Genomic DNA, 65,433 nt, shown 5'->3' with positions numbered 1-65,433 from the left:
TTTACTTTGCAATAAAACATACAAAAACACATATGTGCAGATCATATAAGTTGTATGTAATCTCGTTTTTCTAGAAGCCAGACACAGTTGGTCACACATTTAAGATCTGGTACTCTTCCTCTGGTCATTGAGATTGTTTGATTCCAAAATATCCCAGAGGAAAACAGACTTTGTGAGGGGTATGATTTGGATGAATTCTGAATACAGTATGATGACCTTAGATGGTTATTGTTTCATGAAAGCACTTGTCAAAACCCTGAAATATTGTGGTGGCCAGATGAGCAAAAGCTGTGATGCTGTTAAAGTTTCATTTGTTTAAGGTGGCTATTTTTGGTTCAAAGCCTGGAAAAGAAGACAGAATAGTCTGTTACATTAGTGTGTATGATGTTTCTATTTTTCTCTCTCATCACGGTGAATAGACCTACTTTGCTCTCTTATCCTGGACTTTATGGTGACATGTAAATGTTTGTAAAAAAAAATGAACACTTCAGACTTGTATATTTGTAGTTTTTTAATCAACCGCTGCCCCATTTATCTTCTGTCAATTGAGTTTTGATAGAACATTTAGCACTAAATATCGATCTTTGACTCACATGATCTCAGGTAGGGAAAAGGACATCGATCCATCATCTAACTTTTTATTTACACAAACATCAATTTCTGATCATGTCACAGAAGCTGACAAAGTGACATGTGGTCATTGATTTCCAATAAAATGGGTGATACTGTTCGATCATTGTTTGTGATAGCAGAGGGAAATTTGTGTGGTCTCCTACTCATAATCCCGTTATAATGTGTCTGTGTGTTTGTCTCCGTCAGATCCGGCCTCACATCTCCACCCTGAGGAAGTACACGTATGGCAAACACATCCTGGCCAAGCTGGAAAAGTACTACATGAAGAATGGCGTCGACCTGGGCCCCCTCTGTGGCCCTCCGAATGGCATCATGTAAAGCCTGCATCCCCCATCCCCTCCAATTTGAAATCACCTGATCCTCCCCCGTCCTCACCTTTAACCTCACCCTTCTGATACTGTCATTTCCTTCAGCCCCATCCCCTCCTCTCCCTGCCTGACCCCCCAAAAGTCATCGAGCCCCCCACCCCCCTTCCAAATCCTGCTCACCGAGGACATCAAGTACCCCTCAAACCTCTGTTTCTATGACAACCCTTCGGGAGGAGCCTGTTGCTACAGGCAGCCTTAGTTTTTTTGTCTGATTTTTGTTGCCCCTCCCCCATCTGAGTCCCAGGCCTCTGAGCTCAGGGAGGGGAGGAGGGTAAGGGAGTGGAGAGAGGTGAGACCTGCTCCACTCTCTCCTTATTTTTTTGGATCTTCTTTGTCTTTCATTTCTGATAAACTCAAAAAATAATTTCACCGTTTTGCTACTGCTGCACACACAATCCTGCTGTCCCCTCCTCCTCTTCCTCCCATCTTAGCTATTTACCACTATGAGATGGAACGAGTATTTAATTTGTCTGACGTCACAGAATCATAGACGAATACACACGCACACACACACACACGCGCCATCAGCTAACCAGCAGACAGATCATTTAGCATGGGAGATTCGTTTTCTGGTCTTGCTTCTATAAATATAACGTGTATACTTGGTGTAGACCTTTGCATATATATATAAATATATATATAAAACTTTGTAGTTTTTCTGGTTTTTGATGTTGAATCTGTATCTATAATGTATCCTAGTAGTGACCACATACTTCTGACTGTATAATTGTACATTTGTAAACCCTTGTAATGTAAAAGTGCTTTACCACCCTTTTTGGTATGAGAAGAAAAAAGAAAAAAAGCTCACTCTGGAAAAAAAATCTTAGAAAAAAAACCTGTGCATTTCAGTGTATATTCTCACCTCCTTGGTTGTGACATATGAGTTGTTGTATATTGTAAATTGTAATATCAAATTTTTGTTTTGAAAAGCCCTTTCTATACAGCGTAGTACTTGTACAAAGATTCGCCACGCTTGGTTTTATCTTTATCTTGTCACTGCTTAACTTAAGACGTTGATCTCCCACTGACTCCCAATTGGACACGTTCTGTTAGACTTAGTGGTGTCTTCTGATTTATGTTGAAGGTTTTCTTTTTTTTTTTGACCTTTTTTTAAGACCTTTTTATAGGAATGATTTACCACATGAAATGTGTCATGAGTATGGGTATGCTGGCTGGGTGGGAGAAATAACTTTTACTCATTTAAACCCCTCTATTACCCATGACTGTTTTCAGAGGGGTAAACCCACAGATTGTACAGAGGAGATTCTTGTGTTTTTTGGCATTTCTCTAGTGCTGTAAGTGCTGTATCATACTGTCTATGTCCTTTTGGGTGAGAGAGGCAGCCCACCACAGCGCGGTGTACATTTGGAGCAGCCTTGTGTATATTTACTACGAGCACACCTGTAACCATATGTGTATAGTTAACAGAACCTGTGTATGCTTATTGCCTGGGCAACTATTTTTTGTAACTCCTGTTGTAGATTGTCTCTAAACAATTGTGTGATCTTTATTTTGAAAACCAAACTGAACAAAAAAACTTTGAAAATTTAACTGTCTCAAGTGTGCGTCATTTTATGTTGAATTGCAGTTACATGGGATTCATTGTTGAGAAAAACACTTCTGTTTCAAGGTGAAGAGATAGGATTATAAGATCTCTGTCTTAGTTTATTTTCCAGCCATCTATTTAATGTATTTGCATCTACGACACTGTGACTACTCACAGCATGAGTCAGGGAGAAAACTTGGGATTGTCCTTTTTATGCTTTAATTTCTTCAGAAATGTGGCTGATTAGAAGAGCTGGCATTTAAGCAACGCATAAAACTGACAAATGACAACCAACCATGTTGATCAGTAACGATAATGGATGCTCTCAGTGAAGAACAACTGAAGTTTCCCAAATGAGTGCATATAACAGTAGCTATTACTTTGATTCAAAGACCATTCCTGGATTTATTATCCAGATAATTATTCACAACTGGATGAACAGTAGTGAAAGCTTTAATTTCATCACTCCTGGAACACGTGAAATGCTACTGGTGTTTAAGGGGATATCAGAGGGAAAGTAAACCCATGCAGTTACCTGATACTGTCATGATTATACTACACATGAGTAATGGCCCAAAGCTTTACAAGAAGAGATGATCAAAGTTGAGCAGATATTGTGTTAAAATATAACATGCTGCTTTCTGTTTCCATTTGTATCCTCTCTAGAAACAGGCAAAATAAACCTGCTTTTACCTTCCCACCTCATGTTTCTGTGTAGTGAGCTTGGGTGGAAACAGCAAGGATGTTACTTTGAGAAAATAAATCCTGTAAGGTATGACGTTGCAAATGATTCAACTTGAAGAAATGAGGGTGATTTTCAACCACCTCATCAGAAGGCTTTTGTAGTTTTATTGTGCATCATCAAATGGGTCAAAGTGTGCACCTAACTCACCCTTAAGCCCTGTTTATGTTGTATAACTGAGCTTTTCAATTGTTCACAAAGATACAACCACAAGGCGGGGCCTGCATTGTCTTTTTATCACTTGAAGAAGGACCTTGTGTTGAAATGTAGCCTTCATTTGTTTCTATATTGCCAAGTAAAGCTGTGTTACAAAATCCACAGCCCAAAATAAACCACACTCAAATCTTTGAAGAAGTTTCAAAGAACATTTAAGCCACATAGTTTTAAGGTAGACCAGGACTTAAGACTAAAGGACTAAAGATAAGATAAGATAAGATATTACTTTATGATGGGGGGGCAGACTTAAGTACAATCAAGAAAAAGTTCCAATTTGTAAAAAATAAAAATTGAATAAAATTTAGATGTATACAATGTTACAAATGGAATTAGATAAATACAGATGTTACAAATGGATGAAATAGAAGTGATTACAAGCAGTATTAAAAATGTTTCAGTAGTGACAGGTTGACATGGTGTGATTATGGTTGGTGATGACAGATTAAGCAAAATATTAAATAAATATGGGTATATAATATGATAAAAACTAGGCTGAATTAAAATAGGCATATGCCTATTAGATATATCTACAATATAATACCATCAGTAAACCCTTTAAATGTTTTACTAAATTGGATTAAGGTCCAGTTCTAAAGTGTTTTTGTTACATCAACTCATCAGGTAGAAAAAAGCCTAAATAATTGGAAGCAAAGTAATATGTCAGGTGGGACTTAGAGCTTGTTAGTCTGTTCCAGTTTGAATTGTTATTGTCACCCTTTCTTATTTAAGATTTTGCCTTTAAAAAAAAGGTCAAATATTTCCTTCAATCAGTCCTTTTAGCATTAACATTTGCTTAAGTGCGCAGTTTCTAGGCGACACAAATAGGCTCTTGCTCGAGTAGTTCGAGCTTTGACATTAATTCTTACAACATAAGGCAGAAGTGAGCTTTTCCAACGGCTCAAACATGACTCAGCCAATCACAGCAGAGGACTGGAGTTGACCGGTAAAGGTGTGTAATAATGGCGTGAAGCCAACCGGAACCACCTGAGCGGGAAAACAAGAGGCACAACGTCTGAGCAGACATGAATGCCCCACGGTGCGTGGTGTGCTCTGCCTCTTGCATATGTGTTGTGTGTGTACTTGTGTGTTTTTAAGGGGCTGCGGGTGCCTAAACAAGCTGCAGGGGGCATCCTCGCCCTTGCTCGTGGAGTCCCCCCCACCTCTTTCTTAACACACACACACACACACACACACACACACCATAGTCTCTATAACACACACACTCACCACTCGTCCTGCCAGACTCCCAGGCCAAGCGGCGTCGCCATACGGAACATCCTGCCCTCAGCGGAGAGGGGGAGGAGAGAGAGAGAGAGAGAGAGAGAGAGAGAGAGAGAGAGAGAGAGAGAGAGAGAGAGAGAGAGATTGTACAGAGCAAGAGGGATAGAGCGAGGCTGTGTGTGTATTCAGTGAGAAAAAGAGAGAGGGAGATACGAGGTCTGGCGTCTCCCTGTAGTAAATCTTTCAGGTCTGGAGCTCGAGAACTCGGAGAAACAACCAGAGCAGAAGAGACCTCTCGGTAATCTGATTGTAAAGCTCACTGGTGACCTGGACCAGAAGCGTCTGAAGCCTTGGATTAACAAGCCCGACTAGAAGGACGGATGGTTGCGCGGACGGGCGGCGCGCTGTGAAGTTGGACAGACTACCGAGGCACCGACAGCAAGCAGCAGCGGCAGCTTTTGTTCCCCCCCACCACCACCACCACCACCTCCTCCCCGAACCCCGTGAAGGCAGCGGCGGCACCGGGAGGCTGCTCACGCGCAATCCCGACCATGAAGCTGCCTTGGCTCCTGGCGCTCACGGCGCTGCTCGCACATACCGCCACGGTAAGCACGAGCATCAAATCCTTTGTTAACCGGGGAGCTCTCGTGCGTGCACACGGGAGCTAAGGCAATTTATGCATGCGTGTATATAAGTGCTTGCATGAGTGTGTGGGTGCGCGTGCCATCAGCGAGACGACAGTGATAGCGGTGATCGGTAGGAAATCCTGCACTCGACCTACTTATCAGCCCTTATTGGCCGGCCGTGACTCCCGCGAGGGGGGCTGGCGACTCCCGTGCACCCCCACCCCCCGTTTTTACGCACACATACACCCACACACACAAACACACACGCCTTTGTGTCTCGGTATCGGGGTTTATTGTGGCCTCGCGAGTCAGGAGGTGTGTGTGCTTGCATGTGTGTACCCTATGAGTGTTTGAGTGTGTGTGGGTAATTAGCGGGTGATCTCTAATTGGGCTTGATTGCGGGTCTTTATTCCGTGCCTCGGTTTGTGGTGTCTGTGTCATCGGCTCACATCCTGCTGATAATTTGAGGGGCTCCAGCCATACTGCGGCTTGAGCGACTTTATTACCGGGTAGGACGGCTGTGTGTTAAGTGTGTGTGTGTGTGTTTGTGTGTGTGTGTGTGTGTGTGTGTGTGTGTGTGTGTGTGTGTGTGTGGTGATTCGTGGGGTTGGAGGTGCACATGAACTGCAAGAAAACAGCGGCCTCATTATCTGGATGCAGGAATCCGACTTGGGGCATCCTCCCGTTATAACCCGTGTGTGTGTGTGCCGCGAGAAGTGGGTGGGGTAACAGGGAAGTTAACGGCGATGCGGTGCGCGAACGAAGGCTTGGTTGGAATGATGTCATCGGGAATCGCGAGGGGGGGGGCTGATTAGGAATGCGCGAGCCCCCCCCCCCCCCCCCCCCCCCCCCTTCCCCTCTCTCTCTCTCTCTCTCTCTCTCTCTCTCTCTCTCTCTCTCTCTCTCTCTCTCAACACACCTCCTCTCCGGAACCATCCACGCCGAGATTCACGCGCCCATCATAGCACGCCCACACCTTCCGTTACCGATTAATCCAGATTTATCCTATGAGGAGGAGGAGGAGGTAGAGGAAGAGGAGTGTGGAAGCTCATTGAATCATTCAGAGAAAAAAAGATGCAAGCACCAAAAATAGTCTGAGTGCATGTTGACTTTAGAGTGTAAAACAAGGAGCAGACCTCTTGTCTATGTTAATAGAGCTCAGAGGTGAGTTTACTGCTGTATTTATAAATAATGATGCTTTATTAGTTTCCCTCATTCATGGCCATATCAACCTATCGGAATGATGCAGGCCAAAGACTTCCTGTTTGGCTCTTTCAGTGTGTCACATTGAGGCCCTTGAATTCCAGTGCAACTAGTACTTCCTCCCAGAAAGGATCATGAAAGCTACCCTCCAGACATGTTTGTTTAAGATGTCTCCTACTTTACTATAAAGTCCAGTCTCTGTGTTTAATTTTCCCCGGCACACCTGTGTAATTTGTATATTTTATTGCATTGTTATGACAGGCTTCCAAACATATGTCCATGTTTGAAACTCAGATGTAGGTTCAGAGAAAGTTTCTTCCTTTGGCAAATGTTTATAAGAACTCTGCCCGCACATCACTGTGCACCATGAAGGTCAAATATCTGAGTGAAGTAAGCCATTCTTTTTTTGCAGGTGAGGAGATTAATCTGGGTTATTTTGTGGTGATTGAATAGAACTGACACTGTAATAAATATTTGTTGTTTGAATTGAAAAAAGTTAGTGTCCTGGCTGCCTCAGGATTTTAATTTGAGATAATAAGCTGAGGTCAGTTTGAGTTAATTCTAAACAAAACAACAATTTTCTACTCAAATGACCTTGTTATCTTTTAATTTACTTGACTTGAGTATTTTAGACCAGATTTTGGGATATTCCTGAGCGACTAATTTGCTGTTGTTGAAAAATAAATTAAGATTCATACTAGCTGATTAGTCTGAAGGCAAAACAGTACCGAGAGGAGACTGAAAGTCAAACTTGAGCACAATTTATTCAACATGGCTTGCCACGTGATCACAGAGTTTGTGGGTAAATGGTGTCAACAGGTTTTCTGAATGTGCCTTACATTAGCAGAGCTAGCACCACCAGCCTTTTGGTCCTCTATGCATGTTAACATCCAAATGTCTGTTTGTTATACACATGCATACTGGTCAAGTTGACCAGAAACAACCTTTTACTCCGTTTTCTACAACTTATCTCCATTTTCTAAATCAAAATACACCCGGAGGTACAGCTCTGGCCACCGTCGAGTGGCTGCAATACAGCTTAGACACAACATAAGCCCCTATTTCCGACTAGTTGACTGTCAAGGGGGCCAATGTTTTACCGTGTAGTCGTCTAAACGTGCACATCCCTAGCCAGACGTGACCTTCTGGCATCCAACGCTTTATGTCGTCTCTATAACTATGACAACAGTATATTTTTATATGGGCCAACTTTTTTGGGAGGTACATCCTTTTGACTAATACTACTCCAATAAATCATAATCTTAACATTGCATACTCAGTTATAATAACATGCAAATTAATTCCTAGTTAAACTGACAATAAATTAGAAGTTTCCATGACTGTAAGGTAGATTTTTACACAAAACAGCCACAAGCATCCCAAGAAAAGCCCAGTCCACCACAGTAATGTTGATATTACTAAAACAGATTGGTAATGCAACCACATAGTTCATACACAAGGCTTTTTTGTGCAGTTAGATGCCTTTATTTCTACATTTTGACTCTTTGTTAGTGTTGTCAACATCTCAACACCTTGGATTGTCACTGTGCTTATTCACCAGTAATGCTTCACTGCTCTCGACAGGGGTTTTCAAGACTAAACACACACACACGCACTGATGATTACTGGGTCAGACGGTTGCAATCCTTGCCAGAGATCCTTGGCCCTCCTGCTGACCTAATCTGTCTTGAAGTGTACAGATGGAGACAGGTGTGACACATATACACACACATTTAAATATGCACTGTGTTGGCTGGGCACAGATGAATGGTGTTGCTCAGAAAGGTAACGTGCACTCACTCAGTCTAATAATTACAAGACTCACCTCAAGCTACCCAGGCCTTGAACACACACACAAATGCACACACACATGACCCAGAGTCAAATGCATTTGCTGACAAGATCTTTCTTTAGATGCCCCTTGGCTTCAAACCAGCTGACCTTACTGTGTGTTTGCTTGTGTGTGTATATGTATATGTGTGTGTTTCCTTTTCATGTGTGATCCCTGGTGTCTTGTCTCTGTGGGTATTTCCTGTTATCAGAGTTCTGACGTCATATCCGCGCGACTGTACTTCACATCGGAGACCAATTTTTCCCACAGACATCTGTTGTGTCCCATGGATAGCTCAAGTGTGTGTGTGTGTGTGTGTGTGTGTGTGTGTGTGTGTGCATGTGGAAGTGTTTGTGTGTGTCTTCATGAGAGCGCTCAGTGTCCATCTGTCTGTGTGTGTGGGCTCAAAAATAGTGAATCTCCACTGCCAAAAACTTGTTCTCGCCAGCCCTCGCTCCTTGAAAAGCGTGTGCGTGAGAGTGTTTGTGTGTGTGTGGCGGAAAAAGTGTTGTGTTCTCGAGGATCATGTTTAACGGGGATGAATCAGTGTTTTGTGAGTCCGATAGCTGACAAAGCCCCCCATAGTGAGACGAAGAAAGAGAGAAGGAGCAAGAAAGAGGAGAAAATAGCCCAAGTGAGGCGGATTGAGGGAGAGTGTGGAATGTGAGAGGCAATTTGACACAGGAAGTGGGTCCTTCTCGCTCTCCTGGAGGACAAAGTCCCCACACACACATGCTGGCAGGTAGAAAACACTCCCGGTGAGGGGGGGAGGTATTTCAGGTGTGTGTGAAAAGATGGGTGAGGGTTTGAGGGTCACCTTCCAGCTGGGAGAGGAAATGAAAAGGATCACAGCTCATATCCGGATGCCCCGACGTCTGGAGGTGAGAGAGAGAATAGTGACAGCCTTATGTGGGAAAACTTCTCCCCCTTTTCTCCCCCTTTTCCTCACCCCATCTCCCCTCTTACGCTTGTTTATGTGTGTGTGTGTGTGTGTGGGTGTGTGTGTGGGTGTGTGTGTTGTCTGTGTACACACTGATATCTGAAAGCATTTTCTTATCACTGTGGAAGGAGTGGCATGGCAGATGTGGAGCATTTGACTGAAATTAGTTTTTCTTTCGGGTGGAGAAAGTTTGAGCATTTGATTCAGCTCACAGCGAATTTTCCATTTACTATTAAACTGATAACAGCATGTGGGGATGGAGAAACTTGCCTTCACAATACCTGTTATTTATGTGGCGTCCTAACTTGGAGCGGAAAGAACAATGGGCGCTCCGAATTTGCAGCAAAATTGGAGTTCCATTTACTAAAAACTGACCAAAAGTTCAGCCCTGCATAAAAAAAACTATTAGAATGAATGAGAATAAAAGAGCGGCTGTCATTATTCCCCCCATGAGAGCTCAAAAGGCCTTGCAAAAGTCTCTGAGAACTTTAACAGCTAATGCCGCAGTAATAATGCCTAGTTTTATCTGGATTTTTTTCAATATTCATGTTATTAAGCTCTTTCACTGTGATTTTCTAATCAAGGCTCTTGCAAAAAACTTTAATTTCTTAAGTTTGTGTAGTTATTAGATACAAATGAACATGTCTTACAAATATACAGTGACGAAATGTATTGGTTTTTATATAGTAACCCTGGTAACGACCAAAAGTAAACCTCCAATCAGAAGGTATGGCAGCCTGTAGGTTGCCTATGAGGCAAACCTGAGGGGACCAAAACCTGTAATCACTTACAGCCGCTCATTAATTACTGAGCTCTTCATCCCTTGTGGAAATTACACCCTTGTTCCCAATCAAGAGATAAAACCATGCTTTTACACACTTATATTTTATTAGATTATTTTGTAATAGAAGATGTTCCAGCTGAACAAGTATCAGGTGTCATGGGTCAGAACACTGAAGCCTTGGAGCTCATAACTCGTCTCACACTCTCTTTATTGGCTACCGATGGAGTTCAAAATTCAATATCTTTCTTCAATTCTTTAGCTCATGCACCACAAAGTGGTTTAGCTCCCTGAGCACTTAAAGTAATGCAAAGTTTTATGGGTTTGCTATCTACTGTCAAAAATAGGACAGAACAAGCTTTAGCCTGTTTGTTTTTTGCATTCCCCTCTGTAATGTTTTAAAGGTTTTAATTTTGAAAAAATGAGTTATACTGAAATCTGGATTGGCCTACATTATTGTCTCAGATTATAGGCCCTGCACAAAATCAGCTGGTGTCAGGTAAATTATCATACAATAATAAGAAACAACAGTATTGTGGTGCTGGCAGTGAGAGTAATGTCAGTCAAAGCTGTTGATATCGTTGTTTAAGTCTTGCTTATGGGGGGTACTCCCGATCAAGAGATACTCATGTCTAGGTTTCAGAAATGATAAACAGATTTTAGAACATCTCAAGAAAAAGACAAAGATTGGAAAGTCTTTAAAAAAAAACGATTATCTCTCTCATTAATCATCTTGTGACCTTATTATGTCATGCTTCGCAAGGGTCAAACTATTGACTTTTCATCAAGATGGACCTTCATCTCCTCCTATTGTGCAGAAGTGAAGCCAAAATAACCCATGCAGCAACAGCATTTGGAGCCAGATTCTGCACAGTAGGGATCGAGCCTTGGTACTAATGTCCCGCCCCGTACACAAACCAATACACAGTTTGAATCGGAATCTAATTAATGGAAAGTTTAACAAATGTTGTACTGGTGTTTGTTATAGTTTCTCTGGCTGACAGAAACTGGGTCTGAGAACAAAATATTTGACATGTATTTTAAGTTCGAAAAAATGTCCTCTCTGTTAACATGAAGGAGGTGGCTTTATGACTTATGTAGCAGCCAGTCAGTAGGGGAGCTCTAAATGTTTTGGCTTCACTTTAAGGGAGCTGTCATGTTGCCCATCTTTTAATAAAGTGTATGGGTCAAAACCATAGTTGAGGGTGAAACTCCAACAGCTGTAAGTATAAAGCCTGATTTTGTACTTCTGGGTTGAATCTATGCTGTGGTGTATGCTGTAGGTTGGTGTAGCCCTGTGCCTTGGCAGAAGCCTACGTATGTAGACTGACGTGCACCTCCTAAAAACCGGAAACCACATACACACCAATTCAAAAAAGTGATATTTACAGCAGAAATAAACATGTTTACAGTCTGGTACAAAATACGAGTGTAGTCTGGATAGCTAATTTCTTGATCGGCTCACTCTGTACTGGGGGTGATTTTTTTGTAACGCGGCAATTTGGAAGATTTTGAGATTACGAGGCTTCAAATGAGAGGCACAGCTGACTTGATTGACAGGCGGGAACACTGTAGCTGTTGGCGAGGAGGCTCAAAGCCCGCCTCTTTACGTCACAATTGCTCGACAGCAGCAACATGGCTGCTGCCACCGATTGGCCTCAAAACAGCTCTTCAGAAACAGATGGGTGACGTCACGGATACTATGTCCATATTTTATACAGTCTATGGCCAACACAGACAAACCAGTCTTGATGCGACTACTAAGTTTTAAGATGTTTCGAGCTCAGAGTGTCACTTTAATGCTGAACGTGTACGAACTCATGTTGTCTAGCTAACCAGTACCTTTACCTAAACACCTTAAAAGTTTTACTGTGAAAAGGAGTATTTTAAACAACTGGATATGTACTTTCACATTAGTTGGTGACCCGACTGCGTCAACGCTACGTGACAGTTGCTGTATAACTAAATCTTCTCCTACAGATACCCCAGACTGAGGTGCCATGTTGTAATACTTTCTTGTCTGTGTGAGTCTCCTTAGTTCACTCTGCCACTCACAGTTTAGGGAGTACCTGTTTTCTTCAATCACTTGTCTCCGACACATTGTGCAACACTAAACTTTCCCTGAGGAATGTGTTCGAGTCGTCCCACGAATTAGAAAGAATGCAGCCAGAGCTTGTATCCACCCAGCTGGAAACTCCTCTCATCACAACCAGCCACACACACACACAAGTGCAGACATGCTTTTCTCACATATATGCACCAATGCACATTAAAGTCCTGATTATACACACAGAGACAGAAACCCACAGACACACACCCAGAGTCACAGTGGTGGTGAATAACGGTGGCGTGCAGCAGTTTTGTTGATTCAGTGAGTCAGAGGGAGACGGAGAACGCTGGAGGTGTTTTAGGTAGGTCAAAACAGGCTCGAAACACAGCTCGTGTAGCTACTAAACACACACACACACACACACACACACACACACACACACACACACACACACACACACACACACACACACACAGAGCCTTCCTTGCAGTAATTGGACAGCACTGTGCAGACATACATACATATTCTCAGGAGAGGAGAGGGGGGGTTGGATGAATATAGAGAGAGAAGGAGGGAGGAAGGGAGAGGAGAACGATGGAAAAAGGGAGGTGTACAGACCACATGATAATGAGAAAGAGGGAAGGAGGGGAGGAAATAAAATGGAGAGGTAAGGATGGAAAAAGTGTTACCGTAATAGCAAGAAGCTCGATAGCAGGGGGAAGATGAGAGAGTGAGGAGGATGGAAAAACGGGAGAGCAGAGGATGAAAACGAAGCACAAAAACGGAGGAGAAGACGGGACCAGGAGAGGGGAGAGAGAGAGGATGAGAAAATGGGGAAATTTTGAGAGATTGAGAGAGAAAAAGGGAGGGCATGAGGGCTGGATGATGGGGAGGACAGCAAAGGGGAGGAAGGATGGAAATGGAGGGATGTCGAAAAAGAGAGGGAGGGATAAAGAGAGGTAGGGTGGGGGAGGGAGGTGTGTGCGCTGCTCATTCCCAGGAGACTGTGCTCTACCTGCTCTCTCCACGGCCGTCGCCATGACAACCAGCATGGCTGCCTCTGTCACAGCTTTATTGCCCCCCCCCCAACCCTTTCAATCCCCTCCCTTTTTCTCCCTCTCTTTCATTCTGTTTCAACCCGTCTTGTTTTCTTTTCGTCTGCTCTCTGTCTTCCCTCATTCACAGTTTTTCATCCCCTGTTTTCTGACTCGGCTCTTTTGTCTCCTCTCCCCTCACTACTCTTTTTACTTCTTTCTCCTCCTCCCCCTCTCCTTCTCTCTTGTCTATATTTTCCACTACAATAAATCGAACGATCGAGAACACGAGAGACTGAAGTTGTGTTTCACCTTTACAGTAGCGTGCATTTGTGTGTGCTAGTGTGTGTTTTGTGCTATTACAGGACTCTAAATTAGAGAGCATAAACCCAGAGCCAGGTCCCATAACCACAAAACATTCTGGGACTGCTGTGTGTTTGAGCGATCGCTATAATTTAAAACCCAAAAAACAGGGTTCCTTCTTCCCCCGAACAGGCATTTATGTGTTTGTGTGTTTGCCTGGTATGTGAGTCATAGATGCTCTCCACCAGCATATCATTTTTCTCTCGTCTCAGTCATGTCTTAGAATCTCTTTAGTACTTCTCTCTGTTATCCCACATTTCTGCAACAACTGGATAATTAGGTTAATGAGGGGACGGATGGGCGGGGTCTGACATGGTCCAATGGGAATGCTGGAATGTGAGCTTCCTGGCAAGCGTGCTGATAAGAGCAGGTTGGGGTCGTGATAAGCGTGCCTTATGCACCGGACCAGTCTGGCCTCCGTCTGACCTCCAACACTCAGCTCGCTCCATCTCCCACTCCATCTGTTCATTCTCTGGTGGGGATTTTGTCAGTAATTTGATCAACTTTTAGTTTTTTTTATATGTTTTTGTTGCCATTATTTTCATTTTAGTCCAATATATTAAACTTAAAACTGTTCCTTCCACTTATAAGCTTGTCCTGGAGCGATCAGTCATGTTCAATGGTTTTCATTCGGGGTTAGAGTTTTCCCAGTGTCAATCTCTGGTATTAAAAAATGAAGCCAATGTGTGCAGAGATGCTAAACACTGAGCTTCTTCAGGTGTCCACTTGAGGCTGGCTCCAAAAGCCTGGAAGACCCTGTTAACACCTGTGTTAAAAAACCCAATTTTACAGCAGAATTATAAGATATTAATAGTACCAGTTTTTAAATAATTAGGGGCGTGGCCGACTTGATTGACAGGTGGGCACACCTTAGCTCCTTGCCCACCTGTCAATCTGGAGGCTAAATGCCTGACTCAACTCTACCTCTTTGCCTCTAGGTTGACTGGAGGTGAGGCTGAGTCAGCATTTCCAATATGGTGACCACCATTGTTTAGCTCTGCTTCAAAAACCAATCATCTCAGAGACTACGTACATGTTTGACACAGTGTATAGATATTCTTTCATGTCATGGATGTATCTAACTTGCTGTACAAAGTCAGTAATATTTTAACTTCATCCACAGTAGATGGATCTTGATTTAGGATAGCCATAGATGTGCAGTGTCGAGTTTGAATAAAATTTTGACCAATTTTCAATTTTTCCGGAGTCAGTTTTGAAGACTAAATTCCAAACATGCCCATGTAAAGAATAGAAAGGTGGTTGATTTGATAACTTGTAACTGTAAAGTAAATTGATTATCTAAGTCTTTTTTTAAGGGTTAGGGTTAGGATACTTTTTCTGTCCACAGTTTTCCTCTGGATCTTTTTGGCATGTTATTTTCTCTATTCCACAAAATCTACTTTTGAAAGAGCCAAACACCCCTTGCTTCCTGCCTCATACCTTGGCCCTCTTCTTCTTCTCTGATTTATATTTTTGTAAATCAATGTTCTTTTGGCTGTGGGAACCAACTTATTTATCACATTTTATAGACTAAAAAGTCATCCATGGACTCTCGGCTCGTATTGATTCAACCACAAAATAGTAAAGTGTGAAATCATCTGTGCTTTTGTGATAAAAGGAGAAAAAAACCACGGTAAAACCTTGCAACAAGGCTGTAATTTTTTCTCAGGTGGCCATTAATGACACCAGATTTGACTTTCTGTGAAAAAGGAACCTGTTTCCTCAGCTCAGAGATGTTCATGACTAACTCGAAATAAAATGCTATCACTGCTCCACTGGGAGCCATCTTTAAAAATGGCCACTATGGCCTCCCTCAAAGCTCTGAGAGTTTGTTTCAAAGACTTGCAAATGAAGGCCTAGTAGAGGAAAGAGGCTGTGTAATCCCTGGGGGTCGTCTTTAAGGCTCTGCAGGAAGAGGTAAGGATCAAGTAAAATGGGAACAACAACAAACCAACTGTAAACGGATGAAATTTTCTTTGCCTGAAAATTGTAATAGCTTGTTTTAGTTGTTTAGTATAGTACTCTCCCAAACGGCCTTCATGTCTAAGGGGCTGCTGGGTGCAGTTAAAGAGTCCCAGGTCGGCCCTTGAAGGAGAATGAATCACAGTCAGATTTTCTCTGATGCATGTGCGCACATGATTGGATATATGGATGTTTTGTCACCCAATTTGTCACTACTTCATCTTTGCTCATCTTTGATCTAGCAGCGTCACGGTTTCTATTTTCAAACGACCTTCCTGTCATCTCTTTCTCTGATAACAAAGAGATTTTGTCAGTTTTGATTTACAGATATGCATTTCTGACGCATGTTTCTCATCAAGGCTATAGCAAATTTATCACTTTAAATTTTAATAGATTTTCCTCATATCTGTGTTGTCATCCTCTTTGAAAATTATGGAATATTTCGTCATTATTACATTAACACTCGCAATGTGACAGAGAGCTGCATGTTTGCATACTGATGTGTGTGTCCTGTGTGTGTGTTCATTGGTTTCTCTTATGGGAAGGACACAGGAAGTGAGTATATAGATCCGGCCTTCAAGCTTGAAACCAGGAGGGAGCTTCCTGAGTGGTTTAATATAGGTGTGTGTTTTTACATGTGTGTGTTTACATGTTAAAGAGAGGCAGACGAGGCGGTGAAGGAGCACAGGGAGGCCGCTTGTGAGAGAAATGAGAGCGAGAAATAACAGTGTGCGAGAGGCATGTGACTGTGTGTGTGCGTTTGAATTATTTAGCCCCAACGTCCCGACAGAGGAGTGAACGAGGTCAGGAGCTCATTGCTGCAACGTTTTTCCTCTCTCCATCCATCTATCCATCCATCCATCCATTGCTACACCCACCAGCCTCCTTCCTCCTCCTCCTCCGCCTCCTCTAGCAGAGCTCCTCATTCACTCTGCCTGTCTCGATAAACAGGAACTTAGTAACAAAAGGCATCCCACATGTTACTCATGTCCCTCAATTATCGGCGAACCATGAGGGAAAAACATCGATCCAATTAAACTCAGACATTGAAACCTGCTGTGTGTGTGTGTGTGTGTGTGTGTGTGTGTGTGTGTGTGTGTCTGTGTGTGTCTGTGAGTGAGTGTGTGTGGACTCTCTCAAGTAAACCTTTCAACCCTGGTGCTTTAAAGGGCTCTTTCAAAGGCGTTTTCAGTTTGAACAAGCTACTGAAGCTAATGAGCTACGTGTGTGTGTGTGTGTGTGTTTGTGTGTGTGTGTGTGTGTGTGTGTGTGTGTGTGTGTGTGAAAAAGTGTGTGAGCATTTGGGATTCTGTTATATTGCTTGGTGGTTGCAGCAGGTTCACACACACATGCATGCAGACACACACACTCACATGCACACCTTGCAGCAGCAGGTGATTCATTCTTAATCTTTCATTCCAACAGTTGTGGATTAGCCCTAATCTCAGCCCGCAGAGACCCAGGTCTGAAAGGCTGACTGACACTGAGAGCGTTTGTGTGCGAGTGTTTGTGTTTGTGTGTTTTTGTGTGTATTGTTTATTTAGCTCGGTGTGTGGACTGATAATTATTTCCCTCGTTGGAGTGTGTGTGTCTGACAGGACATGATGTGACTGAGGCAGATATACATGACGGATTGATAGGTCGCACAACATTGAAACATTAGACCCAGCAGGGGGTGGGAGGGGCTGTCTGACAGAGGGGAGTCATGACCTCTTTTGACTTTAATTCCTTGTTTTGACATTTTAGAACCAGCTCAGTCACATCAAATACGAATTTCAGTTCTGTTTAAAGTTTACCTTAAGGTCAGCAACTACACTGCATTTCCTGGAGCAATTTAGCTGCCTATTATTTTCAATGTTTTACCTACAAAACAAAACAAAATAAAAACAATGAACACTGAATGTGACAGTTCCCCAGAGCCCAAGAAGTAAGTCGAGTGTCTTGTGTTCTCACAGGACTGTTTTTTTCTACAAAACCCTATTTAAAGCTCATGTGAGGAGTTTTTAGCTGGTTATAAAATTGCTAAATTTAATATTAATGTCTCTCTATGACCCTCAAAAATAAACTGATGATTGTCGTATTGTTGTCTAAAATCGCTGATGGGGGGTAGGTGTCAGTCAAATCAATTAACTGCATTCTACCGAACCATCCTATTTTTTGCATTATCAAGGCAGTGACTTCCAGTGAGTGATACATTTTATAGTAAAGAAATTCAAGGTTAGATTTTGTGTTAGAACACGTGACTTTAACATGTAAAATACAAAATCAGCAAGAGATTACAATACCATTTTGTCCACAGGAGTTGCTAAAATCAACACAAACTGAAGTTCCTTACAGGAGCTTTAGTTCAAAGAAAACAATCAAATGTTAATCTAAAAGTATCAGTCGTACAAGATTAGATTTTTTCTAAAGTACAACTAATAGTTAGGGCTGTCATTGTCAGCCCGTTAATCCAAATACGGTAAAGGTCTGAAAACAAAATGTTTTCATTGCACGATATGTATTGCCCCTTTCGGCACACCATAGTTAAGCCATGTTTGCTAATGCTCTTGCTAGCACCATGATGGAAAATAATGACACCACTGTGCTTTAAAGTGAAAAATTGTATTCACAAAAAAACCCAGACAGCTCATTTAACAAGTCAAGAGTAATACACACTTTGTGTCAAACTGAATTAAAATACTCAACTCTGAATTAAATAATAGTAATATGAGTTTGAGCTACCACTTAAGAGCTTAGCATGCAGGTGCAGCTAATCACACTGATGTCAGCGGGCAGCCGCATCACAGAAACCCACAAAGCACCATTTTTGAGTGAATGATTCAGCACAGACCTGTGGATGAAACTAAATCAAATAAGTTAACTAGAGTGTTTGCTAAATGGGTGGCAACTGACTGCAGGCCAGTCAGCACTGAGGAAAACTCAAAGTCAGTTTAAAATACCCATAATTATGATTCAATCCATGAATGAATCAAGAATAAGTAAACAAGTCTGCTACACAGACCACACATTTGATGACAACCTTCCTTCTTTATTGAGGTTCAGTGACTTGGTTTAATTTCAAGTTGAGTGAAAAGAAAAAAAATAAAGAATAAAGATTTGATGATTTTCTACTTTTATTTGTCTTAGACTTTCTGCTACAGACAAATAAATATCAGTTCCAAACTACCTCTTTCTTTTTTCATTTTTGTCCTGTGAAGCTGAAAAACACTAAGAGACCATTAAAGTTCAATACCCAACCTTTCATTGTAATAAGAAATATTTAGCTTAGTAATGCTCTCTGAACATAAATTGTATCTTAACACTTAACAACTCTCTGGGAAAAGTTTCCCTCCAAAACACTGCACAAAGCAGAAGGGTGTGAAGACAGATTTGAAGGTGATTATATATTGTGCAGGGGAATCTGAAGGGAATGAAAGGGGGGAATGAGGTCAGAGGCAATCGCAGACAGAAGTGATATGAAAGGAGGGCTGGTGACTAAAGTGCAGAGGTAAAAAAAAAAAATGAAAAGGGAGGGGGAGCAGATTGAAGAAAGTACCGCAGACGTGGAGAAGAAAGACAGAATAGGATTTGTTAATATATGAAAGTGGTAAAAGGATATGAGTAGCTCATCAGAATACAGTGTGAGATTAATGGGCAGGGGAGAGTGAAATGATAAAAGAGCAGAGGAGCTGACGAGTGAGAAAAAAGAGAAAATGAAAGGGAGATGGATGGTAGCAGAGAAAAAAGAGGTAGATAGAAAGAGAGGTAAAGAGTCTGGTGGTTAACGCAGGCCTGTAAAGAGCTTAGAGCTGCTGAGACGGATTGTATGGAGAGAACAACCTGGACAGGATTACACCGTGGAAGAAGAGAGACGAAGGCTGTTAGAGCAAGATCCTATCACAACCCATGAATCTCCCTGTCCTCCAGTTACACATTTCCACTGGTTTAACATCGACCGCAAGCTAGGCGGCAATCACACTTTAATTAAACCGCGCTCACAGTATCAAGGCATTAATGATCAGCGATTGTAATAGCAAACACTTTGGAGCTAATCTGTGAATTAGACCATCATTCACCAGCCATTAGTTTCTTAAACCCACCTCTTAATTAATTAGTCAGTGAGTAATGTCGCCCACTGAGGGATGAAGCTATCTTTAACCGTGCTGCTAACAGTCACAGATAACTGAACACGCTCGCACCTGAAGCTGCCTTTACTATTTATTTTACAGCTGAGGCGATTCAACAGAGGCTGATGGGAGATAAAAAATGTCTGAACTGGAACAGTGAACTCCTACATCAATGTATAAACTGTTAACCATTAATCCCCATTAGCTGCTAGCTTGTGCCTACATGCTGCATTGTTAGCATCACTAAACGAACTAAACGAAGCATGTACCAGCATTTCCTAATATTTTGGAAAATAATGAATATTAGTTTGATTTCAATCTGTATGCTTATTTGCTGTCTTCATATTGTTTCCGTGTTAAGTATTTTGTAGCTGGTGTTAGGTAGCAGTTAGCCACGTTTAGCGCAAACAACAGAGGCAGCTCACTACGGCAGGGCTCCTCGGCCAACATTTTGGACGTGCTACATTATAAACACTGGAACTATATTTGTTATGGAACTGACCTAACTTAACAATGTAAAGTTACTGTAAGTACAACTTAACTGCACCTCTCAAGAGAAACAAGATCTTACCAAAACTTCTTTGAGGAAATCATCTTTGACTGTTTCACTCATAAATGAAACTGCTGTCTGGATGAAAGCCCTCTTTGTGCGACCCATCCTTCACATAGAAAACAACATCCAGAAAGGATGCTTAAGAAGTACCTACAGCCTCAAATTTGGACAGTTTAGATCTGGTGTCCCTTGGGAGTTGCTTTTAAAAGGTTAAACATCTTGTGACCTCTCTGCTGGCTCCCGATTAAAGGAGGAAAACCTCCGTCATGTAGGATCTGATAAATTCAGTCATATCCAATTATTCAAAATATAAAACAACATTTGTACATCTTCTGACACAGATCATGAGCCCCTCATTGAAGACAGCAAATGTCTAATTTCCTTGTTGGCTCACAGTTGGTAGAAGTCTTCTGACATTGCTTCTTTGAGTTAATCAGGGCCTCATGATAAATATGTGATCAGGTCACAAGCATTCAGTCTATTTGGCTTGTTAAGACAGAGCATGGACGCTGCTCTCGCCTTAGAGTTCATTCTGCCGCCAGATCTCACGACCTGTGTAATTAGTGCTCGATATCAGGAGCCTTTATGATACATGAAGAATCAATCAGCTATCTGGCAACGGCTTCGGGGCTCAGGGATGGATGCCAGTTCGCCTAAAGTCAGTGAAACAATGAGAAAGAGCCCAGAGAGCGCAGCAAGGTCAGCCGCTCAGGAATGCCCCTGGAGCAGCAATTTGTTTACCTCCTCTGTGTGTATGTACGTGTGTGTGTCTGGGAGAAAAGGACAGGTATGGCATGATAATAATATGCCTCATGCCCTCTGTGCACACACTCACAAAGGTGCATCCCTCCATTCCAGATTGAATTACGTAGGACTGATTGGATTTTTCTCCTCGGCATCAAAGACAAAAACACTCCTGTCTCGTTCTCCTCCCTTTCTGCCTCTGGCTCCATCCATCCCATCATCAACCCGTTTCTTTTTCCACTGAAGTAATCTCCATTTGCACCAAAACTTGGCCTTTTATGCATCGATTTTGCTCGTTCTTCTTGCCATTCATTCCTTAGGGCCTGTAAAGTCGCATGACAGTCATTAGTCTGATTAAACAGGCTGTAATCAAAGAAGCACACACACAGAGATGTTGCCTCATGATTCCCATCTAAGCCAAAATGTGATTCTCATCATGTTTATGTGTGTTTGAAAGTGCGTTTTCTTGCATGTGTGTCAAGGGTTTTTGGATTTGGAGCTGAAAAGAGACCATTGATTACCGTTTCTGAGTGTACTCAAAGTGCGCCTCTCCCTCGCTCTCTGCAGCACAAAGGCATCATGGTCTGCGGGGCGCTTGCTCTCACACGCAGCCGCATTTCTGAGCCCTTTTGAAAAGTTCCTTAGAAACACGAGAAAAGTTCCAGCCACAGGCGCCACGCCCTCCCACTGGCCCTGCAGAAATAGGCCCATTGAGCCAGGCTATAATCACACACATTCTCAAAAACACAAATACACACACACACACACACACACACACACACACACACACACACACACACACACACACATTAAAAATCTGCATTCACTCGCTCCCCTCTCTCTCCAGCACTTCATAGAAGTAGCCACAAAAACGCAGCCATAGATCCACCAGCCAACCAGCAGCTTTCACCGCTTACTGCTACATTTCTCCGTGCAGACATCAGTACCAGCACACACAAACACACACACACACACACACACTCTCATACACACACACAGACGCTCCCTGAACACCACTGACAAACCTTATAACGCACACCCTTGTAAGCACACAAGCACACAGCAGCGTATTGTGGAGTGTGGGAGCAGCAGTTGTGTCAGAATCTTAAGGCATTTCTGGCTACAAGAGTGACGCACACACACACACACACACACACACACACACACACACACACACACACACACACACACACACACACACACTCACTCAGAGATGCATGTTTCATAAGGTCATATATAATGGAAGAGGATTCCACGCAGAGAGGCCTTGTTTGTGTGTCTGTCTGTGTGTAATTGTGTGTGTGTGTAGCTTTGAAATGTGGTCTGTAATCCTGGTGGATTGTCAGATTAGTGTAACAGCTGGCTCCTACATACAGATATACATCTCTCTGTATCACCCCTCCTCCCTTTATGCCCACCCCTCTATACTCGGCCAGGAGCCAGGATCTATGCATTAGTTGCTGTGCCTTTGTGGGTGTTTGTGTGCGTGTGTGTGTGTGTGTGTGTGTGTGTGTGTGTGTGTGTGCGGCGGTCTCACAGCTCCAGTCCATTACTCGGTTTCAGACCAGCTGATGTGTCACTACACAGTCATGTGACCTCTGCGAAGTCTACAGCGAGTTTCAGTGTCAGCTGCTCATTTTGTCAGAGATACAGAGACATTAAAGTTTAAGCACGTAGACGGCACGAGTCTATCTAAAGTTGTTTTCCAGAAGTCAATCATTCAATCAATCAATCGCTATACAGGTGGTATTTGTAAGGCACTTTTAATGCAGGATAATGGAACATAAAGAGCTCCACCCAACCACCCAGACACACAGACAAAGCCATAAGTGGATAAATTACTTTTTTTCCACTGATATCATCGGTAATCCCTCGATAGTAGAAGCATTCAGTTTGAATAAAACACAGGAAATAGAAACTAAGGAAACACCAGAGACAGAGTTAGATATTAATCCTTGTCACATACATTTTTAATATCATGACAGTCTACCTAGAAATGTTCAAAAGTCCTGTTCACACATGTCCCTCACAGGATGAAGTTTTTCCTGGAGAGGGTTCTCAGAGGGCAGGACATGACATAAAAAGGAGAATGCTGTTGTCTTGGTGTAGACTTTACAATATTTCTGGAGCCCATTTCATATCGCAACTCCATAAACATCACTGTAATAGAAATTCTTCCGTCATGACGCCAATATCACACCTGCAACAGCGTAATGTCGGTGTCCTTGTGTATGATTTTACATTGCATTACGGCCATGTGGAGCACAAGAGCTTAACACACACACAGACCTACATGCTCTGTTGGCTCCATCTCACCTCTATAATGCCTCTGTGCCTACAATACTGGCACAGCAGTGGGACGACTTGGTTCCACCATCACACCTCTCTGATATAAATATAGAAAGCAAGATGTCACAGGAGCGTAAATATCACAGTCTGAACTGGCAGCATGAGCGGGTCCAAAGATGGCAGGTGAAGCAGAGCCCCAGCGATGTTGACAGTTTTTGCCTTTTTATCGATATACTATGTTATTTGACATATTCACAGTACCAACCCGTGAGGGTAAAAGGACAAGCTGGCAGCTGAGAAGAGTTTAAAGTTCATTACGTGCACGACTATCACACAGGTGGTGCACCAGCCGCATGATATAAACATCATCACCCGCTCCCTCTCGCTTGTGGTAAATTTTCCTGACTGTTACATGCTGCATTCAGGCGCTGGCTCATCCCCACGTTTATAGAAATTTCACTAGAGGGCTGGCAGGAAAAAGTCTCTGTAAAGTCAGGTGGGAAATTCATTCGTTGGCTTTCATACATGCAGCTCATGTTCAGCGCAGATCCAGAGAAATGGATTAAGACTCTAATTCAGTATTTAGCTGCATACAAAGCAATAAGTAAATCAGACTAAAGTAGAATCCATACAATTTTTTGCAGAAGTCAATGAATACATGTCAATTGAGGCCAGACCTACAATTTTTCTTAAGTTAATTATATACTTCATTGATCTGTTTTCATGTTGCAAACATCAACACTGTCATAAAAATCCCCCAAGTGACTGTTTTTCTTATGCTTTTATAATCGCTTTCTGTCGTAATCCTGCAAACAAATCAGGGCGTTTCCTGTGACTCCTTCACAATAAAGCCATTCATTGCCTCTTCATAACACTTTTTATGTGAAGCAGCAGCAGCAGCAGGAAATGCTGGATTTGCATTAGTAACCTGATATGCCTTTTTGTAAACAGTGAGTCTGATATCAATGAGATGAAATTACACAACGCTGGATGACATTCATTCATTGTCTCCTGTGAATCCCTGCTGCGTAGGAAGGTAATCTGAATCCCACACGTCAATGACAGACTCCTTCACCTCCCATAAAAGCTTCTTCTCAGAGAGGACAGAAAAATAGAGCAGGGAAGTGAATTTACTGTTGGCAGGAGGTCAAAATGTCTGATTGTGAATGACTTTAGCGATCAAGTTGCTAGAAAGGAGGAATTATCCACAGTCAATGGAGGAAAACAGATTCTGTTATATTTTGTGTGTGATGTATTGGCAGTGAACCTCAGTTTCTCATTTTTGAGACACATCATGACCTCCAGAATCAATTGTGTAAAAGAGGGCGGGCAGGCAGTCTTCCATCTAATGATGATTAATCGTTGAGCTAACAATGAAGCAAATTCTGTGCTGCGCTCTGATGGAGGTACACTAAACTGCCACAAATGGATTTTGCTTCATTGTTTTCTAACAGACGACACAAATATTGAAAATTCTTCTGTGTGAAAAAATATTTGAATTCGCTTCCAGGGATTCAAATGCAGGATTTCTCCTCCACTCTGCACCTGTTTTGTCCCTGACCAAGCCACAGCACCATATATATTTTTAGGCTCTCCATAGGGGCATTCATCACTTAGATCATCTCTGTCCTTATAACTCAGTGCAGAAAGATAATATTAGTGCTGGGATGTTTTTCAGCTGTGGTTTGGTGCTGCACTGAGACAGCTTGAGGGCCCGAGCGAGCTGGAATAACAAACTGGAGCCGGTGTAATGCCATCCTCCCACAGGTTTTGTACAGGGGGAATTAATATGGCCAACGTGGCCGCGATTTGGATCAGCCACGGTTAGTGCTATCAGGAATTTGATCGGCAGAAAGCACTAAAAATAACAGAGGATGGAAAACTGTTTCACTCATTTCCTGGCTCTTACACGAACATGTTTACAGTTTTTGCTCGGTGGTTCACGTTCATTGGTCACAGGGAGCACTCGTGTGTGAAAAACTGAGACAAACATGCAGGGAAAGATCAGAAATGTGTTTTTGGCAAAGCGGCTAAATCTGTGTCTCTACCTTCCCACTCAATGCCACTTAAAAAAATCATGTCAACAAAAATATTATTTATCAGTTTCAGACTTATCACAACATAAAATTAATAAATTCAGCTATAAATGTCCAACTTATTTAATGTTAAACCCTGCATTAGTCTGAAAACTGACATCCACTGCACTTTTTCAATTAATCCCAATGTTGTTTGATTTTATTTAAGACACCCAGAACCACTGCTCATCTTTTAAACAGCTAATCAGTGTTAAATTGCTCCACAGGCTCCCTCTTAAAAACACAAATTGATCTCCGCTTATGACCCCCTGCTGCAGCTGCAACTGCAAAGAATAACTTGACACTGAATGATAATTTCACTTTAAAAATTGGAGCCACTTTATTTGGCTTTCCGCTGAAAAAAATGAGGCCTTGAGACATGAAATACTTAAACATTCATCACAGACATTAAAACTATGACAGTAAAAGTATGCATTAAGAATATCCTTGGATCATTCTGATGGATACTGAATGGTTTAGTCCCACAGGGCGAGGATTTTGTATATCATTTAACTTGAAATGTGGGCATTCATCTTATTTAAAGGTACCTTCCTTGATTTTTTACATCGCCTAACAGCGGCAGCATTTATAGTGGAGTTTCAAAGGATTAACAGCAAGCTGAGAGGGAGGTTTGTGATTCAGGGGCTCAGTTAGATGCCTAAAATGGATGCATACGTGAACGGGCCCCCAAGCAAGAGTTTGTAGTTTTAAAGTGACATTTTTATCCTTTCATATCAAATATATGTTGATACAAAGTCTGATCTCATAAAGATTTTCCCTCTTTTGTTCATATTTTACAAGTATGCCTGCTCATTGCATCTGCAGGCAAGAGTAGAGCTGTTGTATATAAATGGCAGCACAGTCCTGCTCTAAGAAATATAACCTACATTGCAGATTTCATTTGGTGCTTGCTGAGTATATCTTTGTTTGCATGGTGTTGTTTTTTTACCAATTAACTTAACTGGCAAGTGGGAGGAAGTCTGAGTATCAGGAGAAAACCCCCGTAGGCACAGGGGCAGAACATGCAAGCTCCACAAAAAACAGTACTCTGTATGTTCTCCTTGGGCCCACGGAGGTTTCCTCCAGGTGCTCCGGCTTCCTCCCACAGTCTAAAAACATGCCAGTTAGGTAAATTGGGGATTTTACGTTGCCTGCAGGTATGAGTGTGGGTGTGAATCCTTTTCTGTCAGCACAGTGATTGACTAGTGATAATACATGATGTACTCCTCCTCTCGCCAGATGTCAGCTGGGATCAGCTTTAGCCCTTGCAACCCTTTAAGAAAAGCAACACTGGCAACAGATGATTATATGCTTTGCATAATGAGTTTCAGTAAGCATCCACTACTTGCTTTAATGCATTTTGCAGGAACACTGAATTTGAAAAAATGAATGAAAATACCAAACTTGTTGGCAAATGCAGAGGAAGCAGATTTGGCAAAAAAAAGTCACAACAAACTTTAAATTCATCAACTAGAATCAAGGGTAATGCGACCTATACAAAGTCATATCATGAAAAAAAGTATAACACAATGAGGAGACTGTAACATGAAACCCCCTCCACAAATGTCATATTTGCATCATTATTTCCACATAAAGTAGTTATGAAGTGTCAAGCTGAGGATCTATCATGGCATCTTACTTACATTTTCATCCTCTGCATTTGTTTTAAGGCACCCATCTGGAGAATTAATTCCAACAGCTGTTTATCTTGATGCACCAACTTCTGATATTAAAACAGTAGTGGACGGAAACACAAATAAAGTGGTTCTTTTCCAATTTCTCTAAAATAGGCAGGAAATTTTAATTAAATGGGCGCCAAATGAAAAGAACAATTATCACATGTCTCATGTGATCTCAAGCACAAACACAATAGTTTGTTGTAACAATGGAACCACATTGTGGTCCATGAAGTGTGATTAAATGAGTAATGAGTAAGTGTGAGGATTCAAAATCACCCAAGGTCTCCTCAGGTCTGGCTTTTTAGATCTCATTTGGCAGGTCTGAGAGTAAGTGTGATAAAGTATCATATACTTCCAGATCATTGTGTCATATTGTATCAAATTGTAACGTAGCGCGTCGTGTCTTTTGTTTCGTGCCGTGTTGTTTCAAGGAGCTGACCTTATATTTTCTGCATCTGTTAAGGCTGAAATGAGAATTGTTGCTTGGGAAGCTCTATAACCAAGGATCCAACAGTTGGATCTTATCCTAACATATTGTACAGAGTTTCATCATATCATATCTCTCCCTATCATATAGTGCTCATCCTATCAAGTCCTTTCCTCATGTCATGTTAAATCTCAGTGAATCATATCATATAGTCATGTTTTGTATCATACTGCATTATGTAGCGTTGCGTAATATCATCTTGTATCGTGTGGGGTTACAGTGAAGCAACAAGAAAAATACAAATCAAATAATCTAATCCTTTCTTTTGCAGATTTCCTTAAACATTCAGGAAAGTTTGATTAAATGTGCCTTTGATTGTGCCTAGATTTATCGGAAAATTGACTTATGGCTGGTGTGGATCTGCCTTTCCTAATCTCAAGTACAAACACAGTAGTTTGTTCAAACAACAGCAGAGCTTGAGTGTTGTTCATTATGAGCAATTGACTTAGAGAGTAAGTTTCAGGATTCAGAATCACCCAAGGTAACCTGAGACAGGCCTTTTTCGATCCCCTTTGGCTGTAGCGTGCAGGTGTGAGCTGTTCAAGGCTCACTGAAGTGTGCGCCTGGCGTCATTGCTATATAAGATACTTTCTCGTCACCTGGCCGTCTGTGTGTGCTGTTGGTGCTTGTGTGTCTACATGTGCGTATGTCGTGCGACAGGGCTAAGGCTTTCTGTGCTAATCTCTGCTGAAGGTGGCAGGTGTCTTAACCAGGCCATCACCTGGTAACCTACTCACACACACACACACACTTTGCACTTTATCTCTCGTCTGACGCTAAGTGTGTTAGCGTCCAGGTTTGGCTGCTGTCCAACTGGCCCAGCTGGTAGAGAAGAGGAGGAGGAGGAGGAGGAGGAGGAGCAGGGCAGAGAGTGAGACAAGGTGGAAAGGCAGAAGATGGAGGGAGATTAGAGGTCACTTCTGACAGGGTCAGGCAGAAAGATGGGTGTGGAGCAATACCAACCGTAAACATGCTGCAGTTTTTTCCTGTAAATGTGCAATTACTGGAAGTGCGTGTACCAAGTGCTCTGACCCTGTCCAGGTAGAGAGTTACCCATGGTCCATTTCAGCAGGGCTCAAACTCTTCACACTCTTATCAGCGCAGGTCAGGCGGCCGTGGAGTGGAGCAGACACAGAGACGACTGTGAATCAGCAGCTGCTTCATGAAGCGTGGGCACCTCCACCTACAGAGAATTAAACTGCAGGGAGGTTGGAAGCACAGCCCTTAAAGATCACTTTACCTCATTTTCTGTCTCATATTTCTGCCAGATTATTATAACTGTCATGCTGCGTTCAAGCGCCCGGTTGAAATGTCTGATATGAAGCACTTCGACTCAGCCAGGACACCCACATTGAAATATAAGCCATTCATTACCACAATAACACACATTTATTCTGGTGATGGAGCTCATGAGAGGCCTTGGTACAAATCGGAGCTAGCTTGGCTCTTTGATATGAGGCAGAAATACGCATTGCAATGATGATGTGGACAAAATGTGTAATATACTCATGTTAGAATCAGATTTATTAGTTCTAAATGTGTAGAAATACAAGTCATTTGCCTCTGTTTTTCAGTGCTTACACTCAAACATATAAAACTAATACAAAACAGAAAGACAAGGGTGAACAAATCTAGTCAAAGAGCAGACAGGACTTAATGTTTATAGGGTTTATATGTATTTAAAACCTCACACAGCGAGGATGCAGAGCTCAGGGTTGATGTTTTGAGACAAAATGAGCACCAAATGTTTATCCCGACCACCTAGTGCTTAAGATTTGTCATCAACACTAGAGTTTTAAACTGAACATATGATTATCTAAAGTGCCACATGGCGTTTAAGACTGTCTCCACTGTCCCGTGGTTCCCAACCTGTCTGCCTGGAGCTGCAAGATGCTTAATGGATAAAGAAGGAAGAACAAACTCTGTTCAGCTTCCTCATTTACATTCAATCTCCCTGACCTTTCTTGCAGAAAGTTTTAAGCTTTGAATTATTGAAGTCACATTGAAATGGAAGCAAGAGCATCTTTAGCTTTGCTGAACGCATCAAAAGATGATATCAGGTTAACATGCCCTGCTTGGACTCATTTGCAGTTGCTTTTGTGTGTGTAGATATCTTAGTGTTTGCAGCAGCCAAGTTCAGGACAAAATCTAAATAAGGGACATCAAGAAAGGACCAAAGTGTATCTATCTCATAGTATCATCACATATTGTATTGTATTCTATGTCATCAACATGTTGTGTTGAATCCCAGCATATCTTATTTATTCAATTTCAGTATATGCTATATCATATCATATTATTTCACATTCTATACTTTCTCATCCTATGCAACATATTGTATCCCAATGCATAGTATATTATTGTATCATAATGTATCCCCTCCTGATATAATGTGTGAAATTGCATCATATCATATTGAGTTCTATTTTACCATGTGCTCTTGTCTGCTAACATATCAGATCATTTTGTATCACATCGCATCTTATTGTATTGTATTGAATCGCAACGTAAATTAAATTGTCATATCGTACCTTATCGTGCCGTAACTTAACGTGCCAAATCATATCGTAACTAAACGTGCCATATCGTATAGTAACTTAACGTGTCATATCGTAGCGTAGCTTAACATGTCATATCGTATCGTATCTTAACGTGTCATATCGTATCTTAACTTAACGTGTCCTATCGTACCGCAACTTAACATGTCATATCGTATCGTAACTTAACATGTCATATCGTACCGTAACTTAACGTGTCATATCGTACCGTAACTTAATGTGTCCTAACGTACCGTAACTTAACGTGTCATATCGTATCGTAACTTAACATGTCATATCATATCGTAACTTCATGTGTCATATCGTACCGCAACTTAACATGTCATATCGTATCCTAACTTAACGTGTCCTATCATACCGTAACTTAACGGTGAAATTGCATCATACCATATTGAGTTCTATTTTACCATGTGCTCTTGTCTGCTAACATATCAAATCATTTTGTATCACATCGCATCTTATTGTATTGTATTGAATCGCAACGTAAATTAAATTGTCATATCGTACCTTATCGTGCCGTAACTTAACGTGCCAAATCATATCGTAACTAAACGTGCCATATCGTATCGTAACTTAACGTGTCATATCTTAGCGTAGCTTAACATGTCATATCGTATCGTAACTTAACATGTCATATCGTATCTTAACTTAACATGTCATATCGTATCTTAACTTAACATGTCATATCGTACCGTAACTTAACATGTCATATCGTATCGTAACTTAACATGTCATATCGTATCTTAACTTAACATGTCATATCGTACCGTAACTTAACGTGTCCTATCATACCGTAACTTAACATGTCATATTGTATCGTAACTTAACATGTCATATCGTATTGTAACGTAATGTGTCCTTTTGTACCGCAACTTAACATGTCATATCGTATTGTAAATTAAATTGTCATATCATACCGTAAGTTAACGTGTCATATCGTACTGTAACTTAATGCGTCCTATCGTACCGCAACTTAACATGTCATATCGTATCGTAACTTAACGTGTCATAGCGTACCGTAACTTAATGTGTCGTTTTATCCTACCATATGGTATCATATCCAATCGTATCTTATTTTATAGTTATATATTGGATTGTATCCTCTAGTATTGAATATGTCATATGAATTCACACTGTATTACACTTTGTCTAATGATATGGTCTGGTTTTCCAAACAAACCTGTAAACACACAACTTTTTAAAGTAAGGAATTGATGAACTGTGATATTATTTATATGGTATTTGTTTGAAAAATCAAATGCTTTTTTGATTCTGATTTCAAGATGAGTCATCAGAAATGAAAAAGGGATGTTTTTTAAATATAAAAAATGTCCAGCATATAAACAGTTATGACTGAACTGTCAACACAGGGATAAATGAAAAGCAGGGAGAATACATTTCTATATTTACCTCTTCTAAATGAAAACTTGAGATGACTGGAGGTAAAAACTTGTCACAAGGCTCATAAGCGTATACTGTTATGCTTGTACACAGTGCTTCATTCTGAAGGGTTACAAGCCAGAAAGTTCGTTTTTTGAATGCACAGCGATATAAAATGTGTCATTTGGTTAAAAAAATGTAGGGATTGACTTTGGGACTGTGAAAAAGACAAATTATAAGATGTTAATGCCTCCACATCGAGCTTGGATAGGCGAAAAGAATAGATATATGTAAGATTATTTATGCCCATCCTACATACACAGCATGGTGTGAAAAATGGCCTTAAAAAAAAGAACACAATGGACAGTGTCTATCTCTTTGTGTTTCTGTCTCCTGCTCTCTTTCCACTGAGGATGCAGTAAATGGAGGGACAGCTAGAGGAGTGGGACTCACAGATGGTGCCAGAAAGCTGAGGGAGTATTCAAATCATTCTTCACAGTGTGAGAGCTCTGAGACGATGCAGCAGCCGAGAACATTCGCTCCGATAAAATCTCACATATTAAAAAGCACAATTAACGATTATTTCTCGGAAGCAGAGCAGCACTGTATCTGGAGCTTAAATGCTTGTGCCTATGTGTGTGTGTGTACATGCATGAGAGCGTGTAAACCAGTGCGTGTGTATGTGCCAGGCATTGTGCGGCAGCAGCAGCAGCAGCCTCTCGGGTTACTGGGGAATGCATTTGAAGTCAATCACAATGAAGCTTTCTATCTACCCAGCAAGCCTGAAGGGTATCTCCGAACTGAACTGGACAAGCTAGAAAATCAACACACACAAAAAAAATCATCTTCAGATCACACACATCTGCTACACGATCTTTTATCAGGGCTGGGTGCGTGCATGTAAGACCTGGTTTGGTGAATTAGTGTGTCTGCCTCCTATTGTTATCTGACTTCCTGCATCTTAGTGGTAGCCAAGCTTCATACACCCTCTGTTATTACAGACAAAACACACACAGACACACACACTCCATGGTCTGTTTATCAGTCATATATAACCTTAAAACACATTGAAGTATCACACTCGCACTGTCTAATTTTTCTTTTTGTTCTGTTACTTTTATTTGAATTCTTCCTAATTTCAAATGTGGAACAAATCGTCTTCATTGGATTATTGAAATCTGTGAAACCGCAGCATTGTCAGCTCAGGTATAAAATCCAGGCTCTGTAGCTGTAATATGAGCTGACACACACTCACAGGGAAGCTATAGGATGAAATGTACACTGCGAACCCTGATGTCAGCTTTGGATCACATTTCTACCTGAGTATCTGCAAATGTTGCAACAGCTCTCAGAGAACGCACCTGCTTTGTCAGGACATAAAAAAACAACAAACACAGATTCTCTGTCTGCCTCTGTGGTTCTGTCCTTCAATTTTGATGTTTTCCCCTTCTTTTATACACAAGTATACATAATTACATACTCCAAACTCCCAGATTGTTATAAAATGACTCCAACTGGCACCACATGTCTTCTGACAATGGCAGCTCTTCATACGTTGCCAAAAACCAGGATTGCTTTTACTCCGCAGATCCAGCAGAGTATTACTGTCATTTGACTGTTTCCTTTTATTTATAACGAATGGGAACAAAATGCAGCAGTGTAGGGAAATTGAGGGCAACATACAGATCATTTTGGCCCCCGGGATATGTGTGTGGTGGAGGGGAGCTCGTTGCGTCTCGTTGTGGTTAGTTACTTATGTGGTGCAGGCAGAAATTACAGCTGTTTATAGCCACTGAAACAGAGGCGAAATGCAGAGCTGGCCCTATTGGATCACATAAAAACACACACACACACACACACTCAAATTCGTCTGAGGGGCATTTTGTGTCTGCATGTGCGCAAACACCGCAAAGAAAACCTGTTATTATGCCCATTCAGAGGCACACACACACACTCAGTGTAATTACATACAGTGACGCACCACTGCCCGCCATACTGTGAATTCACACGTATAATATCATGAATTAAACATGTGGAGGCACAGAGCGGGATTACACATCACTGTTTAAGGCTGGGACAAACATAGACAGCGCACGTTTAAACACAAGCTCCAAAACTGGAGACAGGCGCACTAGCCCCAGCAGCTTCAACGTCCTGGAGGGTGCTGTGTGTATAGGGGACTTGTAAAAGGGGCCCCTAGGGTGGGCTCTGGGGGTTGGGTGTGTGTTTATTTAAACGTGTGGATGTGTGTTTTCGGGGGGTGATTCAGGGGGCTCCCCTTAAGATAAGAAGTGGAGTTTGGAGATGAAAGGAAAATGGGGCGAGGATGGGGATACAGTGGCACTTAGTTTGTTGAGACCAAGGGAGGCGATGAGGGTGAGGGAGGGGTTGATAGAGGGGGGAAGAGGGGGGAGTCGCAGGAGCAGACTGTTTTGATGTTGGTTTTAAGGGTTGTTTATTTGTCGTTACATAACACCTTTGCTTATGTAGTTAGAGCTCTTATACTTGTGAGGATGTGTGTGTGTGAGTGTGTGTGTCTGGTAGCTTCTCACTAGGAGACGGGAATCTCTGTGAAGGACTAAGGTTGCCCATAGCAACGGCCTTCATTGTAAAACTGATCCTTGGAATAGAGCACACACACACACACACGCACACACACACACACACACACACACACACACACACACACACACACACACACTGGCATACACACACACACACACACACACACACACACACACACACACACATTCCCACCGTGCTTGCACCAAAACGTCTTTTCAATACTTTTTGCTACTTTCAGGGTTCGACACCATCAGGCCTCCACTCAACCTTTTACACACAAGTAAACACTCAAAGTGTGAAGCTCCCACACACACACACACACACACACACACATGCACATGCACACTCAAACACACTCTCTCACCAGTCCACTTTGTTGAGGCACATCTTCTCTGTGTGTCGAGGCTCCAAACGACTTCATGTGAATTTGATTTTCAGGAGGTACATCTAGTGTTTCAGCTGAACCTCACGCTGAGACGTGATGGACGGATGCTCGGGTTTCTAGATTCCATTATGCTTTTATTGGCTTTTAAAGGCATCAGGTTTCCTCTGTCTGGAGCCGGGGAGGAGCTTCACTGCGTGTGTGTGTGTGTGTGTTTGTGTGTACAGTTAGCATCACACTGGCTAGCAAAGACAGAGCTGCATACAGGGCCTCAGGATGGGCTTTAGATTGCTCAGGAGATAGGTTTGTTTTGGTCACATTTTCAGCAGTGGACTGACTCTTTTCCAAAACCTGGAGCTAATCTGAGCCCTTTGTTCCTGGCATCACAACAGTTCACTATTTACTGTGCACTGAGCTGAATCTGGGTTAAAGAGGCAGTGATGGAGGAAGAACTCCGCTCCTTATAGTTTCAATAAAAATAGCAAAATTGAACTGTAAACAATCGTGTGCTGTATTCCAAACTTCAAGACTGATTTTACCCGAAATGTATGGTTCCTTGTTGTGTCCATCAAATACCAAATAACATATTTAAAATGGCCAAAATTACTTAAATGCTATTCTAAGACAAGAAAGGGAAACTTGACCACATGCGTCTTGAAAATGCAAAGCTCAAGACTGATTGGGAGGGGGCGCCGGTTTTAGCCTAGCTGCTACAAAGAGGCTAGATAGTCCTTGTCGCTGTAGTCCCTGGTTTGACTCCCTGCCACAGCCATTTGCTGCATGTCTTCCCCCGCTCCGTATTCCCCACACTTCCTGCCTCTCTTCAGCTGTTCTATCTAATGAAAACAAAAATTCCCAGAAATATAACTTCTAAAGCACATGAAAGAAAGAAAGAAAGAAAGAAAGAAAGAAAGAAAGAAAGAAAGAAAGAAAGAAAGAAAACTAGCCAACACCATACATATACCACATCACTGCCCGACTTACAATCACTGTGATCTTATTTTCAAGTCTTCATAAAGCCTGAGGAGAAAGCAGTTTTGGTGTATATCAATATAACATCTGTGTAATCTCACAAACTGCTCTTATGATTTATTCTCCACTCAGTGACTGCTTCACAGGACTCAGCGTTAGCTCAGAATCTGACAGAGTGGATTTTTCCCGTTTAGCACCCTGTCCATAAAATAACCTTCAGAATAAACTGCAGCTTAATGGCTCTGTCTCCCAGAGAGAGTTCAAAGCTCTGATAAGAAAGAACTTTGTAACTGAACAGTGTAATAATTATTCTTCAGATGGGTTTGTCTTATGTCTTTGTTGTCCTTTCTCCTTTAGTTAAGAGCTTTTTTTTTTTCACCATCTATATAAAACATGGTTTTTGAACTACTGTATATAGTGGTGAGCTGTCTCTTGATATAGATTGTTAATCTAAATGTATGTCCTGGTTAAGTCAGTTTATGGACTGGGGTTTTGAATTTAACATTCAGATAAACCTTGGTGGTTCAACTCTTCAGAGAAAATGTATGGCTCTGTAAGCTTTTTTAAGTTTCTGTTTAGGTTTACAAACTAGGAAGTGAATGAAGTCAAGTATTAAGCAGCTGAAGATACAGATATGTTTCATCAAGAGACCAAAATCAGAGCTGAAAGAGAGTCATTGTTAAATAAACATTCATCTGGTGGTCCGTAAAAAAAACTTTAAATGAGCTTAGGTTTGCTCTTAAATTGTGTACCCCCATAAACAGAGGCTGGAGTCCTCGGCAAACCACTTGTGTGCTCAATCCTGACCTTGGCCTTTTTTGCATATCAACCCTCACTCCCTCCTCCATGTTTCCTGTATGTCTGCAGCTGTCCTATCAAAGACAGGAAAATGGCCCAAAAATAACTACCTCAGTGTTACTCTTTGTCAGCTGGATATGTCAGTACTCAAGCCTATGGGAAAGAGTTTCACACATTATCTGAGGTGTGGAGCCTGTTCTGCTGCCCACTAGTGGTCATTACAGCTACCTTTGCAGCTTTAAAGTAGAAAAAGTGGGTCCCTGTTCAGTACAGCTTTAACAGTAAATCTTATACTATTCAATGTTGGTTATCTATTAACTTATAAAACATTGTTTTTCTCTAAGTGTTTCTATTTTGTTACAGGTAGACGTGGAGATATCTCAATATAATCTGATCAGTCAGAAAAATGTAGCAGAAACAAGTTTTAGGTTAAAAAGTCAAATGACCTCAACATTATTGTCCTGCCTAATGAAAAAGAGAAAATGTACTCAATAAAGTTATTCATGGTAGAAATTATTTCAATATGTTCATAAATTAAAACATGTTTTGATATTTCTACATCAGTTTTACTGCATGTTTTTGTGAAAGGTCTATTCTACCAACTATTTCCTGTTAGTTTAAAACCTGTCTTTAAACAGTGTGATCAGATCGTAGTGTGAAATTTATTTTTTCCCTGTAGTGCGCGCAATGTCTCCTAAGTGCACACATCCGATCGCTGTATTAGTGACCCTGTGTGATGTGTGAGTGCTTAAGTATGGCAGGGATGTGGGACTGAGGTGAAAAGACACAGAGAGAGATGAATGAAGAGAGTGGAGGAGGTATCAGCCTCAGAGTGACCGGAGGCTGAGGTCAGTCACTTCAGAGCTCAAAACCCCCGAACAATCTGTGACTAATCTGTCTTACCCGACCCTTAAAGAGGTCACCAGGCGAGCTAACGCTTTCCCTTCACAGCCGTTGTTGAAGTAGATCCAGATTAAGGTGCAGTGATGAGCAGGGAGGATGCTGTGTTAAATAGTGTGGTCAGACTACAGAACGCATTTGTGAAACTCCAAAAAACAGCTGCATTTAATGTGGCTCAGTGTTGGAATCATTCACCAACAAAAATGTGATCCTTATTATTGTACTCCTTTATAAAGCAAACCATTTGCTTGTTACAGCTCTCCGTATGTGACCCTTGGTTTCATTCCAGAAAGTAAACATCTACAGATTTCAGACTATTAATCAGTCGCAATATCAATTTAGATGTTAAAGATGTTATTATGTGCTCTGAAAAACTGTGAAAACATTCTCATTCCAGCGTTGTATTAAAATTAAAATGTATACAGATGTACTGGGTGCTTAGAGGGATGATACCTTAAAGACCTTAAAGAGATCTATTCATTTTTAATCTGGCTTTGAATTGTGAGTCAGATTTGGGGTTTTGAGTGATGTCTGAACAGATATTTCATGGATATCATTGCATGAAATTTTGCTTCTATTTTCATGTTTCTCTCAGCACTCACTGTACAAACTTTGTGAGAACTTTGAAGATGTTGTAAACATGTTGTTTATTTAAAGATTACACATAAAAATGTAAAATGTGTTGTTTTGGTTCCAGTTTGAAGTACAAATGTAGTCCCAGTGGGATTGATTGATTGATTAAGAATCAGAGGACTTTAGTGTTTGCAGGTAACCGTCTGTATGGAGAGCAAAAGCAGACAGATGCCATCCTTGGGAATGGCATACTAGCACAATCATGCAAATGCAGCAAACAATCCATTCTAGATCAAAGTTCCAATTTGAGTGACAAATTTGCTTGATGCTGAGTAGCAAAAGCCAATCAGCACTTTTACAGTTGTTTACCTATCCTCTCGAGGACCGACCTGATTGAGCAAGCATTTTTATTTTTTATAAATCTGTACCATGCTGCTATTTCAACAAACGTGAGACCTGTTAATTAAAAGTGGATCATTAGAAAATGGGTTTCTCTTTTTGGTTCATACAGCTGAAGTAAGCCAGAGTGCCACTGCTTTCATGTAAATTACTTATTACTTATTTACATTGAAACTAAGACTCACCAGAAACAGGTGAACAGGCACTACTCTGAGGATGTAATGAACCAAGAAATGTCTGCATTAATTTTCAGACACATCCAAAAGAGCACATTTATTCATCTCAGATTGTTGATCGGACTGTAAACAGTGCAATGCATGGAAAAGGAAGTGTTGGCTGGAAGTTATCTATGCTGGTAACACCAGGAGGTTGACCATTGTTCTTTTAGGCATATATCATTGCCGGGTAATAGTGGATGGGTTTTGAGATTGATAAACACCCAATGCATTATGAGCTCATAACGATTGTCTTTCAGCATGTGATATTTCACAGCGAATATTTAGATGTGACAAACCATTACCTCTCTGAATTACTAGCATAGCTGTACACGTATTTAGTCTGACAATTTAGAGATAAAAAGTAATCAGTGCTGAAACAAGTGGTTTATTGAGTGAAAGTTTCATAACTTTAGAAATAATATTTCTTCAGATACGTGTTTGTTACACAGAATGAGGTATTTAAAGACATCACCTTTAGCTTTTGGAATGTAAAAATGAAAATGTTTCTGTATTCTTTGAGCATTTTGTCATCCAACATTTGATTAATGAATGAAAAAGCACATTTTAAAGATAAACTAATGATGGAATTAATTGTGTAGTTCAAAGGGAGCTGCCTCTCCGTCCTCTGCTACTTTGCAGGCTGAGCATCACTTGTAACGGACACGTAAGCAGAGACTGAATGAAACCCCTCTGTCCTTAAAAGCTTTGATGTTTCTCTGCCAAAATCCCAGCTTTAGATCGACTCATTAACTATGCTCCTCCACAGAGCCACAGAAAGACAGATGTTACCCCCGTCCACACATAATGCAGCCCCCTCTCAGACAGTTGTGTGCGTGTCTGTGTGTGTGCATGTAATCTGCCAAAGTGGTGTCTCTTGTAAATGAAATGACAAACAGCTCAGTCGGTCTCTAATCCGTCTCCCCCCTCTCTGTGTTTCAGGGACAGACTTGGTCACCGCCAGAAGACGACGATGGCTCGACGGGAGATGATTTCTACGACGACGAGGACCTCTACTCAGGCTCCGGCTCTGGCTGTAAGTGTGTGTTTTTTTAGTCTGTGTGTTTGAGGTTACACATTCATGCCCTGGTTCTTTCAATCCCGACAGCTGCTGGGTTTCAATCTGCTGACCCTGAAGACCCCAACCCCCCTCAATGTCCTCGAGTTGTGCCCCCCTTCCCTCCCACTTGCCACATTACTCCCACAAAGGCCACACACATAACAATGCATTTCAAACTCTTGGCTTGGCTCGACAGACAGGTTTTGATTCAGATTTATTCGAAACACCTTTAAACGCAGACACACCTTTGCAAACAAGGAGCGACCCAGGCTCTATTCACCTAGATCTTATTTGCTGTAATCAGATTACAGTGCACACAGATTAGGCCATCACACGCACACCAGCAGTCCTGTGCACCTATTTACTCGCTTCTGTCTGCATCTGAGCAAACTGGCAGTTTGCGTGAGGAGGAATTACCTACTTAACGTAAATCACATTGGTGTAATTCAGCCTGATTTTCTGATCTGGCTGTTGAAGCCTGAATGTGGCTCTCCTTATTAAGCATGACTCATTTGGGGCTGCCCATCAGTTCGAGCGCTGCGCTAACGGAGAGCAAAACTCAAAATAAATTACAATTCAGAGCAGGAGAGTGCAGCAGAGGCACCCCCTGTGGTCGAAACAGCGCCCCAGCAAATTGCTTTATCTCACACGGTGATACAGAGCCGTCCGAATCAAAAGGGAGAGCTCATTTTAAACAGACGAATGTGTGTTTTGCTTCTGAATGTGGCATTTTTAAGGTGTCTGATAAGTTTAACTGAGGCTGCATTGTTTGAGTGCGCATTTCAATATCCTCTCAAGCTCCATTGTCAGCCTTCATGTCATTGTGACCATAAATTCAATTTGCTTCTCTTTCAAACCAGGGAGTGTCACGGCTCTAACAGAATGAAAGGTGCTATAATAATGCTATTATGAGATTTAAGGGGGAGATGAATCAGTACGCACAGTCATCTCTGCTCCTCTCTTTTCTTCTCACTTCTCACAGCATAATAAGCAAGGTAATTTTGAAAAATAAAGTGTTTACAGGCAGTGGACTCAGCTCTTTACGTCCTCATTGTAAAAACATGCTTTGTGTTTTAATACAGATAGCTCTTCTCATCTACATATTTTCTCATTTCAGTTGTCACAAAGCTAAACGAGCAGAAAATAAGAATTTGATCGCAGTTGTGATTGCTGCAGCGAGTCGTCAATAAAATCACTTCTTCAGTCATTTGACAAAACAAACAGTGAGCTATGTGATTGGCTGTGTTGGCCTCTTCAATGATTTTCCCTCAATGGGGCCACAACATTCATTCTTCATGTGAAGATCAGTCAATAAGTCAGCGGCGTCTTGTGTCTTCTGTTGATGCAGAGGAGCTTTGTCATATCTGAAAAAACCCTGATGATGTCATCAGTGACCCTAAGCTGCGGCTTGGAGGTTTTGCCTATAGTTGTATCTCGTACGCATTTCATAAAATGTTTAATAAGCTGAAAGAATATGGATGAGGAGGCATGCAAGAAAAGGTGATATTGGATACATTATGGGAAATGGGGCTTTCCGCTTTACTGGACAATGTCATGCAAAGCACAAAAAGTCAGGCTAGTATCAGCCTTTGCAGATCCTCCTTGTTTTGATCTGTGCATTGAGAAACTTTATGGAAATGGATGACAACTCTGCACCAATCTTGCATCATCACCAAGCAGCAACCTTAGGTGTTGAAATATGAAGACAGTGCAGTGCAAAAAATATGCAGTTCCTCGAGGTTCCTCTTGAGGCTGGCTCCAAAAAATCTCCATGAGACCCTATGTGAAATGCCCAGCAGAAATAAATACGTCATCAACAGTCTGGTACAGTTCATTTTGGTCTCAGTGGCTCATTTCTCTCTTCGTGACAGCTGTACTGGAGATCATCTGTTCATACTGTACTGAGGCTCAGAGTTTTACATGTATTTGCATAATTAGGGGTGTGTTTAAGTTGACGGACAAGTGGGTGCCTTGTGGCTGTTTACCAAAAATTTAAGCCCTACCTCAGCTCCACCTGACGTCAGTAAGTTTTGTTTGTACAGTCCATGATCATCGCTCTGAAAAGCTCAATGTTTACACTGAAATACAAGGCAAGTGTTTTCAGATGTATAAACTATGGAGATTTTTTCTGACGAGATACCCTTGTGTGTGAGAAAAATATCAGTTTTGATCATTTGTCGCACATAAGTGTCACTCAAAAGAAAAGATGAAGAGTCCTTTTCAAATAAAGTCAGCATCTTTGCCACTTGAACGCAAGAGCCCAGTGTTTAATCCATCCCATCTAAGATATGTTCTAAGATCTTATGAAAATCTATTTATTTTTCTGTGTTGAGGAATGAATAACTCATTACTGTTGATGGGACGGATATATGAGCACTAAGAAGATGCAAATTTCACCGCCTGCATAAAACAGATACTTGTGACTGTAGTTTGTTTTGTGAAATATAACTGTTATGCACATCTGAACTTTGAAAGGGATTTCAAAGAAGTAAAACAAAAAGAAAGAAAGCACCTAAACAATCTTTGTATGAAGGATGAAATCTTTGTATAATATTGTGGCTGCAAAATTCCCCACAATGAGAGGAAATATGTTCATCTGAGTTACACTCTGTTTGCTGACAGTCCCACAGTGAAATCCTGAAGTCATGCAACACTGCAGCTGTTAGTCCTGATGTAAAATGACAGTGACTGAAATCTCAATTAACTGCTCATAGGGTGTAAATTTTTGAGCGTTTATTGTATAGGGAGCAGTGAATGAGCATCTGAGGGATTGATTTCAAACACCGTCTTCTGATATACAGTTTGTGTTGGAGACTGAGTGTGTGGGCAGGCGGGTTGACTGATGAATTTTATGTGTGACTGACTATGTGTAAGTGTTTTATTTCTTGACTCCTCTGCTTGTTGTAATGAAGTACTTTTTAAATTGAATGTTGTCCTCTCTCTTCTCCTCTCCAGTTCCTGATATCAGCATTAGGCCGACGTCAGCAGGTGTGTCCTTCACCACTGAGGAGCCTCTCCTCCTCTCCACCACGCAGGCCACAAGCCCCGCCCCTTCCGCATCACCTGCGGCTGAGCCGAGCCCAGACCCCGAGGAACCCACAGCCACCCCTATGCCCACTGAGGCAGACGGGGAGAGCGGTGTGTTCTGGGAAAGAGAGAGGGAGATGGAGAAGGAGAGAGAGAGGGAAGTAGAGAGGGAGCGAGAGAAAGAGCAGGAGAGGGATAGACAGCAGGAGAGGGAGAGAGAGAGGGAAAGAGAGAGGGAGCGGGTTCGTGAGATGGAGAGAGAGAGGGAGAGGGAGCGAGAAAGAGAAAGAGAGAGGGAACGTGAGAGAGAGAGAGAAAGAGAGAGAGAGAGGCAGAGAGAAAGAGAGCTTGAAAGAGAGAAAGAGCTGGAAAGAATCAGGGCTGCTGCTGCTCAGACCACCGCTGCCCCACGATCTCCTGCTGCCATTCCTGTGGTGACCACCAACCCGGCCATCAGCCCCTCTGAAAGCGCAGCGCCCTCTGCAGGTTCGGATGACCTGAGCACCACAGAAGAAGATGAGGATGTTTACCTGTCACCTGAGCCCACATCGTTCTTCCCTGGCTTCAACATGGAAACCACCACAGAGGAAGACATGTCCACCACACCAGATACCACACCTGAGCCCACCACTGCTGCACCCACGGCCACTGTCAAGACCAGGGTCCCCTTCAGGCCAAGAGTTCCAACGACAACAGCCACTCAGGCAGCGCCAACGGAGAGAACAACTCGCCCACAACAGCCCACTACAACACAGGTGAGATTCACAATTACACTTCAGCGTGCCAACTCACATTATTATAAGAGTTTGGTGTCAATATTGGACCCCAAATAATAACTCTAATCCATACAAGAAGGTAGAGTCAGGGTTGTGGATCAAATGAGAATTGGGGTTTGTAAGGGAGTGAATATTTCTGAAGTAGAATAGTTACCCATCAACAGTAGAAACAAGCATCCCCACCAGTTGCCAGGCAGCAGCATCATGGTGAGAAAAATATTTTTTGAAGTCACTGTGCCAGTCTTTCGTTTGCCAGAAAGATGTTAACTGCAAACAACTCACACTGAAACAAGAGCCTTATTGTTTAAGAACAGCTTGAGTATGGTATAATACAAACTATAAACAGCACAGACAGAACCAAGCTAACTGTTCGCCTTTGGCTTTGTTTACATAAAGCATTAACATCTCTCCTGGGTTATTTGACAGCCTTCAGTGGACAGCCTTAACTATAAACACATCTTAGTGTGTCCTGAGGACATATTTATCTGATCACTCAGTCCACAGAGGGTGGTCTGGGACGCATTTATCCCAGTGATCTGGCAATGTGAACTGCATTTAGGACCGCCAACTCTCCCCTTATCCACAGGCACAGAACACCTAGAGTAACAAACCAACTGTTCACACTTTGCCATGATCTAGCAACGGGTAAACAGCTGTGCTGCTGAGAGTTGTCTACTGGTGATCACGAGTCACATCACTGATACCCAATGCAAGTACCTCTTTGTTTGCTGTCTATGCAAGGCTAGCATAGACGGGAAATTGGTCTTACAGTGGGATCCACTGACAAGTATCCAGTTTGCATAGAGACGCACCGCCCCATTCCACTGCTTCACTTGTTGACCTAAATTGAGGAGTCTATTCATTAAACCGGCACTGCACAAGGTTTATTTATTTTGTAGTAAACTTTACCATTTTTTGTAGTACACCGGTATTTGCTATAAATGCTTGAATTCAACCCATGCGGGAGATAATTTGTTGAAAATAGTGTTGCTGCCAGCCTTGATCTGTGCTGCCAGAAGGTAATACACAATGAAGGGGAGCAGATTTTCAGACATTCTTTCAGACATGCAGTGGGTCCACACAGTTAAACTTCATACTGAACACATGGGCATGAGAGTGGCATCAATCTTCCTGTCCCAAGGTATTTTAAAAATATCGAAGTATGTCTTCACCAAAAGGAGCCAAACTTCCATGAATAATGCTGCTGTTCTGTTTTTTTTTTCATCATTAAAATATTCAGTCAAAGTATCGTAAAAGCACAACACTTTCACTTAAAAATATTTTCAGTCATCCTCACTCTGTCTGTGGCACTCAAGCTCCGGTGATTTTCTAAAGGCAACGACTTTTCCTTAATATGCTCTGCACGTTCTTTTTTTTACACAAAAATAACTAAAATTAGACTTAATTGTGCATCAGTTTGGAACCATTTATGTATGAACTAACATGTGGTACTCTATTGGTGACATTAATAATATATACAACAACAGAGTGGTGTTTGTGACTCTGGTGCAAAAAGGAAACCACAGTGCTCATGGAGATAAAGGAATAAGTCACCCACTGGACAGGAGCAGCACATCAAAGTGTTTTAAAGATTTCTTGGACATAAAAAGGAGCTCCAAGGCACTGAATCAAAAGCACTATTAGGTTTTGGTTACACAGTTGATGTCTGAGCGACCAAATAAGTGATTTTTTTTCTTCATTCATTTCATTACCAGATTTGAAGAGAAAAATTGATTTAATTCAAGTTCAGGAAATTGGCTCACAAATCTAGTTAACAAGCTAGCTCTCTTTACTCTTTACTAATGGAGTCATTTTTGTTCAGTAGCTATAAACTGTTGAGGTTTGATACCCCTTACTCCATCTGACTGCCTCTGTACCGCTGACAGCTTAATTATTTACAGACCAGAGTCATTTCACTGATTGGTTTGCTTCTGTTTATTTGGAGCGGTCCTGCATTCAAGTATGATGCATTTAGATTTGTCTGGTTTTCCACATTGTAATTAAGCTGCCAGGTTTTATGAAGTGTGTATACATGTTGGACAATGAGCGACTTTCCATCAGTCAGGACATACAGAGGCTCATTGTTCCAAATGATGAATGTGTGCCATGGAAATTTCTCAGTTTGTGTTGGTTTGGATGAGTTTCAGTTCAGCTCCATGGAACAAATGTGATTACATCAAATGTAAGTTTTCCCCTCCTTAGTTTGACTTTGTTCTCTCTGTCTCAGGAGGCCATAAACGAGGTGGGTGCTGCAGGACCAAGTGGAGATTTTGAGATCCGTGATGATCGGCGTAATGACCTGGGTCGAGGTATAGTGCCGGTGGATCCTGATCTGATGGGCAACACTGTGGATGGAGGAAGCTCTGCCGCCCAGCTGCCACAGAAGAACATCCTGGAAAGAAAAGAGGTCTTGATAGGTAGGAGATACAGTACATCTGTAAACTTGAGTTCACACCTTTTTTTTATTTGTCCTGGTCATCCAGCTCTGTCTGCCAAAAAACAACAACACTTGGTTGTCACCTCTTAGATCAACAAATTAAACTTCCTCGTTGCCTCCTGTATTCTTTCCTTGCTTTCTGGGAGCTACTAAGATAAAGTGGCCTTTACTCACGTGCAGATTCATCACGATAAGTGAATGTGCTACTTAGCCCCATTTGACCCGTTGAGAACAAGCAATCCCCCTCTTGGGTTATCCAACCCCCCTTCCTTGTTCCCCTCTTCCTCTCATCATTTTCCCTCTGGGTAAAATCCAATTTCTTTTCAAGCCACCCTCCCCTCTCCTCATCCCAAAGAGCTGTTGAAGAAAGTGCGGGAGCAGCCAACTTGTCTGACCTGACTGGCTCTCTGTCTCTCCTTCAGCTGTTCTGATTGGTGGACTACTGGCGGTGGTTTTTGCTGATTTCCTGGTCACCGGTAAAGAGCAGGAGGCAACAGATCCTAGATTAGATGTGTACATATCAGGCACATATTTTCATATGTAGTGAAGCACATGTGTAGTCACTTTGGGGGGGGGAGGGGGTATTATGAAGGTATTTACCAACTTTGACTTTTCACACAGACTCAGCAGGCCTTTTGCTTAAGTTATGACAAAGTTGCTCTGTTTATACCTGGAATTTAAAAAAATCTTGATTTTTAATACTGCCAAATTAAAAAGAGCACTTTTCATTTAAGCCAGGTTCATTTTTGTCCGAACAAATATCTTCCAGCGTTTTATCTCACATATCTGTAAATATACTGAAAAATCTGTGAGGCTACACCCCAATACTATAAGTTAAATGCTAATATCAGCATAGCATATGAGCATTCTGTAATGAGAATGTCACATGCAGATAATATTAACGTTTATTCAACTCTTTCCTAGCTGTATTCACACGAGCACAAAACTTTTCAAAATTTCAGGGGGTCTGCAACAACTACATTTTTCAGCCCAACTTAATTTTCAATTTTTTCCTATTTCTGTAAAAAGTCCACGAGCGCCAATGTGAGAACACAGCTGGATTTATATTTGAAAAGATTCACAGTGATTATCGTTCGAGCGACCTGGAAGAGCAGACCACAACAGAATGAACAAAATCATCTGAGGTTGAAGGAGGATAATCATTAAAACGAGAACAGCGAAGATGTCTCCTCATCTGTCTGTTCATGTAGCACTGATTTCAATGCAGAATGTGTCATGATAGCGCAGGTTGCTATTGCTTTGCTGCCCTACTGTAAACGTTACACTGTGGCTTTCGCAGCTTGCTTTTGATGCTATGTTCTGCCTCCTGAGACTCATCTCCCAAGCCCACCCACTACCCGACAGGAAAGACACCATACTGTGGGGGACATGTTTGAACAAGCACATTTGTGGGCCGAGCTCCTGAAAACTTCTAGAAATGTTCGGGGTGCATATGTGTGAAAGAGGCTCATGTTAGCGATTAGCTTAAGCATGTTAGCATTACAGACTTGCTATAAAACTTGCTAAATTGGGCTAAACAAACGGTCAAAACATTGAAATATATGTGGCAGACTGACTGATTTCCACTCATGTCCCCAGGCTGCTAGCATGGCTAAAAATAACCTTTTTTAGTCAGTGATGGTAATGAAGATCTGATATTATGGATTCAAGGAAAAGTAGTTCATCATGTCTTTTTTATGAGAAACTGCAAATGGTGCACTTGAAAGAGTGAAATTAACATTTCTCATCTCCAGTCGCACGAATGTCCTCCACAGTAAAATAAGGGACGGTGAAAATTCCAATTATTGCACAATATAAAACAAAAATGTAATTTCTTTTTTTTCTTTAAATAAGAATAACTGGTGTGAAAAGTCAGATGAGTGAATACTTCTGCAGTGACATTGCATAAAGTGAAGTTCTGTTATTTTCACTACCCCAGCTTTTGCTCTGTGATATTGGCAGTAATGAATAAACAAAGTAAACACCTCCCACGCAGTGAATGGAAACAAAGTGTTCCTCAAGCATTTTGGAAAAATAAACACTTTGTTCTCTGTTTTGGCGTCAATACCAATTAGTTTAAGCAGCAGCGTTTTTCCCATTTGATAAGCACACACTAATCTATCGTACACAGCAAGAGTTCATTAGCAATGTGTGCAGAAGGAGGTGGAAAATGCAGAGTGTTGCAGACTGATTCAACCAGTCACATCAGGTTAAAACACTATGTAACACTGCAGGTCTGAAATTTAGCACAAAGCTGCTGTCAACACATAACCTATGTTAGCACACTCAGGCTCATCACTCTTCACTTAGCAGCTAGCTGATAGTGATGCTTTGGTAGCTTTGCTCAGTGTTTAAAGAAGCGCGTGTTTGTTGTGTAGTAGTATCCAGCAAGATATAACAGTGGCTTTAATGGTATTTCAGTGTTTGTTTATGTTTCTGTGTGTTTGTTGGATCTGTGATGTTTTAGGAATTTTTAAGAAACCTTGCCTCTTTCTGTTTTCTCTCCTCAGCTGTGATTGTCGGAGGAGTCGTGGGCGCCTTGTTTGCCGCCTTCCTGGTGATGTTGCTGGTGTACAGGATGAAGAAGAAGGATGAGGGCAGCTACACACTGGAGGAACCCAAACAGGCCACTGTCACCTACCAGAAACCAGACAAGCAGGAGGAGTTTTACGCATAACACTCGTACCCCAGAGAGATGCACCGCACAACGAGGGAGAGATACAGAGCGAGAGAGAGAAGAGAGAAAGATACTCTATAAGCCCCCTCCCTACTCCTCTTTCTTCTCCTCTTCTTCTTCTTCGTCGCCTCCTCCTCATCTGCTTGCCTCTCCTCGTCCCTCTCTCCTCTCGTCTCCAAAACACTTGAGAGCGCCTTTCTCTCTGCGGACTCAGAACTTTCTTTTCAATGAAATCCAAAAAAGGGGACAAAAAAAGCAAAAAAAAAAAGCAAATATATTCTGAAAAAAATAACACATACACACAAGATGTTTTTAAAGTAAATGTTGTTATTAATATTCTACAGATTCTCTTGTTCTGTATGTAATAATATGATTATTTTGTAAGAAAAGAACAAACAAAACAAAACATGAGCTCTTAAGATGTGTTTTCCAGCACAAAAAGTTCCTCCTCTGTTTTATGGAGCAAATGAAAAGGCAGAGAGAGGAGAGGGGCAGAGCGAGCTGAGCGAGACACAAAAGAAAAAAGAAAGGAGGGGGTGAGCTCGACTCTGCCCCTCATCCCCCCTAAAATACACACAAAGCGTCTGGTTGGCCGCACCGAGCCAAAAGGGTCAAAAGGTGAGAGGAAAGGTCTCTTTTGTGCCTTCCATCGCTCTGGTGCTTAGACGCATACACAGATCCATACAGCCACATAAACACATGTGCACACACATATGCACGCGCACACACACACACACACACACACACACACACACACACACACACACACAAGGCTTGTATCTGCTTGAAGGTGGCTCCGACCTCTCTCTCTGTGCTTTGCCAACCAGAAAACGCTGATCAACCTTGGTGTGTTTCACAATGTTGAGGAGCCGCTGTGGAAACATCGGCTGGTCGCAAAGAGGCTTGCACGTGCTTACAACAAGCCGGCAGCCCGTCTGCTCCTCTATGCTGTACAAAGACTAGTTACGGATAGTAATAATAACCAATAATATATCAATGTTTTGGGCTGGATGGTGATTATAATAATAATAATAATTATGCCATTATAATAATAATGATGATAATAATACTTAAACAGGAGGATATGTATTTAGCAGTTTAAAAAAAGTTTATATGTAAATATCTGCGTATCCTTTCTGGCATCACTAACCATCTGCATGATCATGAAGAGTTTTTATTCGTCACATCCTTCATCACTTAAGAGCTGTGCTCTCGTCCGCCACATGCACACACACAAACATGCCGGACAAACGTCTACAGACACACACACACACACACACACACACACACACACACACACACACACACACACACACACACACACACACACAAGTGCAGACATAACTTTCTGTGCATTGAGAAAACAACACAGACCAAAACATACTGTAAATCATATCATTCAAACACATATCAAACCCATTGCCATCATTCATTTGTCATTGTGATAGTCATCACTTGTGATACGAGCAGGATCAGTTGGTTTCAATATGTTATTGATTAGTTATGGGTCAGTTGCAGGTTGGTTCAGAGTTTCGTCTGTTTGTGTAAAAGCACAACTTCGTGTCCAGTCATCACGTCATCTGATACCCCCCACACCCACCCCCCATGCACCTTTTGCATGCCTCACTTTCTTTTTCGTCTACCACTGGCTCTCTGTTCAGGGATGGGAGGGGTCTCTGGGAAGCGAGAGGGACTTAAATGAAAAACAAGAAAGTGTAAAAATGCACAGAAAGTTCCTCCCACATGCGCTAATTCCTCCAGCGTCAAAACTTTTGTCATTAAAGTTTAGGTAAAATGTTGAATTAGCGTTATTGGGTTCAGCTTTATCCTGATACCTTTTTGGGGAGGGGAAAATGGCGGGAGGGAAAGGGGTTAGGATTTGGCTTGGGAAGAGGAATTCCCCATTATTACATGGCAACTCATTTCCTCTGAAGTCATGCTCATATGCTGCAATGATGTCTTTAAAGTTTTAAAGTCCTTACAATTTAAAAGCAGTTACCATTCTTCACCTCTGAATGAATGAGTGTCTAATCAGGCAATATACAGTGGAAATCTGAAGGGATTTCAGATGATATTTCATGTTAAAGCATAATTGGTTACTTATTAGCAGTCATTAGAAAACAGCTAATGCTAGTATTCAACCGTGTCCTAGCTAACGTACTTTCCCCTTAAGCTAACGGTACCTTAGGAATTTCCGTCTTTCCTATAGTATTATGTTATTTTTTAACAAATAGTAATATTAGCTCATAGTCACTTCCTAGCTAATGTTTACATATATAGTAAGTGACTGTATGCTAACATTAGCTTCTGTTGCTCCACAGCTGACTGGTTATCAGGCACGTTGTTTTAACTTGAAATACTAGCTGACATCACTTCACATTTTTATGACCGATTGTCTTTTCAGGTGCTAACAATCAAGGAGCATTGATATAATGATCTGTACCTCAATTTATGTGACATTATGACAACATTTGGGACTCCAGCCTTGAGCTTGACATCAGCAGAAAATGGCCGCCATGTGAATGTGGTCTATGAGTGGAGGCAGGAGGGCTGTGCTTCTATCTAAGAGATTGTAACAATAACCACACCAGTGCGACTGGGCTAGTAGCTTCTATTATACTCAGTACTGTAGAACAAAATGCATGGGAGTCAATACTATACTAGTCTGGGTGTGTGTGTGTGTGTGTGTGTGTGTGTGTGTGTGTGTGTGTGTGTGTGTGCTTGAAAGACAAAAGGGGTGAGTTAAAGTAGGAATGTACTGTGGTTGAGTGTGTGTTTATCTACTCCAGCAGTCTCACGCTCTTCCACAGACAGGTAACACACCTCCTCCACTCATGTGTGTGTACGTCACCTACCCCCTCGCCAGTGTGAGAACATGTGTGTGTCTGCACCTCATCTGAACCCACCACCTGTATGTGTGTGTATGCATGTGTGTATGTGTGTGTGCTTCACCTTGGTATTTCACAGCAGACTCTTGTGTACACTGACTAGCCTGTCGACGTGTGTGTGTGTGTGTGTGCGTGTGCGTGTGTCTGCGCTTGTTTAGTCCGTTCACTGCTGATTGAGGGGCAGCTGGTCCCTCACAGTGGATTTCACACACACTGACTGTCTTTTCACTGTCTGTCTCTCTGCCCCAGGACAGACGGACAGACAACACGCCACTTTCTCACAGGCAGGAATGATCTTGACACGTACTGTCTTTTCTAAAGTGACTGTCAAAGTGTAAACATGTGCGTTTGTACCCATCTTAAGCCTGCGTAGCCAAATAAGATGTGTGCGTGTGTGTGGGTGTGTGTGTGAGCATGTATGAAAGAGAGTCAGTTTGGATTTGTACGTGTGTGAGTGCAGGTGTGCATGCATGCGTGTGTGTGTGTGTGTGTGTGTGTGTGTGTGTGTGTGTGAAGCCCGATGGAGGCGACACTTCTCTATGTTTGCTGTTCCCATTCCTGTTTTTATACATTTGCATTTTTTTAAGGCTGAGTTTCTGTCATTGGCTGAGTGAGCGAGAGGAGGCGGATCCTCCACGCCACCGCCCTGTCACTAATCTGCCACTCTGTTCCAAATAAAAATCCTGATTGGGTAAATTTGTTCTCTCTTGCCTTGTCTTTATAACTGCATCTGAATGGGGTCAGATTAATAACCCTATAACAACACATGCTGGCCACAAGTTACTGAAATATGCTCTTCCTTAACACTTTCTGTCAGTTATGGTTAATATTTATTAACCTGTTTGATGGCCCAGGGGCAAAAATGTTCTCTTTTGCTCTTGAAGACCTATGAACAACTTCCAAATGCAATTTTTTTTTTTTTTTTTTTACTTTTTATTCGCTTTTTTCCAATATTGAAAGCACAACAAATACACAAAACATACACAAACAAACATGAATATAGTAAGGGGCACCGTCTCAATATCTATATTGTTGTTTTATGAAGTCTTTTCAGCACAGCAGTTATCACCACCTGTCTTTTTATTCTGGTAATCGGTCCATTTATTCCAGCATTGATCATGGGTCCTTGCTTTAGTCCGCAGGTAATGTGTCAGTTTTTCCATGGAATACATTTCTTCCACTATGACAAACCACTGTGCTGGACTTGGAGGATCGCTTTTTAACCAGTTCTTTGTAACGGCCTTTTTGCAGGCAAGAATCAAAATTTTAAAAAGGTAGATATCCTCTTTAGGGATCAAGTCATTAGGGATCATGCCCAGATACACAATCCGGGGGTCTCTTGGGATCTTGTAACACAAAATATCTTGCGGTTGTTTGGGGAAAATTGATTCCCCCTGCCCCAGGGAAATTGGCTGGATTGGAAGCAATGTCAGACTAAGGATGGAAACTAAAAGTAACAAACTGACAACTCTGTCCAATATCAAGAACCTGAAGAGAATCAATGACCATGGCCATCTGTATTTCATTATTATCAACATTATGCCTTTTTAAAAAAAAATCAAGGTTTGTATTTTATGTGCAGTTTTGCTCTTATTTATTTCTTATTTATTCTGGAAGAGACAGAGGACTTCCCCATCCCCATTAAACAGTACTAGGCTGGCTGTTTACTCCTGTTTCCAGTCTTTCTGTTTAAACAAGACATAGAACCGATGTTCTCATGTCAATCTAAGAAAGGAACTATATATCAAAGTTTTATATTAATATCAAAAGATTGCACAACAGTGTGGGACCCACTTTTGTTGATAGTATACCTAAGTTGTACTAATTCCCTTTAAAATGTGCCATTAATGAAATTACCAGAGACAATTAAGCTGCAGTGAAGCTGAGAATTTGCTTAGCCTCTAGGGGTCAAGGTAATCTAGCTTTGTTCATTAATATAATTATGACCTGTCCATGATGTATGCCGCCTCTCAACCTACATCAGCTGGGGAAGACTGCAGGCCCTGAGAGACCTTGCTGCAGGATACACAGGAAGAGATAATGCTTAATGAGTGTTACAGGAGCAGTAGTAGTAAAATGAAAGAAGATTATTGCTCTTGTGTCCTGATCACAGAAATATACATATATATTTTACCATGGTATTTACGGTAAGTTAAAACTACTTATTCTAGGTATTGCTCGTACATTTTTACATGTGATTTCACCTTACTTTAAGACAGTTCATCTGAATTACAACAAAATTCCCCCGGTAACCTTTGACGGTGTGTTGCCATCCCTATATGTTTGAATTTATTAGCTTGTTTCCCATCTATCTTTGAGATTTCTGCCACTACCTTCATTCAATGTATAGTTCTTATAACAAAATCATTATATCAAATAAGCAGCAACATCTCTGGATAGTGGTTATTGTTGCTAATCCATTGAACAGGCTGTTGTCAGTGTGGTCTTTGGATTATCCGGAGTAACCAGGACATTGTTTCTGGAAAGACAGTATGCTGCTGAATTATTCAAAGGTGATTTTGAATGCTGTTACCATTACAAATGAAATTCCATTTGCCTCCACTTCTCTGGGATGGAAGATGAAGTCTCTGAGACAGACAAAGCTCTGGCAAGAACAACAACACAAACAAACATTGTTAGATACATGATATTTTGAAAATTGCGTGAGCTGATTCTTTCAATCTTTGGTCTTGCTGTCAAATTTGAGGCCCAGGATTTGCTGGTTGTGTTACTCTGTGGATAAAAGAGACAGCTCAGTGAGGCAGCGAGAATATATTTTAGTAACATCCATTTAAAAGAACTTGCATGCAGACACAAAGTCTCGCTCTGGTGTTATCACACTCCAGCATTAGCTCGGCCTTCATACCACTTGTGACCCAGTGACATTACACACAGCTTTGTATGCGTAGATGCTATCTGATCTGACAGAGCTACTGTACATGTATATGTACCATCGCAGCCCCTTAACAGCCTATTTACACTCCCTGAACTCAGTCAACCCTCCAGGGAGAGAACAGCCAGAGATGTTATTATTTTTAAATCATCACATAAAAATGTACTCATGAGGTGATTAGATAAACTGTCCACAGGGAGGTATGTGCATGCAGGATCGGAAATGATTCCTCAGTTTACATTCTTTGCATCAAACCAGATTGAGCCGAGGTCACCTGATGAGGAAGAGGAGCAGGGAGTCTCTTTCACCAGATCAGAAGACAACACACAGTCCTGGCCTTGCTAATACGGGAATGCGCCGTACACAGACGATGAGGGTTTTTTTTTGTAATGTAAGTGCTCTTCTCTCTTGTGTGGGAGGGGTAAACACTGCACAGTAGAGCTGAGGTAGACTGGAGGAGGTCTCAGAGCCTGGGGTCCAGCCAGGACCCCATCTGGTGGGTAACAGAGGAACAACTGCAGCAAGAAAAACTGACTGACAGCATTTCACCTGGTGTTTTTCTCAAGGGAAAACATTAACTTGGGCAGAAGGAATAGACAGTGAGCTGCTTTATGTAACAAAGACTTTTTGTTGGACCATTTAAGGCCTTTGTGCACCAAAAGGCTCAAATGATAAGCATTATTTATCCTCAGTTTAAAGCAGTGGTAAGAAATCCAGGGGGCTGGACTCTCACAAGATTTCCAGGGGTCAGAGGATTATAAATTTTTAGAAAGTCAAATAAATACACTTCAGATACAGATACAAACCATGTCAAGGCCTCAGTGTTTATGCTCGGTATTTTCATGTTTTCTCTAAATTACCACAAATTGCTGCTTCTGTCCTTCATCCAAAGCATCACTCTGTTAAATGGTCACAACTGGATATGTGAGCCACTTACATTGAGTTGTAGGTGTACATTGCATAAAGATTTAATTGGGTCACCTACAAAAATAAAGTCTTCAGCATCCTTTGTCACGGTCTTCCGCTGTTTAAATATACTAGGGCACGTAAATCGCACATGGGTGCACATAATATTGCATTAAGCGACACAAGTGCCATTTAGTTTAGTCTTTTATTCACAGCATTATTACATGATGATTCAATTTTGAAGCGTATGATTAAATTTAATCAAAAGCTAAATGGATATTTATTTCCATTGCAAATCTTGCAAACAATATCTGCCATAATCCAAAAGCTAATTACAATGAGAAACACATGAGTCCCAACAGGATTATTATCATTATTGCACATTAAAGCAGTGAAGTGAGAATCATAAAGAGATAATTGGGATTCACAACAGTCAAAGTGGAGCTTAGGTTAGGTCTACTTTCTCAAGTAAGGACACAAGTAACTCAATGTCATACTATTCAATTTAAGTGATATAAATCAAAAGATGGATATTGGGTTCATTATAAGTAGTTATTTAGTAGCTGAGATAGTAGCTGAGAACTCAATGTAGTATAAAGATCCTCTCTATAGTTTACATCAGTCCTATTTGACATATCTTAAATGGTTTCACATGTTTTACATTTTTGACAAGACTTGCATTCTGGTTTTCTTGATGTTCATCCAGAAATTGTGATGTGTTTTTAGCTGTTCACTTATGTAAACAGTTACTTTGACATACTTATAATCCTTATGATGACCTCCTCGGTCATAGTTAAAGGTGACATATCATGCAAAATCGACTTTTTAATGGTTCTCTACCTGAAATATGTTTCCCACATAGCTACATGTTAGTAGCTGTGTACCAAGATACACGTCTACATACTGATAAATAAAACAACAAGAAACACTAAATCTGTGACCAATCCTTCAGAAAGGTCCTGCTACAGGCGCCTCTCCGTCAGGATCAGATTCTGGATCAAATTCAGAGGGTTGAAGTAACGCGGGTCTGTGAGCAGCCGTGTATATTCAGCCAACATGTAAACATTAGATCAACGTGCTGGAGAGCCGAGGGCACATCCACTTTCTGAGGCGGCGTGGTCAGAGAGAAAACAGACTTGTCTGAACAGGGCTGAAGAAGAGGGGTTTTCAGGCATGCCAAAATCTGATTTCAAAGTGTTTTTTTGAGCATAAACTTTAAAGACATGTTTTGGAGACCTCTTAGACCAATATATGTTGATGAAAAAAGCGTGATATGTCAAATCAAGTCAAGTCAAGTCAACTTTATTTATATAGCACATTTAAAACAACCAGTGTTGGCCAAAGTGCTTTACAAGGTAAAAAGTAAAATATGTCACCTTTAAAACCAAGGAAGTATCATAAATAAGCACAAGATGACCTTTAGACATAGCATGTTGGAGAAGAAGACATGGTGTGTTGTGGCTTCAGATTGTTTGATGGGTAATTTATACAAAAATACTATGAAATCATTACAGTAAAATGTGGGATCAGAGTTTCTTTATGCTGATAAATTAAACCTCTTCTCTTTAAGATTGTAAATGAAGGGTAAGGTATTCACGTTGTCTCTTTAAATGTGTACCCCAGAGAGCAGTTGGGCCTTTTCTGGTCACTGATTGGTTGGTTCAGTTTCACCTTTCACGCGATAATTCCTTGTCACTGCTGACAGAGGTAATCAATCAATCATCCTCATTAGCCTCCAGTTCAGGAGCAATTCGCTTCATGACCCTGCGTGGCTTAATTGATTAGAAGAACAAGATTATTGGTTTTGACTGTCGCTATGGATGAAGACTGTGATTTAGCTGAAGATTTTGGTAAGGACGTTTAATTGTTTTATTGGTTTATTGGCTTGCCACGGAAATGTTCTTAGCATGCCGACAGAGACAGGCTCCACTCCTGCGGCCAAATTTAAGAAACTTTTAAAAACTTTTTGTCAGTGTAAGCTCATAATCTTTCCTGTGAGGTGCAGCTCCCCTCGCTGCTCTGCTCCACGGAGACAATTTAAGAATTTAAAAGTCGGTTATTAACATTCACGACCCGCTGTTTGTAGGTGGAGACAGGTTAGCTGGTTTAGCTGCGGCTAGCCGTTCAGTTAATTAACTGTCAGGTGAGGTGGCACGAGGTGCTGCACAGCTGGGACACTAATTAAGTCATTGCAGACAGCAGCGTCTCGTGAGGATGACGTTATCAGGTTTGATTCAACCTGGAGGTGACTCATGAAATATCAAAGACAACACCAAAAACTTTTGGTGTTTCTCGCCGTGGAGACACTGTTTGAGGAGAAATAATAATACATGATAATAATAATAATAATACATTTTATTAGGAGGCGCCTTTCAAGTCACCCAAGGTCACCTTACAGGGAATAAGATAAAACACATTCATCATTAAAACATCATTAAAACAAACAGACTAAATAATAATATAAAAATAATATATAATAAATGATAATAATAATAATAATAATAATAAGCACTGCCTTTGGCTTTAAGGAGCCTTTCCAAGTATGTATTCAATATTATACACAAAGTTAAATAAACTGATATACTGTCAGATTTATAGAATGTCATCAAATCTTGCCCTAAAATGTTACGGAGTGTGAAATCTTTGATAACATTGCCATAGCTGAGATATCAGAAAAAGTCCATAACTTATAAAGTCCAAGCGTACTTTTAAAAAATTATGTAATTTTATTTTATTGATTGTGCAAGGGTCTAAACATCAGTACATTCTGTGATTCAAACAATTAGTCATCTTAATTAAAAATAAATAAATAAATACAAACACAACAAACAGCAAAAAAGAAAAAGACAACAAGAAAATCATATTTCATTTCATTTCATTGATCATGTTTGTGTTATTCATTCACATTACAGTTACATTAAAATGTACTCACAGGTAGTTTGTTTCCCTTACATCCACTCTGACATGTCTACACTTGTCCACCATACACCTTCACTGACATATAAACTCACACACACACACACACACACACACACACACACACACACACACACACACACACACACTTGCAAACACTTACACACACTTGCGTTAATACAACAAGTTTGAAGGGGGTTCCTTAGAGTTTATGGTAATCGGATGATTTTTGTGGCTTCTCTCAGGCTACAGAGCTTCATAAATCTTCCTCCATATACTGTCAAATAGTTTTTCTTTGTTGCTGTCCTCTGATATTGTCATTTCAACACTCAGATAACATTTATCTGAGTGTTTTCCACATTTGAAGTGTAGGTGCTTCCTTTTTTTTCTGAATTTCAGTACAAGTTTCTTAAAAACTAATGATGAAAACAGAATTTGACATCCAGACGGGTGTCTTATTTTGCCACATTTTTGGAAAAGACAAATCACTGGTGAGAACTTAATTCTACAATCCCATATTTTAGACATCCATGTTTCAATATCATCCCAAGTTGTCCTTATTTTGGCACAGTACCAAAAGGCATGTATGAGGGAGTCGCTGTGGGAGTTGCATTTTAAACATATATCTGAGCAGCTTGGGTCAAATCTACATATTTGTCATTCAATACTGGATTAGGCGCAGATTTTTCATTAGTGCTAATGTAATATGTTAATTCGAAACAATCTTTCCATTTTTTTTTGCATCTACAACATCAAGATCCTCATTCAATTTATTCTACTTCTTTTGTAACAGTTCTTCGTTGCTTTCGGCTCTGATAAGAATATTATACACAGCACTTAAAGCGTACTTTTGCCAAATTTAAGCGCTATCCAACTTTTTTATTCGTCTATTTCCTTCATACATTTGTTTTTTGTTGAGATTAGATTTATCATGGTCTGAATGCTGATTTTCAGAGCTGAAACGATTAGTTCACCAAATGATTAGACACAAATGAATGGGCTGCTTGTTGGATAGTGGTTTGACATTTTCAAGAAAAGCCTCCTGTTTCAGCTGCATTTCTTATTATTCCAGGATAATAAAGTGAGTAATGTTGTTATTTGGGTCAGCTGTATAGACATAACAAGCATTTTGTAAATGTCAGCTTTGGCTGTGGGCGTTTTTTCATCCTATTTCTGCTATTTTATAGATACAATTATTGAATCCTTCATTGACATTTGAACCACCAGATTACAGGACACCAGTAAAACAGTCAAAAGTTACAACAAGAGTTCAGAGCTTCCCTTGCTCTCATTATGGAGCTCTTGTTTGATACATTTTTTCATTTACAACAAAAATGTTAACTGTGTTTTCAAATTGGTTTGTGTCTGGAGAGCTGCAGCATTAAAAGGTCACGCACCACAAACTTATGTGAAACTGAGTTAAACAAGAATGTATTTGTAAAACCAGAAACTCAGCTGAACAGGAGAGTTGTTACAAATGAAAACCAAGTTCAGAGGTTAAGAGAGATTGTCCTTCACGTGAAGATTAGGATGGGGCACCAGAAAATGGTAGTAAAGGAAAACAGCAAGAACATAGCTTTTAAAATAATTATTTACAACTGATTTTAGGGAGCGCGCTCTAATAAATACTTTGAATTAATAACTTTAAGGGAGGTCACACAAACAACAATAATAAACAATTAAAAACAATGATCACATCCTATGTTAGAACATAGAAGTCAGATAACCAGAGGGGAATGACAAGTTTTAATCTGAATGATCACATTTAACCTATGAGACTGAGGCAGATCAAGGACTGTATAAGTTCTTGTGTGTTTTGGAAGCTATTCTAATGAAATAAATAGAAAACACCATTCACAGCAAGACAGAGAGTAGTGGAGAAGGAGATTGTGTGAGACTGAATGAAGAAAGGAAACGTGTGAGAGAGAGCAAAGTAGTAAAGATCAAAAAGAAACAATATTATCCCTCTGCACAAACAATCCCTGTGGCCTGACTCTTCTAGATATTTGTGTGGCTCTTGGGAATATCTCAAAATGCAACGAGGAGATATCAAATGGGATCATCGTTCATCACAGGTTCAAGGCACTAAAAACACATTTAGTCTATAACTATGGAAAACTTTACCACACAACATCTAAACAGTATAAAATGAAGTAATGACAGATTTGGCTGATCCCTTACACCCACTCTGACAGGTTTGGCTTTGTCATATATTGTTATTGATTTGTCACTCCTTTGTTTTGGTTTGTCTTAGAAATAAACCACCATCCACTCAATTTGCAGTTACCTCTTGAAGCTCAAACGCTTGCCTCTCCTCACAACTCTGTGATAAGGTGCTGTTGGATTTTAATTGACTCCAGTTTAAGCCAGACTTCAGCCTGCCGTGTGGGGCCCTCTGAGAGGGGAGAGACAGTGATGGAAATGTCACCTGGTCCAGACCTGCATGCTGTTAGAACCTGAACCCGTAAAATATCAATGTCAAGGCACAGGGCATTGCAGGCTTCTGCAGATTCAAACATTACTACACACTTAAAGTGGGTTATAAGAGGGATTCATTTCCTGAGAGTTCATATTTTGTGGGGTAATCCTTTTCATTCAGGTCCTTTTCTTTCTTAGTCCATGTTTAAACAAATCTGGTGTGCTGGGTGCTGATAAGAAATCCACCTAGTGTCTCTTCAGGTCTGCTTTTAGTAGTTTGAGTAAATAATATGAGTACTTTGGATCAAGTACAGATAACAGACAACAAATTATGTTTGTGAAAGCAGTAAGAGCTTTGACAAAAACCTCTAACTTCACTCTGTTACAGACTGTCCAAGCCTTCTGTGCGAGGAGCTGGAGGCTTTGGAAACAAAGAATGACCAAGGCGGCATGAAGAGGAGGAGGGAAGGAGAAGAGGAAGAAGTGTTTAACGAGAGGGAGGATGAAGAGGCAGAAGAAGAGAAAGAGGGGGAAGAGGGACAGAGAAAATATAAAGTTTTTGTGTCGGAAAAGGAAGTGATGGCAACAGAGGGAGAAGAGGAGGAGCAGGTGAAGCTGAAGTGTGGGCTGGGAGCGGAGGAGGCTCAGGAGGTGCAGATGGAATACAACACAGTAGAGAACAATGAGGAAAGAACTGTTGAGAAGCTGGACCACAAAGAAACAAGGGGTCTGAAAGAAAAAGATGAGAAGAAAAAGAGTAGGAAGAGACGAGGTAAGAATCAGAGTGAGCGTGTGAGAAACAGGAGAAATTTAAAAGATATTGCTGAGCGGTTTGACGAGGAACAGAGGAGTCAGACACAGGAGGTGTCAGTGATGAGCTCCAAGGGGAGCTCGGTTTTGTCAGAGCCTCCCATTGGATTAATGAGCACCTGCGACCTGTCAGATCCTGTTTATCTGGGCTGTGGGGGGACTGGCCTGTATCGCCCACTGGTTCCTGTTCCCCTGCTGTACTCCTCCCAAGCTCTGGTCCCAATCCAGCCTGCGCCTCCTCAGCCCCACGGAACAAAAAGACCCCACAGCCCCCCTCTACCTCCCAGTGTCCTCCAGCAGGGCCCACAGCCTCTTGAGGTTAGAATAGACTGCCTGTTTACCAATCACATGCTAGCACTTGTTTACTTGTTGCTTTCAATAGTGATCATGAATGTAGCTAAACTCCTGTATAGCAACTTCTAAACACGTTTTTTCCTACAAGGATTCTATCCTCATCTAGCATTCACCTTATCCACAGAACCACCATCCTACTTTGAAGTCAGTGCAGGGTGGGAGGCTCATATTCTGTTACAATGTTGCACAGATTTGTTTCAGCAAACCCTTGAAATGTAGAGACTCTCAGTGATCATACTTGGTACATTACTCCACATTGATGAGCAACTAAAAAGACAAAAAACAAAGAAAGTCTGAAAGAGCACCTCACAACATTTCAATTCAAACAACAAAAATACAACCCATTAGCTGCAGACAGCTAACTTCACAGTTTAACTTCAATGTATGAGCTCACTAACATTACCACTTACTGTAGATGTAATTCTTTCCTATGACATCATGTAATGCTGTCAAACATTTTTATTACAGGGATCAGTTAAATGCTTATGTTAACTCTTGTCTTATGATAATTAATCGATTGTCTCTTATTTTATGGTGTAAAAAATGAGGCAAGGATCTTCTGGATTTTACTTTCCTTTGTTTTTCTGTTGCCAATTATTTGGAAAGCACTGAAGTGATCATTTTCCGACTACAAACTGAGACAACACCATCACAACAAAATAGTCTTAAGATGGACAGTTGGTAACAAAGGATCAAAATAGAGACAAGACAGTGCTGCTCGACTACAAACAGAACAGTTGTGCCATGCTAGTAGTGGCTATTGTAATTTTGAGCTAAATATCACTAAACTTTGAAGTTATAAAAAAAAAAATCATCTTAAAGCTGCTGTTGGTAGTCACAGAGCAAACATCTGTTCAGAGAGAGGGACTTTGAATGTCAACACTATCCCTCCCAATCAGATTTCCTCTAAGCCCCCAAACACAGATCGGCATGTGCAGTCATGATAGTGCCGGACTCATAACCAGAGTAGTAGGGGCCGCCCCTTAACCAATCAGGACAGAGGATTGGAGTTTAGCTATGATTGGTCTGTCATAGCAGGAACGAGGGGAATAATAACATTGCTTGATACAAAGGCATTGGAATTTGCACAGATGAGTACCGATGGGCATTATGACCTTTTCTCCAAACCCAGCGGAAAAAAGTAACATTTTTTACACCATTGCTACCAACAGCAGCTGTAATACAGACTGGAACAGCAAATTATACCCTGAGTTGCCATTTTTTAAATATATAAATGTATCATCTGGTACAGTTAAGTACAGCAGCTACATCATGAATTCTAGCTCTATAGAATTTATCATCTTAAACTATGAGGCAGCATTATTGTGCTGGACGGCATTCAAATGAGGGGCAGAATAATGGAAGTAGCTCTGGATATAATGCAGTCCAGTATAGCACAGTTTACTTGATTCAATGGTTGAACATATTAACCTAACATATTTCTGGGAGTTATTAAAAAAAAAGTACATTGAAGGCATCATGAAAGTAGAAATTATTGCATCCTATTTTACAGGTATTCCCACAAATAGAAACGGACAGTTAATGTAGGATCTGTGTCACACTTCTGAAACTCTTCATTTAAGATCATTACTGAGTGAAGTATTACAACCAAAATTATCCAGATTTTTAAAAGCGATACCATTCGGTCCATAAAGATATTCTGCCTTTGTGTTTTAGACATATTTGATCCTAATTCACCCTCAGAGATTTGAGATGTTTTTAAGGGCTGAATGTTTTTAAGATAAACTTCAGTGGGTTTGATTAATGCTTCAGAGCAGTAGGTTTGACCCCTTCAACCTAACAGACACATTTGCGTGCTCTAGTGAGGACATCCAGTTTCTAATAATAACTCATTGTCATGTATAATCACAGTGTAATGTGTATGAAATGATGCACACCTACAACCTCCTGCAATATTAATGATGCAGCTGTGAAAATAGCCTCCTGGATTTGTCTCAGTGTGTTGTGATGAGCTGGTTTAAAGTATTGGAACAAACACATGGAGAATTTGATAATGCTAGACTGTGTAAAAATATCACAGTTAAAATGTGTAAGAGGAAATGAAGATGTTAAATCTAATGTTTAAGTTTCTGAAAGTAAGACGTACTGTTCCTGATCCAAAAACATAGCCAATTATGTTTTTACAGGACATTTTGAATTATCTTGATATCAGGCCTCTATGTCACTATTCATGAAAACAAATTAAGCAACAAAGCCAACTCAAATGAAGATGCCTGTTTTACCACGGCTTGGCCTGTGATGACATCATGCTGGGTTTGGGGTGTCAGTGTAAATTAAAGATTCAGAGGTTAAAGCAAATAAATAGAAACTAAAGACTATTTGGATTTGATACTGAACCAACTTTCATTTCCATAAAACCAATTTCACATCACTTTCTTTGTGCCAGAACACTCAGCTGTAAATTTCTCAGGGCATCTCGGATATTTTTTCAACAGCTGACACTGACAATGAGAATCTTTGAAGGAAAAACAGTGAATTAGAAATTGTTTCACTGAACTTGCCTGTGGTGAGCGTTAGGTAATTATTTTATATTTTATATCTACAGATAGATATCGGACAGTTCTACTCCACCCGACGCTCCATCCGCCACAACAACAGGGGTCGAGGCCAATCCCTGAGCTTTCCTCTGCTGAAGGGCTCAGAGACAGTGGACAGCTGCTTGCTGCCACCTGCCCCCAAAAAGAAATCAAGAACCCTCTACAGCACAGGTAACGGAGTTATCACTGTGTGCAGGTGTGTTCAGGTTTGACTATGCAAATAGTTGACCTGCATATGTGGCGTTTGTGTGTGTGTTTATTTTAGATCAGTTAGAGCATCTAGAGGCCTTGTTCCAGGAGGACCACTATCCTGATGCAGAGAAGAGGAAAGTCATTGCTGTGTCAGTTGGTGTCACACCTCAAAGAATTATGGTTAGTTGGACATTTTTCTCATTCACTCTTCTGGGAAATGTCTCTGAGGACCTGTTTCATTTATTTTTTCAATGATGTGATTTCCCTCTGAAAAGAAAACGCTACGAGCATATAGGGAATCAAGTTTTCCCTCCCTGTTTCCACATTGACTCTCTTCTTTCACCTTCTGTTTCCATCACTGTCCATTTTCTCTCAATCATCTTGATATGCAGTATGTTTTCTCCCTCTGCATGCATCTGGACCTCAGGTCTGGTTTCAGAACCGCAGGGCTAAGTGGAGAAAGGCTGAGCGCTCCATCACAGGGAAGGTTGAACACAGACACAGTAGAGCCGGATGCAGCAGCAACATCAGCCCTCCACATCACCAGATCAATCCCACGCTGGTATCCAGCAGGTATATTACAATATTATCTCTACAATGTGGGTTTCTGTTGTTCCACATGTTGCACATTTCTTGTATTAAAGCTGACTTTTTGTATGATATTTTTTTGTTCTGTATTCTGTCTCTTTTTCAGTAAGGGAGCTCCCTCGTATTCTGGTCACTTTACAACCAAGCTGCCCCCTCTTGCCCCTGCGGCACCTTCATTCCTCTCTCTGTCTAACCAGACTCCCCCCTCCTACAGCAACCTGTTGGCCAGCATTAACAGCCCAGGTATTGCACTTCACATACACTGAATATGTGTTCTCACAGTTTTTGAACTGTGTGAGCTTTTTATATTAGGCAAACGTAAAGAGTTTCAAAATGTTAAAATAAAGAAGATCAACTTTATGCATAAGTGTGTGTGTGTGAGAGCAAATAGCAGGCAGATGGCGCCTTATCCATGGGTTGGTAATCTCTGCTCAGAGTTACAGAATTAGCATTTTTTAGTTAAAGCAAGCTTAGGCAACGATGAGAAAACCATCCGACATTCGTTACATTTGATCAATACTAGAACGAAAAATTGTCCAAAAACTCCACCAGAACACATGAACATGCTGGGAGCACAGGAGGAAGAGCTTGGGAAGGACCGCGGTGTATTGTTGCCATCCATAACCTCACCCTGTTTTTCTCTGCCATTCCAGTGTAACTACCTCACTAGCTTTAGTTTGCAGCGGGCTCCAGGTGTGTGTGCACAGTTTGTTCAGTAGTAAGGTACCAAATCCTATCC

General features: G+C 41.2%; 3 protein-coding genes and 1 long non-coding RNA gene across 6 annotated transcripts in view; 3 read left to right on the top strand and 1 right to left on the bottom strand.

Annotated features, from left to right (window-relative positions):
• Positions 1-2,552, top strand: part of pum1 (pumilio RNA-binding family member 1) — a 31,659-nt gene extending 29,107 nt beyond the window's left edge. For 2 of the 3 annotated variants that reach the window (XM_034704864.1, XM_034704863.1), the window contains one exon: positions 820-2,552. In XM_034704864.1, the coding sequence (XP_034560755.1) occupies positions 820-951 (132 nt within the window). In that variant the 3' untranslated portion in view covers positions 952-2,552. The remainder of the gene's footprint in view (positions 1-819) is intronic. The other variant, XM_034704862.1, reaches the window with a different exon arrangement.
• A 2,181-nt stretch (positions 2,553-4,733) lies between these two features.
• Positions 4,734-51,755, top strand: sdc3 (syndecan 3). Its single transcript, XM_034705284.1, has 5 exons — positions 4,734-5,331; positions 39,137-39,230; positions 42,210-43,036; positions 45,285-45,474; positions 48,005-51,755. The coding sequence occupies exons 1-5, from the start codon at positions 5,278-5,280 to the stop codon at positions 48,169-48,171; spliced, it is 1,332 nt and encodes a 443-aa protein (XP_034561175.1). The 5' UTR covers positions 4,734-5,277; the 3' UTR covers positions 48,172-51,755.
• On the bottom strand, positions 44,463-45,996 carry LOC117828252. The gene is made up of 2 exons (XR_004634370.1): positions 45,890-45,996; positions 44,463-45,449 (listed from the first exon to the last, which is right to left on the bottom strand). It is a non-coding gene; the product is annotated as an uncharacterized LOC117828252 (long non-coding RNA).
• A 4,781-nt stretch (positions 51,756-56,536) lies between the features above and the next one.
• Positions 56,537-65,433, top strand: part of LOC117827900 — a 13,300-nt gene continuing 4,403 nt past the window's right edge. Inside the window, exons 1-6 of the mRNA XM_034704748.1 lie at positions 56,537-56,708; positions 60,581-61,320; positions 63,923-64,085; positions 64,180-64,286; positions 64,534-64,679; positions 64,801-64,937. Coding sequence (XP_034560639.1) covers positions 56,675-56,708; positions 60,581-61,320; positions 63,923-64,085; positions 64,180-64,286; positions 64,534-64,679; positions 64,801-64,937 — 1,327 coding nt within the window. The 5' untranslated portion in view covers positions 56,537-56,674. The remainder of the gene's footprint in view (positions 56,709-60,580; positions 61,321-63,922; positions 64,086-64,179; positions 64,287-64,533; positions 64,680-64,800; positions 64,938-65,433) is intronic.

Source organism: Notolabrus celidotus, chromosome 16 (assembly GCF_009762535.1).
Source record: "Notolabrus celidotus isolate fNotCel1 chromosome 16, fNotCel1.pri, whole genome shotgun sequence".
Taxonomy (NCBI): domain Eukaryota; kingdom Metazoa; phylum Chordata; class Actinopteri; order Labriformes; family Labridae; genus Notolabrus; species Notolabrus celidotus.
This window is presented reverse-complemented; position numbering and strand designations above follow the sequence as displayed.

Bases quoted from the DNA above. Each gene is read 5' to 3' on its own strand.
- sdc3 (XM_034705284.1), top strand. From the start codon at position 5,278: ATGAAGCTGCCTTGGCTCCTGGCGCTCACGGCGCTGCTCGCACATACC. The intron at 43,037-45,284 runs GTGAGATTCACA...TCTCTGTCTCAG, and splicing joins AACAGCCCACTACAACACAG to GAGGCCATAAACGAGGTGGG. The intron at 45,475-48,004 runs GTAGGAGATACA...TTCTCTCCTCAG, and splicing joins AAGAAAAGAGGTCTTGATAG to CTGTGATTGTCGGAGGAGTC.